The sequence below is a fragment of the Trifolium pratense genome, linkage group LG7 (genome assembly GCF_020283565.1).
Source record: "Trifolium pratense cultivar HEN17-A07 linkage group LG7, ARS_RC_1.1, whole genome shotgun sequence".
NCBI lineage: Eukaryota > Viridiplantae > Streptophyta > Magnoliopsida > Fabales > Fabaceae > Trifolium > Trifolium pratense.
In genome coordinates, this window is record NC_060065.1 from 40,339,649 (window position 1) to 40,410,180 (window position 70,532).

General features: G+C 34.0%; 9 protein-coding genes and 1 long non-coding RNA gene across 10 annotated transcripts in view; all 10 read left to right on the forward strand.

Moving 5' to 3' along the window:
- Positions 1-14,610: 14,610 nt before the first annotated feature.
- Positions 14,611-25,347, forward strand: LOC123898867 (L-tryptophan--pyruvate aminotransferase 1-like). The gene is made up of 6 exons (XM_045949889.1): positions 14,611-14,896; positions 15,032-15,338; positions 15,638-15,902; positions 24,126-24,144; positions 24,315-24,619; positions 24,840-25,347. Exons 1-6 carry the CDS (start codon positions 14,793-14,795, stop codon positions 25,025-25,027), a joined length of 1,188 nt encoding a protein of 395 aa, XP_045805845.1. The 5' UTR covers positions 14,611-14,792; the 3' UTR covers positions 25,028-25,347.
- Positions 25,348-27,153: 1,806 nt separating this feature from the next.
- On the forward strand, positions 27,154-29,504 carry LOC123898888 (L-tryptophan--pyruvate aminotransferase 1-like). Its single transcript, XM_045949918.1, has 5 exons — positions 27,154-27,439; positions 27,572-27,878; positions 28,178-28,461; positions 28,632-28,936; positions 29,157-29,504. The coding sequence occupies exons 1-5, from the start codon at positions 27,336-27,338 to the stop codon at positions 29,342-29,344; spliced, it is 1,188 nt and encodes a 395-aa protein (XP_045805874.1). The 5' UTR covers positions 27,154-27,335; the 3' UTR covers positions 29,345-29,504.
- A 1,894-nt stretch (positions 29,505-31,398) lies between these two features.
- LOC123898708 (L-tryptophan--pyruvate aminotransferase 1-like) lies at positions 31,399-33,910 on the forward strand. Its single transcript, XM_045949723.1, has 5 exons — positions 31,399-31,684; positions 31,819-32,125; positions 32,425-32,708; positions 32,879-33,183; positions 33,403-33,910. Exons 1-5 carry the CDS (start codon positions 31,581-31,583, stop codon positions 33,588-33,590), a joined length of 1,188 nt encoding a protein of 395 aa, XP_045805679.1. The 5' UTR covers positions 31,399-31,580; the 3' UTR covers positions 33,591-33,910.
- Positions 33,911-35,658: 1,748 nt separating this feature from the next.
- Positions 35,659-38,172, forward strand: LOC123898709 (L-tryptophan--pyruvate aminotransferase 1-like). Its single transcript, XM_045949724.1, has 5 exons — positions 35,659-35,944; positions 36,080-36,386; positions 36,686-36,969; positions 37,140-37,444; positions 37,665-38,172. The coding sequence occupies exons 1-5, from the start codon at positions 35,841-35,843 to the stop codon at positions 37,850-37,852; spliced, it is 1,188 nt and encodes a 395-aa protein (XP_045805680.1). The 5' UTR covers positions 35,659-35,840; the 3' UTR covers positions 37,853-38,172.
- A 1,770-nt stretch (positions 38,173-39,942) lies between these two features.
- Positions 39,943-42,456, forward strand: LOC123898741 (L-tryptophan--pyruvate aminotransferase 1-like). The gene is made up of 5 exons (XM_045949753.1): positions 39,943-40,228; positions 40,364-40,670; positions 40,970-41,253; positions 41,424-41,728; positions 41,949-42,456. The coding sequence occupies exons 1-5, from the start codon at positions 40,125-40,127 to the stop codon at positions 42,134-42,136; spliced, it is 1,188 nt and encodes a 395-aa protein (XP_045805709.1). The 5' UTR covers positions 39,943-40,124; the 3' UTR covers positions 42,137-42,456.
- A 1,758-nt stretch (positions 42,457-44,214) lies between these two features.
- LOC123898722 (L-tryptophan--pyruvate aminotransferase 1-like) lies at positions 44,215-46,727 on the forward strand. The gene is made up of 5 exons (XM_045949736.1): positions 44,215-44,500; positions 44,636-44,942; positions 45,242-45,525; positions 45,696-46,000; positions 46,220-46,727. The coding sequence occupies exons 1-5, from the start codon at positions 44,397-44,399 to the stop codon at positions 46,405-46,407; spliced, it is 1,188 nt and encodes a 395-aa protein (XP_045805692.1). The 5' UTR covers positions 44,215-44,396; the 3' UTR covers positions 46,408-46,727.
- A 1,754-nt stretch (positions 46,728-48,481) lies between these two features.
- Positions 48,482-50,994, forward strand: LOC123898733 (L-tryptophan--pyruvate aminotransferase 1-like). Its single transcript, XM_045949747.1, has 5 exons — positions 48,482-48,767; positions 48,903-49,209; positions 49,509-49,792; positions 49,963-50,267; positions 50,487-50,994. The coding sequence occupies exons 1-5, from the start codon at positions 48,664-48,666 to the stop codon at positions 50,672-50,674; spliced, it is 1,188 nt and encodes a 395-aa protein (XP_045805703.1). The 5' UTR covers positions 48,482-48,663; the 3' UTR covers positions 50,675-50,994.
- Positions 50,995-52,805: 1,811 nt separating this feature from the next.
- On the forward strand, positions 52,806-55,044 carry LOC123898824 (L-tryptophan--pyruvate aminotransferase 1-like). The gene is made up of 5 exons (XM_045949838.1): positions 52,806-53,062; positions 53,198-53,504; positions 53,804-54,087; positions 54,258-54,562; positions 54,782-55,044. The coding sequence occupies exons 1-5, from the start codon at positions 52,959-52,961 to the stop codon at positions 54,967-54,969; spliced, it is 1,188 nt and encodes a 395-aa protein (XP_045805794.1). The 5' UTR covers positions 52,806-52,958; the 3' UTR covers positions 54,970-55,044.
- Positions 55,045-56,998: 1,954 nt separating this feature from the next.
- On the forward strand, positions 56,999-59,197 carry LOC123899683 (L-tryptophan--pyruvate aminotransferase 1-like). Its single transcript, XM_045950894.1, has 5 exons — positions 56,999-57,284; positions 57,429-57,735; positions 58,036-58,319; positions 58,490-58,830; positions 58,998-59,197. Exons 1-5 carry the CDS (start codon positions 57,181-57,183, stop codon positions 59,195-59,197), a joined length of 1,236 nt encoding a protein of 411 aa, XP_045806850.1. The 5' UTR covers positions 56,999-57,180.
- Positions 59,198-68,598: 9,401 nt separating this feature from the next.
- LOC123898050 overlaps positions 68,599-70,532 on the forward strand; it is a 2,206-nt gene continuing 272 nt past the window's right edge. Inside the window, exon 1 of the long non-coding RNA XR_006805193.1 lies at positions 68,599-68,753. This is a non-coding gene — a long non-coding RNA (uncharacterized LOC123898050). The remainder of the gene's footprint in view (positions 68,754-70,532) is intronic.

Here is a 70,532-nt window from a genome sequence, read left to right on the forward strand (position 1 = left end):
CACTTGCATCCTATGGGTTTAATCCCATCAGGAGCTTCCACCAAGTTCCAAACTTGATTTGTGTACATGGAATCCATTTCAGATTTCATGGCTTCAAGCCACTTCTCAGATTCAGGGCCAGTAATGGCCTCTTGGTAAGTCACAGGCTCATCTTGATCCATGAGTAATACATCACCTTGTTCCGATATGAGATATCCATATCTTTCAGGTTCTTGACGTATCCTGTTGGACCTACGTGGTTCTTGTGTTATATGAGCAGGATTCTCTGTCACAACATCTTGTGCATCCCGCTCTTGTTCCTCCATTGGTGTGTCATTACTTTGTGGATCGTGAATTTCTTCAAGATCTACTTTCCTCCCACTGATTCCTTTGGAAACAAAGTCCTTTTCTAGGAATACTCCTGTTCGAGCGACAAACACTTTGCCCTCAGAAGGATTGTATAAGTGATATCCTTTTGTCTCTTTTGGATATCCCACAAAGAAGCACTTGTCAGATTTAGGTTCAAGTTTAGTAGAAATTTGACGTTTTACATAAACTTCGCAACCCCAAATCTTTAAGTAAGACATATGTGGTTTCTTGCCACTCCACATCTCATATGGTGTCTTTTCAACCGTTTTAGAAGGAACACGGTTAAGTGTATAAGCTGCTGTTAATAGGGCGTGTCCCCAAAAGGAGTTTGGAAGATCAGCGTGACTCATCATAGACCGCACCATGTCCAACAAGGTTCGGTTTCTTCTCTCAGACACACCATTCCATTGTGGTGTTCCAGGAGGAGTGAGTTGGGATAAGATCCCACACTCTTTTAGATGGTCATCAAACTCTAGGCTTAAATACTCACCTCCTCGATCTGATCGAAGGATTTTGATTTTCTTTCCTAGTTGGTTTTGTACTTCATTTTTAAATTCTTTGAACTTTTCAAAGGATTCGGATTTATGCTTCATTAGATACACATATCCATATCTACTGTAGTCATCAGTAAATGTGATGAAGTATTGAAAACCTCCTCTAGCGTGTGTGTTCAATGGTCCACATACATCAGTATGTATGAGAGCCAAAAGATCACTTGCCCTTTCACCTTTACCAGTGAATGGGGTCTTTGTCATTTTTCCCAATAAACAAGATCTGCATGTTTCAAAAGATTCATAATCAAATGAATCCAAGAGCCCATCTTTATGGAGCTTGGAAATGCGTTTCTCATTTATATGGCCTAAACGACAGTGCCAAAGGTATGTAGGATTTAACTCATTAGGTTTAATCCTTTTTGTATCAATGTTATATATTGGCATTTCAAGATCAAGAATATATAATCCATTACTCATTTGTGCTGTGGCATAAAAGATATCATTTAAATAAATGGAGCAACAATTGTTCTTTATTATAAATGAAAAGCCAAGTTTATCCAAACAAGAGACAGAAATAATATTCCTGCTAATGGCAGGTACATAAAAACAGTTCTCTAACTGTATTATTAAACCAGAAGGTAAAGTCAAATTATAAACTCCTACAGCTAATGCGGCAACTCTTGCTCCATTTCCCACTCGTAGGTCGACTTCACCTTTAGCCAATCCTCTACTCCTTTGCAGCCCCTGCACATTAGTACAAATGTGAGAACCACATCCGGTATCTAATACCCATGTAGAAGAAGTAGATAAATTAATTTCAATAACAAAGATACCTGCTGAATTGGAGCTCTCTACTCCATTCTTTTTATCTTCCAGGTATTTTGGGCAGTTCCTCTTCCAATGTCCAGTCTTGTTACAGTGGAAGCACCTACCCTCCTTTGCAACTCCCCTAGTGGGCTTCAAGGCTTTAGGGGTAGGTTTGGGTTTGGCAACTTCCTTGCCCTTCCCTTTGACTCCCTTTCCTTTGTTGCCCTTCCCTTTGTTTCCATTGCCAATCATAAGAACATGGTTGGACTTCCCTTTTGTTTTCATGTTCTGCTCAGCTTGCCTCAACATGCCTAGCAGTTGTGGCAGAGTCTTCTCCATGTCCGACATGGTGAAGTTCAGAACAAACTGATTAAAACTCTCCAGCAACGATTGCAAGATCAGATCAGTTGCAAGCTCATTTCCAAGTGGAAATCCCAATTTTTCTAAGTTCCCCACGTACCCAATCATCTTGAGCACATGTGGACTTACTAGAGATCCCTCAGATAGCTTGGCTGAAAACAGGGCTTTGGAAACCTCAAACCTCTCAATCCTGGCTTGCTCTTGATAGAGCGTTTTCAAGTGTTCGATCATATCGAACGCATTCATGTCCTCATGTTGCTTCTGAAGCTCAGAGGTCATGGTAGCCAGCATGAGGCACTTTGCATCCATGGCATCATCAAGACGCTTCTGATAAGCATCCCTTTGTGCCTTAGGAGCATTGGCGGCAGGTTCATCCTCAGGGTTAGGTTGGGGTTCCTCAATAGCATACAGCTTTTTCTCGTGCATGAGGACTATCCTCAAGTTACGATGCCAATCAAGAAAATTTGTCCCAGACAATTTCTCTTTGTCAAGAATGCTTCGCAAAATGTTGTTCGAAGTATTGGTGTTTGACATGGTGATCTACAATTGTAAAAGTGAAAATATAAGTATTGAACAATTTTAATACACATTTAATTAGGCCTTTAATTAAACATGCTTTCTCACTATTTTACTCAAAACAAATGACCCTCGACATTTGATTCGGAAAATCCCGTTGGAAGATTTTCTAGTGAGAATGAGATCCATATTTCACTTTGTTTTAAGTCAGCGTTGGGCTGATTACACAAAACTTAGTTATTTAGGTAGGAAACTCCTTTCCAATTGTATCTCATACAACTCTCATATCCTTTCTATTGGGTGAATAACACTTATTCTAATCCATCACATGGAATAACCCAATACTTGCTTCTAAAGTCATATAATCTTATTATATTTTCTTTAGTTAAGTTAGACCCATTAAATAGCGATCGGATAAATAAATTACCTCACCGCAACTTATCAATATTGACAATGCACTTCGCGTTGGCAAAACCTACATTGATCGATATTGATCTTGAAGGGCGCTATTCGTTGGAAAGCAATAAAACTTAATATTAATTCCTTTGAGGGCTTTTATAATTAATTTGATCTCACCTTACCACGGCTTACATACAATGACGTCACTCCATACATAACATGCATCAACATACATAATATAATAAAATGATATGGTTATGGCCCCTAGCGTGATTGTTCCCTCAAGCAAATGAGAGAACCTATGCTATATCTAAGAACGACCTATACTTCTCCAAGATAGATCTTCATTGATGTCCTTCCTGTCCTATTTGCTAATCTTATATTACATCACTACAAGAAACTCGTGTTCATACGAGGGAGTGAGATGAGAAAAGAAATTACATCAAGAAAATATAAGAGAGGCACGACACGCAGGCCGTATTTAAATCCCAAATAAAACGAAAAGAAGAACTAAGGCCATAACCATTCATCATGCAACTTTAATAACAATAAACACACAATTTATTATTATTACATTAGTCCAATTAATAAAACACCATGATTGATCACCTTACGCAGAGTTAGCCGGGGGTTCCGCTGCCAACATTTGATGCTTCAGATACAAACCCTAGCCGTACTCTGTTTTTATAACAATACAACCCTTGTATTGTTACAGTAATCATTCATCAAAACGTTTCAGGATTTTGTTCACCATAGACGATTGGATATATGATGCTTCACCAGTTATCGGTTCCGAAGCTCACGCTCACAATCATCCATGCTCACGACAATCACTTAAAACTTTTAATGAGCAATATGTTCTGTTTATATAACAACACAACACTTGTATTGTTATAAACCCTAATACAACCACCATTCATCAAAACGTTTCAGGACTGCTAGTTCTAGATGAACGATCGGATATATGATGCTTCACCATAAACGGTTCCGAAGCTCACGCTCACAATCATCCAAATTAAACGCCAATCACTAAAACATTCGAATGAATGACACGATCAGTGTATCACATACACCGATGCGTCGTATCAGAAATATATATCACATATATATTTTAAAACCGATCAATCAAATTTTATTAATCCTTGTTGTTCTTATTATTAATACCGATTCAAAACCATATTAATAAAACAGTAATAAAACAACAGACCGATTCATGGTTTCACAAGTGGCTCTGATACCACTGTTGGGAAATCGTTTCATAAAACACTTTTATAAACGCAGCGGAATTTTAAAATTAAAATTTCCCATCAATGGATTCTTGTGAATGAGCATGATCAGGTGTAGAATATTACCTTTGAAGAACAAATTTGTGGTCGCCTTTCTTGATCACAAGCACCGCACTTGCAGCACCTCCACTTAGTCCACACGAACAGGAACCTTCGATCTCACAGTGCTAGCTGTTCTTGGATGAAGGCTGAGGGAATTTTGTGCGGTTTTGGGTTTAGAGAAATTCAGAATTTTTCTAAACTCAGTTAGGGTTTCAAAAACGTTACTACTGAACTTCATAAGGCTCTATTTATAGAGTTTCTTATGAGGTCTTTAGTTTACACGAAATTGGGCTTCTCAAGCCCAATAACCGTTTTTCACTAACTGCACCCCCACAATAAGTCTTACTTATTTTTTCCTTCTTAACTGTCCTTATGTGTGTGACCCTGTAGGTTCTTATGACGTTGGCAATAATATTAATCGTAATATTATAAACAGTGAGCGGTATCTAGCAACACATCACTGTTACCCAAGTCACAGGAATGTCACGTGATCTGACTAACCTTTCCGTGATAAATATCTTGTGCACAATTACCCTTTTGTCCTCATGTCTATATTGAACACAAGGCATAGTATGTCATCCTTGTCTAGTTCAATATTGGGCCCATAGACATATCTCCCGTTATGTAGGAGGGACAAATTCCATCTAGGTCACTCATGTCCCTCAGCATGATTCGTGGGATACCCATCAACCAACTTTATAATTATCCAGTTACGGATAACGTTTGAATGGCAACAAGGTATTACACTCCTGCATCTAGGGTACATAGTGGTTTCAGGTCGAAGGGTGGAATACACCTTTTATCACTATGAGAAAACTTATGACATTTCATAACACTCTATGTAGTATTCTCATGGTGGGTCAATCCGATATAAAGTTACCCTTAACATTTATATCTATGTGAAGACTTGATAACTCATTATCCATGATCAGTGAGATATGATCATCAGTCTACCAACATAATAGTCTTTATGCTTTAACGTTATCCCATTTCACAATAAAGCTTGACTATGGATATGTTTAAGAGTAGTGTTCTTATATTCAATGGAATCTCACGATTAAGTCAAACTTAACGTTCCATAAATGAACTGACTATTCTAGGGACTTTATCATTTTAACATATATAAAATTAATAAAGAAAAGCCTTTTATTTGATAAGTAAATTATTCAATACATTTATTATGCAATTATAAATAATTGGCCTCTAGGGCTTACACCAACATTTTCAGTATCAACAAACTTAATATCTATAATGCCTCTCTGAACATAATCTCTGATAAAATGGTGTTTAATTTCAATATGTTTGGCTCTAGAGTGTAGGATAGGATTTTTAGATAAATGAATGACTGCAGTATTGTCACAATATAAAGGAATATTGTTACTGCTTACCTGATAATCTTCTAACTGATATTTTAACCAGAGTAGTTGTGTACAACACTTAGCTGCTGAAATGTATTCTGCTTCTGCTGTAGACAAAGCTATAGTAGTTTGTCTCTTACTAGCCCAGGAGATAAGGTTTTCACCAACAAATTGACAATTGCCACTTGTGGATTTTCTTTCAATTTTATCTCCAGCATAGTCAGCATCACAGAATCCATTTAGCACATAATCATTGGATTTCTTATAGAGAAGTCCAAGATTAGTTGTTCCTTTCAGATACCTAAAGATTCTCTTTACAGCTGTAAGATGAGATTCTCTAGGATCTGACTGGAATCTTGCACATAAGCATACACTGAATAAAATATCTGGTCTAGAGGCTGTCAGATAGAGTAAGGAACCAATCATACCTCTGTAGACCTTTTGATCTACTTTTCCTTCATCATCTGACTTGCTCATGTTGGTAGTTGAATGCATAGGAGTGTTCATTATCTTGCAGTCATCTAGATTGAATTTCTTCAGAAGTTCCTTGGTGTATTTTGATTGATGAACATAAGTTCCTTCCTTCTTCTGATTAATTTGAATTCCAAGAAAGAACTTCAACTCTCCCATCATGCTCATTTCAAATTCATCCTGCATTATCTTAGAAAAATTCTTGCACAAAGCAGCATTAGTTGAACCAAAAATAATATCATCAACATAAATTTGAATGATTAAAATGTCTTCTTTGGTTGTTTTTCTAAAGAGTGTGCAGTCAACCTTTCCTTTCTCAAAACCTTTTTCAAGAAGGAAATTACTGAGTCTATCATACCAAGCTCTTGGAGCTTGTTTCAGACCATACAGTGATTTCTTCAGTTTAAAAACATGTTCTGGGTTTGAGACATCTTCAAAACCAGGAGGTTGCTTAACATACACTTCTTCAGAAATGAAACCATTTAAAAAGGCACTCTTAACATCCATCTGAAACAAAGTTATCCCATGATTAACAGCATAAGATAGAAGTAACCTGATTGCTTCAAGTCTAGCAACTGGTGCAAAGGTTTCAGTATAGTCAATCCCCTCTTGTTGACTATAACCTTGTGCAACCAATCTAGCCTTGTTTCTTACCACTTCACCTTGTTCATTCAGCTTGTTTCTGAATACCCATTTTGTTCCAATAATGTTCTTGTGTGAAGGTTTAGGCACAAGAGTCCATACATCATTTCTTTGAAATTGATTCAGCTCTTCTTGCATTGCTACAATCCAAGCATCATCTTTTAGAGCTTCATCAATCTTTGAAGGTTCCATCATTGAGATAAGACCTACTAAAGATTCCTCATTTCTTAGTTGAGATCTTGTCTTCCTTGGACTATCCTTGTTGCCTAAGATCAGTTCCTCTGGATGTGATGATTTGTATTTGAAGGTATTCCTTGGGGGTTCATCATCGTCAGACTCATCATCAACAGGTTCAGCAGTTGCTTCAGTTCTTTGTTGTTCAGAGTCAGTAGGAACTGTTATGTTCAGAGGTTCTTCAGAGAATGGATGTTCTGAGTAGTTTGGAATATCTGAATATTGATCCTCTGATACCTGAAATCTAGACAAACCTTCCACAAGCTCTGACACTTGGTCAGGCTCTTTGTCATCAAATTTGACATGCATACTTTCTTCCACAGTGTGTGTTTCAGAAATATACAGTCTGTATGCTTTTGAGCGTTCAGAGTATCCTATAAAGATACCCTTGTAACCTCTAGCATCAAATTTCTTTAGATGGACTTTGTTGTTTAAGATGTAACAAGTACACCCAAACTGATGAAAATAAGAAATATCAGGTTTTCTTCCTTTGAACAATTCATAAGCAGTTTTGTTCAACTTAGATCTAATATAGATTCTATTTTGAACATAACATGCTGTGTTTACAGTCTCTGCCCATAAAAACTTTGCTACATTAGTTTCATGCATCATGGTTCTGGCCATTTCTTGCAGAGTTCTGTTCTTCCTTTCTACAACCCCATTTTGTTGAGGCGTTCTAGGAGAAGAGAATTCATGCAGAATGCCATATTTTTCACAAAAGTTTTCAAAAGGTTCATTTTCAAATTCTCCGCCATGATCACTTCTAACTTTTAAAATAGTGTAGCCTTTTTCATTTTGAATTTGTTTGCAGAAGATGCTAAACTCATCATAAGCTTCATCTTTTGTTCTTAGGAATTTTACCCAAGTCCATCTACTGTAATCATCAACAATTACTAATCCATACTTCTTTCCATTGATAGAGGCAGTTTGAACTGGCCCAAAAAGATCAATGTGAAGAACTTCCAATGGTCTTGAGGTAGAGACAATGTTCTTAGGTTTAAAAGAAGATTTTGTAATCTTTCCTTTTTGACATGAACCACAAAGTGTGTTTGAGTGATATTTGATTTTAGGTAAACCTCTGACAAGGTCAAGCTTGCTAAGCTTAGAGATTAACCTCCAGTTAGCATGGCCTAACCTCTTATGCCAGATCCATTTTTCCTCACTCAAGGTCAAAAGACACATCACTTTTTGTTCATTCAAATCAGAAAGATTAATTTTATAAACATTGTTCTTTCTCAGACCTTTGAATATAATGGAGTTATCAGATTGGTTAGATACAGTACATGATTCCTTATTAAAGACAACTACATAACCATTGTCGCAAAATTGACTTATGCTCAATAAGTTATGTTTGAGTCCATCTACTAACCAAACATCATTAATAGATAGGGAAGAATTACCTACTGTACCTGTACCTATTATCTTTCCTTTTTGATTTCCTCCAAAGCCAACAGATCCTCCTTCTTTCATAATCAGCTTAGAAAATAGTTGTTTGTCACCAGTCATATGCCTTGAACATCCACTATCCAGATACCATGAGTGTTTCATGATATTTCTTTGAGTGGCAGGCTCATCAGTTACTTCAGAATCTGATTCTGATTCTGATTCATCGTCTGAGTCTGCATCTGAGTCAGTTGAAGCCATCAGGGCTAGATTTGCCTCTTCTTCTTCCTCAACTTCTTCCTCAGATGATAGCTCTTCAAAGGTAGCCATCAGACTCTTTCTCAATTTACTCTTGAATTGTTGCTTCTTTGAGCTGTATCTTTTGCTTTTGTCTTTAGCAGACATTTCTGGACAATCAGCAATAAAGTGTCCTGGCTTCTTACAGTTGAAGCAGTTCTTCTGATCATCCTTCTTGCTGACAAAATTTCTGGAGCTGTTACCTCTGAAATTTCTTTTGTTAAATCTGTTCCATTGCTGAAACTTGGTGAATAAAGCAAACTCATCCTCATTCATCTCATCCTCTTGACCATCAGCAGAAGATTCTTCTTCAATATCAAGAAGCTGAGTCTTAAGAGCCTTAGAAGTAGTCCTTGTTGACTGTAAAGCCACTGACTTGGACTTCTTCTTAGTTTCTGAGTCAGCATCCAGAACCATCTCATGGCTTCTGAGATTGCTTATCAGAGCTTCAAGACTCAGAGTCTTGAGATTTTGAGCTTCCTCTATTGCAGTGACCTTGGGTCTCCAAGCAATAGGAAGACTTCTCAGAATCTTCTGAACATGGTCATAGGTGGAATAACTTCTCTTAAGAGCTTTAAGACCAGATACAAGGATTTGAAACCTTGTAAACATAGTCTCAATATTTTCATCTTGTTGCATAGTGAATAGTTCATATTGCCTTATCAAAAGACTAGCTTTAGCCTCTTGAACCTTTTCATTACCATCATAGGTAGCACACATAGAATCAAAGATAGATTTAGCAGTAGACTTGTTCTCTATTCTGACATAATCCTCATGTCTAATAGCACCAACAACAATGTCCTTTACTCTGTGATGCTTAGTGTAGGTTTTTAAGTTAGCTGGTGTGAGTAACTTTCTATGCTCAATGGACAATCTTCCATGTTCATTTAAGTTTTCAAAAGTTACTCCCAGCTCAACCAAATCCCACAACTCATGATCAATAGCAGTAATATTGCTATACAGTCTTTCCTTCCACCACTCAAATAATGATGCATCACCATTGAATATAGGGGCTTTTCTATTGCCACTATGTTCATGTGATTCATTACTCAAGTAGTCATAACCAAAAGCATTTCTAGGACCACCACCAGCTCCACTGGCCTCACCGGGTTCACCGGTTGTTCTAGTGCTACTATCGTCTCCTCCAGACATAGTGTTCTCACAAGATCTTTACTGTCTCACTGTTAAGTGAAAGTAACAGACCTGAGCTCTGATACCAATTGAAGGTGTGAAAACACAAGAAGGGGGGGGGGGGGGGGTTGAATTGTGTTTTAGCTAAGTTAAAACTTTTTCAAGTTCTTAACTCAACTACGTTAGCAGCGGATAAATAACACAAATAATAACAATAGAGAGAGAGATCACACAAGCAATTTATACTGGTTCCTCTCACAAAACGAGAGTAGTCCAGTCCCCTTGCACTTCCAAGGGATTTCACTATAATCACACAAGATTACACCTGCTCAAGCACACAAGCAAGAGACTTCTCAACAATGCTCAAGCACACAAGCTTAAGACTTCACACTTAAGCACACAAGCTTAAGTTTCCTCAAGTAATAGTAAAGTATTTGAAGATGTACAAATGCTCTTAGATGAACCTAAAGAGAGCAAATACAAATAGTACAGAGTATTTGACTAAAGTGCAAAAACACTTGATAAGAGGTTCAGAGCTTGTATACACAGAATTCAGAGTTAGTTCAGCACACGTTCAATCCTTAATAATTATTATATGTTGTAGCTGATTCTTCTAGTATATATACCACCAGAAAAGAGTCGTTGCAAAAAGAACCGTTGGAGTTGATAATCTTTTGTCTTCAAGCAGTCTGTCTTGATGCAGTTGGTTGTATCCAAAACTAAGAAAGAGTTTCAGTTACTTTGACTACTGCAGAGTGGACTTTCCTTATTCAGCTAACAAAACTGAAGACCCACGTTCTCAAGTTAGGACAGACAAAACGAGAGTAGCTGAACTGATCAGGCTTGAAAGGTCCTTTTCTTCATTGGTAGAAGAGTTGACTTGCAAAGAGAATCTTCACGGATTTCAAGAAGCTCTTCAGAGTTTAATGAAGCTTGTAGTCAGTCAAGAAGTTCTGATGTCTTCATCCTCTGAATGTTGTAACTTCTGAAGTCCAACATCTTCTGAGCGCTTATGAACTTCTGAATTCACATCCTCTGAGCTTCACTCAGAGCTTGTCTGATGCTTATATCTGCGCACTTAAAATAAATTTTTAGTCCTTCCAATTGTTTATTAATACTTTGTTATCATCAAAACCTTTATAGATTTAGGGGTTAATATTTTTAAATCAATTTTGTTCCAACACCTTCCTCTCACAAAAACCTAGATCAGACACTTTTCTCATCAAACCTTTCACACTTCTTCAAGATGTGCCACCAGATGTAGCTACACTTGTCTCCTTTTCAAAGTCTGAATCACTAGAAGGGGATTCTTTTCTCTTTAAGCTCTTCTTCTTGACCTCAGAAGTTGGAATCACCTTGCTCCTGGTTCTAGGGGGACCAGTCACAATTTTCTTCCCAGCCATTTTAGTAGACTTCTCTGCCTCAGACTGATGGACAGGTGTACTAACAGTTGTCACACCTTTACCTGTCCTACTTCTAGTCCTTTTACCAACACCAGTATCAGGCTCTTCTGTCACAAGTTCGTCACATGTAACGTTTTCATGCATGAAGACAACATCAGGATCACTCACTCCCTTACCTTCAGATAGGGACTTACTGCTTTCATCTGATTCAGAGTAATCCACAAGATTATTACTAGATTTTGCTATCACAGGAGTTCCTTCTTTTTCAGTAGCATCATTATGAACAGTGTCACTTGTGACAATTTCAGGTACCCCAAATGTACCTACACTTGGTACAACATTTGTCTCCAGTGCCATAGATGTGTCAACATGTGACACAACATCCGTCTCAAGTGCCACAGATGTGTCAATATTTGACACAACATCAGTCTCAGGGACAGTTCCCTTGAGAGAATCAGCAACACATTCACTTGTGGTCTTAGTAGAAGCACCAACATCATAATTAATAGCAGGGGGGCACAAGAGAATCAACCATCTGTAGTTGATCAACTTTCAATACCAAAGAACAATAATCCTTTGCTCCCAAAAATAATAACTCCTTCCTACTAGAAACAACTGATATGCCTATCCTAGGTGATTTGGATGACACTCCAAAATGCAGATAACAATTCAACCATTGGACAAAAGTTGAAGCAGCTCCAATGTTCATAATCCTATGAAGCTCTTTTCACTACAACAGAACAAGAGTTCTATGCTCTCATAGACTTGATAATATCAAGTTAGAGTAAACAACCTCCATCCTGACATGTCTTCAAGATCTCACAGCTTCAGAATAAGGATTCCTCATTAATAACTTCTCATAGCACTCTAGAGAATTATACATTCTCCCCTTCAATAGTTGCACATCTAGTGGTTGGAATACACAATTTACTCTCCTCCAAACAGAATCTGTTTCATGGCCATAAACAAGATTCCACAAATCTGGCTCCTTTGATCAGAAGGATTCTCCAGATGTCAGAGAAAATGTCCTTGACATTTAAGCTTGATCTCCACATAAAGAATTTGAATGAGATACCTTTATCAAGCTTACACAGGAAAAGCAAAACACACATCTGCACTACCACTTACTTGGATCAGAAATAAACTCACCCAAGAAGTCAACCATAAGTTTCTAGTGTCAAAATAAATCCAACAAGATTCTGCATACTGCTGGTCAGATGTGGCAACATCTGGGAGGACATCAGTCCCCTTATCAAGGAACGCACCAAGAGATCCTTTATCAAAGCCACTGGAGGTTGACTTTTAGGGTTAGAAGCAAAAATAAATTGCTCACAACTTCCTTCAGATCTCTCTTCAACAAACTCATATATGAGTGCCTTTATGAGTGGACTTGAGATCACCCTCAAGTATCGTTGGCATCTCCAACAAGTTAGTTAAACCTCTTCAGAGGAGAACAGAGTGTTGCACACTCAAAACCACCAGGAGTTTTCCATCATATATATATGCAGCGGAATTCAAAGCAGAAAAAAAAAAACTCCTCAACAAACTTCAGGCCCACCATAATGACCTTTGCACAAATTCCACACTCCAGGTGCAACAGGTTAGCATAGGTTTGAAAATAAATCAAACCATACAGAAGCTCAAACATCAAAGCTATACATCGTGCCATGAATAGTCCATCCTCCACTTCTAGGGACCATTCAAACAAATATGAACTTCTTCAAGTCCAAACAACTTTTCAGTATTCCTTACTTGTTCATAACCAGAAAGTATCTTCCCTAGGATCTCACCCAGATACAGAACAGGATGCCTGCTCTGATACCAATTGAAATTCTGGTACACAGTAGACAAGTGTTGTCCACGATGTGCAGACACTTGTCGCAACACTTGTCTTAGCAGTAAGAACAATAAAACAGAGCATTAAAAACATATACTGAAAAGCATAAACGACACACATAATTGTTAACCCAGTTCAGCCTAACAGCCTAATCTGGGGGATACCAATCCAGGAGGAAATTCACTATCAGCAGTATTAATTCGGAGCTAAACTCCCCCGTTTACAACTCCTCACTTAATCCCTACCCAATGCAACTTCTACCTAGGAACTCCTAGATATGAGACCCCTTCTCACTCCCCTCAACCTTACAACCAGTAAGGATTTCAATAACAACATAATGGAGACACTCTCCTTGACAAAGATGAAGTCGACACACTTCAATAACATCACCACCTAGCCAACGACTAAGTTCAGAATTTGGAGTTGCTTAAAAGCTTCCTCCAAGACAATACTCAACTCATTACCTACAGGTTTCTGAGTGAGGACATAGTGACCATCTCACAATCCGAGTGGTTCACTTTACACCAACTCTCCTAGAGAGTGGCTTAAAGACACGAAACCCTTAAAAGACTACATCTTTGATATTCTATTTTAGCTTCAAGTTTCGGTTAATAATAAGGGTTAGCAGCACCCTTTAAATAGCAGAGCCTCGTGGGCTTTTCATAATGCTTCAGCTCCAATAAATCTTCTAGATGCAAAATATATATTTTTACCAAATCTTTATTTGCATCAAATATTCCTCCCATAAATATATTTGTTGTAAATATATTTTAAAATTAAATCTTCTAATCTTCTGGAAGCACAAAGATTTATTTGAAATAAATCTTTTATATTTTCTGCAGCAATCTTCACAAGATATATTTTTGAAAATAATAGTTCTATTTTTGAAACACAAGAATATATTTTCCAAAAATATAATTCCTTTAGAAAATATAACTAGGGTTTCGGCTGCCTCCTGAAACACATTAAACACGTGCGCCTTCCTCTGTAAGAAACCTTGAAACAATTCTTCAATCAAATCTTCAAAAGATTGAGTAGAAATTAAAACCGCTAGCTGGCGCGAACAATCAGACATACAAGTGTTGTTACATCTGTCGCAACACTTGGCGTAAGCACATATGTCTCAACACTTGGCTAAAAGATGTTTTTGCAAAATGTAGCCAACATACAAAAACCCAACAATATACCACGTATTCTGTTAAAAATATAAAATAATATTATCTGCTAATGGATCATATACGATGGATTAGAGGGGGGGAGGTTCCTAATCATATACAATGAATTTTGTTAATAAATATAGGAATATTATCTGCTAATGTAATTTTTATTTTGCTTATCTGATTGTTTTTTGCTTATATTATCACTATATTTTTTTTGCTGAATATTACTATACACATTCAATGCATTTAGATGTTTTTTAAACCTTAGATGTCGGCGTGTTGATTCATCCTCATTGCAACGCAAATGTCAATTTTTTTATGAACCAACGCAATGGTCAAATATGGCAAGAACACAAAATAGTCAAGTTTTTTTTTTATGAACCATCGCAATGGTTAAATATGTTAAGATCAAAAAAAGAATAACATTATATAAAAGGGAGAATGAATTAGGGAGACAAATAAAGGAGATATTATTATTCATCTCCTTCACATAATGTTTTTCCTCTCACTATATATATGAATGCAAACTATAACAACTAAATAAAAACAAAAAACAACCAAGAGTGAAAGATATAAACACACATCGTCATCAACAAAACAAAAAGCATATTAATATATTAAAGAATGGTGGTCTCTACTATTAATGGTACTTCACCTTTGTCACATTCCAATGGCACAACAATACCCCTCTCTACTTTCTCACGCAATTCCTTTGTCAATGTTGAGAAGTAAATTATCTTTATTTCCACCTCCATTTACAAGTCGTATTATTTTACTATGCAATTATTATTATTATTATATATTATTATTGTTATTTTTATTTTTAGACACAAGTTAATTATTTAAGGGGCAAAATTTGGCAGGGGTGATCCAGTGGCATTCCGGCCATATTGGGAGAAGGTGAGAGATGAATGTACGATAGAGATCAAAGGTGACGAATGGATGAGTTACCTTGGTGATACAAACAACTTATGTTGGTATATGGTGCCACAAATGAGGGATGCAATTTTGAGGCTCCACAATGTGGTCGGTAATGCTGTCACAAAAGATAAGTTCTTAGTATTAGGGACAGGTTCTTCTCAACTCTACCAAGCTCTTCTTTATGCACTCTCTCCTTCAGAATCCTCTCATCGTCCCATTAATGTTGTTGCTGCTGCACCTTATTATTCGGTAATTTTTCTTTAGTTTCAATTATTTTAGCTGAGTAAGATTTATTTACAAACAATTTATTCATTTTAAAAAATATTTGTTCCTACAAATTCTACTTTTCACTTTGTCCTTTGAAAATACAAAAGATATGTAGTTTGAGTCTCGCTGAATTTTTTTATGAATAAAAAATATTTAACAAATATTTTTCAATTTCGAAATTACTTCATGAAATGGCTTGATCTAATCCTACATATAAATCATGACTTATTAGTGTTTGATTGAAAGGTTTACTAAGAACGCCGCTTATGTTTAATTTGCAGGAATACAAAGACGCAACTGATATCTTGCAATCAAGGCTATTTCAATGGACCGGTGATGCTGCTCTGTATGATAAAGATGAACCTTACATAGAGGTTGTGACCTCCCCAAACAACCCTGATGGGACTCTTCGTGTACCGGTAGTGAACTCTGGAGTTGAAGGGAAAATCATTTATGACTTGGCCTATTACTGGCCGCAATACACTCCCATTACTGATCAGCTTGACCATGATGTTATGGTCTTCACATTCTCCAAATGCACCGGTCATGCTGAAGGAAAATTGATACGATAAAAGCAGCGGAATTTTAAAATTTTCCTTTTGTGATCCTTACGAATGGTCATGAATTGTGTTTAGAGTTTTACCTTTTGGTTCGAAAACTCCCTTTAAATCATGAACGGCTATCGAACACTTCGAATCACGAACAAGGTCACGAACAAGAACCTCGAACCGTCACGAACAAGGTCACCACCAAGTCACCAACGAATTTGATCACAAACGTTAAAGGTATAACGCCTCTAGCCAGTCCACACGAACAACAACCTTCAATGGAGTGCTAGCTCCAATGGTTTGAAGGGTTAGGAGAAAGGAGGCACAAAATAAGGATTAGGGTTTTTCACAAAAACTCTAGAAAGGTGATTAGGGTTTCTCAAGAGAGGAGAGAACAAAGGCTCATGAGAATGAGTAACAAAAGTGTGTAACTATTTCTCCTTACCACAAGGGTTCTATTTATAGAACCACTTGCCATGGCAAAATTACACTAAAGCCCTTTTAACTAAATGGGCTATAGTGGGCGCCATTCTCATGTAAATATGTCTAGTACATATTTGCACCCCCTTCTTGCTACATCATACCATATGATGTAATGCTCATTTTAATTACCATAATACCCTTATCATATTTTCTTATTTCTCCAAGGTGCACCGTACCTTACGGTGTTCCAATCTCACTAGATTGTTCTTATGTGTGTGACCCTGTAGGTTTCCGTAACATTGACAATTATAATAAATCACTATTTATTACAATAAACAGTGAGCGGTATCTAGCAACACATCACTGCTACTCAAGTTACGAGAAATTAACATGTGATCTAAACATAACCTCTTGTGATAATATCAGTGTGTATAATTACCCCTTTGCCCTTTATATCTATATTGAACACAAAACATACTTGGTGTCATCTTTGTCCAGTTCAATATTGGGCCCATGACATTTATCCTGTTATGCAGGATTGGCAAATTCCATCTAGGTCACTACTGTCCCTCAGCATGCTTTGTGAAGTACCCATCAACTGCCTTTATGGTTATCCTGTTACGGACAACGTTAGATCAGCAACAAAGTACTTGACTCCACATCTAGGGTACAAAGTGGTTTCAGGTCTAAGGGCGGTTTACACCATTATCACCATGAGAGTAACTTATGACACTTTGCATAACTTTGCATGTAGTACTCTCATAGCGGGTCAATCCAGTATAAATATTACTCCTAATATTTATACCTACGTCAAGACTTGATAACTCCTTATCCCATGATCCATGAGATGTGATCATCAGTCTATCTTCATAATAGTCTTTATGCTTTAAGGTTATCCCCTTTACCTTAAAGCTCAACTACGGATACTTTAAGAATAGTGTCCTTATGTTTAATATTATCTCATGATTAAGTCACACTTAATTATTAAACGGACTTTCTATTCTAGGGACTTCATTATTTTGCAACCTTACAAATATAATAAAGAAATGCCATATTTATATTCAAACTCCTAAAGCAAATACTATGAAAATAGATTGGCTCTTAGGGCTTACTCCAACAATCTCCCACTAGCACTAAAGCCAATCTAGGTTTCTCTTAATACCTATAGACTTAGTATGCCCATCACGCTTCAACTGCGCAAGAGGCTTTGTTAGTGGATAAGGAACTATTTCCTATGTTGGTATCTTACGTATCTTCCAACGTTCTATTTCGATCTCTATCGAAATATATAAGTGTCTAAGTATATTCATGAATCGTCGGTGAGATCTATTTTCAAGTGTTCTTGCAAGATTAAACTATTACCATCACTAATGTGATTAATGTGACTTGTAACACCGGAAACATATCTTTAGCTCAATCATGAGCCAAACGATCCAATCTTAAATACTCAACTTATTTAACTGAAACAAACATATTACGAAGCTTATCTTATAGCTTTCAATGCTTGTATTCAGCCATGATATACAATACATTGGTATGGAAACTTCCTTCATTATAACTTCCTTATAATGATCCTTCCCATACCTATCTATTTCAAGAAATAGGCCTTAGTTCCTTTAAGGTCCTTAGGGATATTCTTGAAGGTAAGTTAGTGTCAAACACTAATTTCAATTTTGGTACATAGGTTATTCCTAACTCTTTAGGAATTCTTGCCTAAGTGTTTCATCAAGAGTTATTTTCCTAGTCATGTCTCACATGTATAAGAAAAATGTCTTGATGATTAATATGATATCAGATATTATCACTCCCACTAAAACTTTGTATGCACAAGATTTATATTTGTCCTTCATTTGTTTTCCACAAAACTTTCAAAAGGAACAAATATTCAAATTTATTCGATCTAATCAAAGTTAGATAGGTTTGTCCTTGTTAATTTGTTTTCATAAAACTTCATAAAAGGAACAAACAATAATTTAATTTTCTGAGAACTCTATCTAATCAAAATTAGATAGCTACAAGTTATATACCTTTCTAGCATCATTTGGATCAACAAAACCCTTACGTATATGTCCAACGCATATATATGAGGTCATTCCAATTAAGGAATGCAACTTTGTTATCCATCTACCAAAACATGTAGTACAACATTTAGCAGAAGCAATCAAATATTATAAGGTATTCTTAATACCATCCATATCAGTGTTCAAAAAGAATACTCACTTTCATCGTATGAGTCTTACTCATCTTGAAGACATAACCATTATCTACATAAGGTTAGTGTATATGGATTCTGTATGAGATTTCATGGCATTTAGCCACTTCTCATAATCTAGATCGTCTTACGACCTTTTAGAAAGTCAAAGACTCATCTTCCATGAGAATCATATCACATTGCTGAGTCATGATAAAACCATACCTTGTAGCCATATGTGATATGTTAGACTTATCTTGGATTTGTGCAACTTTAAAACAATGGTTCTTCAACAACCTTGAGGAACCGGTTTGCATTCCCTTTTAAATAAATATGTTTTGTGGTACTTGAATTTATTCAAGTTGTATATCACTCCCACTGTCTCTTTTAGAGACACACTCCCACTAGAGGAATGTTTCAAACCTAGCAACAAAACAACCTTTTGTCCTTAAGAGTGATATAGGACCAATATCCCTTTCTTTAGGATATTTCCACTTATTCATTCATTCATTTGGAATTAGATTTATCTAATAAATTTTAATCCAAAATTCTCATAAAGACAAACTTGGTACTCTTACCTCCATATCGCATATGGTGTCTTTATGATCATTTTAAAAGGGAACTAATTGTGGGTGAAGATTAATTATAAGTAAAGAGATTTATAGAAAGAGTCAATATATAATTAAACTATCCTTAAATCATGTCAAACATGATGTGATAAAATAGTTATTATAGTCTTTTAATTAAGTATTTACTGATATGACTCATTCATATAACTTAAATACTTTTGTCGAGTTCTATTTTCTTCATTGTTGAATTTCTTTGATAAATTCAAAGATTTCTAATTGGTGTCATACACCTACCAACATCTAATGATTTTAATCATCAATGTTAATGAAGTAAAATAAACTCAATATACAAAATATGTTTAGTGGTCGACATACATCTCATGTATATTGTTCAAATAGGTCATGCGTTATTTTATTGACACATCGAATATTTGTACTAAACAACAATGCTCTTGATATATTTAAGGTCCAAATCATATTTGGCTCTTATCACGATTGTTATAGATAACCCTATCAAGACCATGGAACCCTAGTCCATTACTTGACTTGGAGTAATAGTATAGAAAGCTTTGCTTAAATGATAGGACCATTACTTGTCTTATCATTTAAGGCTACAATTCATATATTGTCAATACAAGATATACAATTGCTACTTCTATTACTAGATGGAATTCAATAACAATTATTGTGTTCCATTTCAAACTCGATTTTAAGTCATTGCATAAGCTCTCATTATCAATGAAACAATTTTCATTCTAGATATGGGTTGACTTAAAATTATAGCCAATGTTCTAATTCTTTAAGCATCTCTATTTTCGAAAAATTGAGATTCAACATCTTGTATCATATACTTTTGATGTAGAAATAGAAATTTTGACTTTCTATAACAATATGTGTATTATTGAAGTCTCACTTCATACTTTTGGTTTGACTCTTCCAAGAACTATTTACGTCATTTTTATTTAATGGTCTAACCATAGCCGTTCTTCTTTGACAACCATTTTGTACTATTCAAATAAGAGGAATATAAATCTTATTTATATTATATCTCAAATCTTTGATAGTGCAAATTAATTCTCATTCAACTCAACAAATTCCGGTAGATATTCAAAACAATTTTGTCTATATCTATTCCATTATAATTTGTTAGATTGATCCTATGACCAACTTTTTGATCCATTGAGAAATTTATCATACTCTAAAGTTCTTTCAAAAGGATCTTACTTGAGATTAAATGATCACATCATTTATTATATATTCTATATCTAGACGTCAACTTGATGCTTCTAACAAGTATCCCTTTTCCAATCTAGTTATGGTAGGTTGTTCACAGTTTATAGTTCAAGACTTATAGTTTTCTCGCATTTGAGAACAATTCTCAATTTGTACCAATACAGAAACTCCTTTCTGAAAATCTTGTCCTTCATAAGGACAACTTAATATGTATTGTATTTCGAAATTCTAATTACAAAGATATGTAAGATATTATGACTAAATCATATTTAATTTGGTCTTTAATTAAATACGCTCCCACTATTTTACTCAAAACAAATGACCCTCGACACTTGATTCGGAAAATCCCGTTGAAAATTTTCTAGTGAGAATGAGATCCATTTTTCACTTTGTTTTAAGTCAGCGTTGGGCTGATTACACAAAACGTAGTTATTTAGGTAGGAAACTGTTTCCAATTGTATCTCATACAACTCTCATATCCTTTCCGTTGGGTGAATAACACTTATTTTAATCCATCATATGGAATAACCCAACATTTGCTTCTAAAGTCATATAATCATATTATATTTTTCTTTAGTTAAGTTAAACCCAATAAATAGCAATCGGATAAACTGGTTATCTCACCGCAACTTATCAATATTGACAATGCACTTTACGTTGGCAAAACCTACATTAATCGATATTGATCTTGAAGGGTGCTATTCTTTGGAAAGCATAAAACTTAATATAGACACATCTTACTAGTATAGAAAATGCACCTTGCGTTGGCAAAACCTACATCTTCAATATTAGTCTTTATGAGTACTTGAGGGATTTTATTTAATTTGATCTCACCGGCTTATTTATCATATAAATCGTCACTCACATGCATCAACATACATAAATAAATAAAATGAAACAGTTATGGCCCATAGCGCATTTGTTCTCCCAAGCCAATGAGAGAACCTAATCTAACCTAAAACGATCTATAATTCTCCAAGCATGATCTCCAAGGTTGACCTCCATTGTTCTTCTTCTTCATAATATTACATAATAATATAAAAGAATACTCGTTTTACATACGAGGGAGTGGATGAGAAGAGAATATAGAGAATAGAGATAAGGCACGACACGCAGGCCGTATTTAAAAACCAAATGCAATAAAATAAATAAACTAAGGCCATAACCGATCATCAAATATAATAATAACAAACAAACTTTATTATTATTAAAGTCTCATAATTAATTAAATCCGGCGATTGATCAAATCAGGTAAGTTTGATTCAAATATTTAATTCACAATTAAATATTTCGAATCAAAATTTGCTAAAATAAATAACATTATTTTAAAGTAGAATTAAATCTTTTGACAATTCTCCAAATATGGAAAATTATTTAATCAAAACCTTTTTGAATAAAATATTTCCAAAATTGGTAATATTATCTTTTAAAACAATTTTAAAAGATATTTCTAGAGATTTGAAACGATTTCATAATTAAATATATTTGTCAAATATGGAAAATTATTTAATCAAAACCCTTTTGAATAAAATATTTCCAAAATTGATGATATTATCTTTTAAAACAATTTTAAAAGATATTTCTAGAATTTTGAAACGATTTCAAAATTAAATATATTTATCATCTACTTTTCGCATCAACACTTGATACGTTTTGCAAATCCTAATTTTAATGACACAACATTTGTGCAACCCTTTCATGCCGTCAAAATTCCTTATGACCAAATTCAATCCAATTGATCAACATGTCATTGTTTCACCATACAAATGTCGGATTCCGAAACAAATGAACACGGCTCGCTTTAATTGAATAACTTTCATAATAATTTTAACGAAATTACTAACGGTATATCACATACACCATTTTGCATTACGGTTACTTATATCATATATAAGTTTATGGCCGTTCTTGATTGTATAACCTTAGGACAATTAACATATCGCATGCTTCACCATACAAGTGTCGGATTCCGAAGCCGTTTCAATGTTAATTACCCAATTCATACACAAAACTTACATCACATGTAAGTATTGACCGTTCTTGTTCGTGTAACCTTAGGACAATCAACATATCGCATGCTCCACCATACAAGTGTCGGATTCCGGAGCCGTTTCAATGTTAATCATCCAATTTATACACAAACAACCGTCAAATTTTAATTACTCGATTTTAATCTTTTATTAACTGTTTTAATCATATTAAAACTGAATTCATGAATTTAAACAAACATCAATTCATGGTTTCGTAAGTGGCTCTGATACCACTGAAGGAAAATTGATACGATAAAAGCAGCGGAATTTTAAAATTTTCCTTTTGTGATCCTTACGAATGGTCATGAATTGTGTTTAGAGTTTTACCTTTTGGTTCGAAAACTCCCTTTAAATCATGAACGGCTATCGAACACTTCGAATCACGAACAAGGTCACGAACAAGAACCTCGAACCGTCACGAACAAGGTCACCACCAAGTCACCAACGAATTTGATCACAAACGTTAAAGGTATAACGCCTCTAGCCAGTCCACACGAACAACAACCTTCAATGGAGTGCTAGCTCCAATGGTTTGAAGGGTTAGGAGAAAGGAGGCACAAAATAAGGATTAGGGTTTTTCACAAAAACTCTAGAAAGGTGATTAGGGTTTCTCAAGAGAGGAGAGAACAAAGGCTCATGAGAATGAGTAACAAAAGTGTGTAACTATTTCTCCTTACCACAAGGGTTCTATTTATAGAACCACTTGCCATGGCAAAATTACACTAAAGCCCTTTTAACTAAATGGGCTATAGTGGGCGCCATTCTCATGTAAATATGTCTAGTACATATTTGCACCGCCTTCTTGCTACATCATACCATATGATGTAATGCTCATTTTAATTACCATAATACCCTTATCATATTTTCTTATTTCTCCAAGGTGCACCGTACCTTACGGTGTTCCAATCTCACTAGATTGTTCTTATGTGTGTGACCCTGTAGGTTTCCGTAACATTGACAATTATAATAAATCACTATTTATTACAATAAACAGTGAGCGGTATCTAGCAACACATCACTGCTACTCAAGTTACGAGAAATTAACATGTGATCTAAACATAACCTCTTGTGATAATATCAGTGTGTATAATTACCCCTTTGCCCTTTATGTCTATATTGAACACAAAACATACTTGGTGTCATCTTTGTCCAGTTCAATATTGGGCCCATGACATTTATCCTGTTATGCAGGATTGGCAAATTCCATCTAGGTCACTACTGTCCCTCAGCATGCTTTGTGAAGTACCCATCAACTGCCTTTATGGTTATCCTGTTACGGACAACGTTAGATCAGCAACAAAGTACTTGACTCCACATCTAGGGTACAAAGTGGTTTCAGGTCTAAGGGCGGTTTACACCATTATCACCATGAGAGTAACTTATGACACTTTGCATAACTTTGCATGTAGTACTCTCATAGCGGGTCAATCCAGTATAAATATTACTCCTAATATTTATACCTACGTCAAGACTTGATAACTCCTTATCCCATGATCCATGAGATGTGATCATCAGTCTATCTTCATAATAGTCTTTATGCTTTAAGGTTATCCCCTTTACCTTAAAGCTCAACTACGGATACTTTAAGAATAGTGTCCTTATGTTTAATATTATCTCATGATTAAGTCACACTTAATTATTAAACGGACTTTCTATTCTAGGGACTTCATTATTTTGCAACCTTACAAATATAATAAAGAAATGCCATATTTATATTCAAACTCCTAAAGCAAATACTATGAAAATAGATTGGCTCTTAGGGCTTACTCCAACACATGCTGGTTCGCGTATCGGGTGAGTTCGTGATATCGACCATATTCTATGTAACGCTTGCTGTTGCATTTGCAATCTTGCAACAAACTTTTATATCGAGATAAAATGGGAGAAAATACGGTCTATATAGCCACAATTACTATTGCAATGTATTTGCTAATTGGTTCATTTTATTTTATTTTGTGACGCAGGTGGGCATTTGTAAAAGACATTGAAGTTGCTAAAAAGATGATAAGATTCGTACAGTTAAACTCCATTGGCGTGTCAAGAGAATCCCAAATTCGAGCTGCTAAGATGATTGGAGTGATTTGTGATGGTTACAAAAATTTAAAGTCCATTGAATCTGATCACCTCTTTTTTGATTATAGCAAAAGACTCATGAAAGAAAGGTGGGAGAAATTTAAGGGAGCTATTGAGAAAAGCAAGGTTTTTACCTTGACCAAATACCCAACTTCCTATTGTCACTTCAACAAGGACTTATCTGAGCAATACCCAGGTAATATATTTTCACCTATGAAATCTGAAAACACATGGACACCAATAGTAAATCTGAAAATGAATTTATTAAATGTGTTACATGTTTCCGTGTCATGTCAATATTAGCCATCTGACAACACTTTCGATTAAAAATGCATGAGTTACATATTTCCACTAGTTATTAGTGTTTTGTTGATTTTTGTTTTTCACTAATTTTTTTTTTTAAAATTCCTATACAGCTTTTGCATGGTTGAAGTGCTTGGAGGGCATAAAAGATGGCGAGAGTTATTTGGAAAAATTGAAGATTCGTACAAGAGGAGGGGGGAGATTTGGTGTCGATGCAAAGTATGTTAGGGTTAGCATGATTGGTACAGAGGACGAGTTCATTGAATTATGTACAAGATTGTCAAATGCTAAAAGGGAATGATGTTGGAACCATAAAAAATGTCATATGTAGTGTTAGCTAGATAGCTTGAGTTTCATCAAAATATATAAAAATACATCATTTATGCTATTAAGATAGAGGATGTTTGATGATTAAACATCATAGATAGGAGTCGTGGATCTTAATTATTAGTTCAATTTTGATAGAAATCATTTATATAGAATTTAATTTTGGCCTAAAGTGAGTTCATAGTCAATGATTTATATGTTTTTTTTCTTTCTTTTTTTTGACAAGAATGATTTATATGTTTTAAATTCATAGTTTATGTTTTCTTTACAAAATTTTACCGAATATTGAATTGTTAATAACATGACATTATTGAAATCAATTTTAAGAGCAAAATTTCCCCAAAAACATTTTCTATCAAAAAGATTAATAGCTTCCGAAGTGTTGCTGATGCATTCCTCTATATTTTTGCAATAACTAATACTCAAATGATCTTAAAAGTTTTATAATGTGGCATTATGTCATTTGGCCACATTGAAAATTAGTAAATTAACATATTAAAATAATTCATTACAAACTTAGAAAACTCAAAAAGACATTTTTTATTTTATTTTAAAAAAAGTTAAAAATTAAGATAATTATACTATATGTCCACTCAATAACAGACAAAATCAAACTAATCCCATTTGCAGTACCAACAACGATGGATTCATCTAGCTACACTATGTTACTAACAACTGATGCATTATAAACTTCTTCATCACCCTTCCCACTTTTACTCCAAAAAATAAGCTCTGCAATCACCAATGTCTCCCAATAGCAAATGATTCACTATCTATCACAAATAACTCTACCAAATTATGCAGAAACTTTTGATTATTAGTAAGCAAAGGCAAATAAGAGTTTTCCAGAGAGTGCCTCGACAGGAGTTGCCAAGATAAGTTATAAATTAAAGTGAACGATGCTACAGTGTTATTATAATGTTATGTCTAATTTTGATTGATTAAAACACATGTGCGGATCGACTTGCTAACCATGGACATTCTATTTTAGACTTTACTTGGTGGAACTCTTTGCCACAATTTCTCAGGGGAGCTTTCATCAATGAAAAATTCAGACTCCCCCATTATCGTTTTGCTTAGTCTCAGTTATTTCTTCTAGGGTCAGGCCTAGCCCCCCTCTTTTGTAAATATCTTTTTCTATATATATATATATATATATATATATATATATATATATATATATATATATATATATATATATATATATATATATATATATATATATATATATATATATATATATATTATTATGAGCTATAGGTTTGGTATAAGAATTTATGGGGGTGCCAACTTAGTTGAGACGTCTACTCATTTCTTGAAGCCTAGATGCTCTTAACTTATCAAAAAAAAAAATTGATTACAACACCAACTGTCGTATGCAGTGGTATAGAGATGGGATAATGACGAGATATTGTTCTCGGTCTCTAATCTTTGGTTCTTTTAACTTTTTAATTCCATCCTAAAATTTTGATTCTTTTAAAAAACCAACACGAAATTAATGATGTTTTACTACTTATATTCTTACAAAAACCAAACACATTCATTAAATGAAATTTACAATTCTTTAATAAATTAAGAAATACTTCTAAATGCCCACAATTTAATTAATTTAATATAATTGAATAAAATTACTTATTAAAGAAGAAGATGGATCAACATATTAGAGGGGATGTTGCTAATCATATACCACGTATTCTGTTAAAAATATAAAGTAATATTATCTGCTAATGGATCATATACGATGGATTAGAGGGGGGGAGGTTCCTAATCATATACAATGAATTTTGTTAATAAATATAGGAATATTATCTGCTAATGTAATTTTTATTTTGCTTATCTGATTGTTTTTTGCTTATATTATCACTATATTTTTTTGCTGAATATTACTATACACATTCAATGCATTTAGATGTTTTTTAAACCTTAGATGTCGGCGTGTTGATTCATCCTCATTGGAACGCAAATGTCAATTTTTTTATGAACCAACGCAATGGTCAAATATGGCAAGAACACAAAATAGTCAAGTTTTTTTTTATGAACCATCGCAATGGTTAAATATGTTAAGAACAAAAAAAGAATAACATTATATAAAAGGGAGAATGAATTAGGGAGACAAATAAAGGAGATATTATTATTCATCTCCTTCACATAATGTTTTTCCTCTCACTATATATATGAATGCAAACTATAACAACTAAATAAAAACAAAAAACAACCAAGAGTGAAAGATATAAACACACATCGTCATCAACAAAACAAAAAGCATATTAATATATTAAAGAATGGTGGTCTCTACTATTAATGGTACTTCACCTTTGTCACATTCCAATGGCACAACAATACCCCTCTCTACTTTCTCACGCAATTCCTTTGTCAATGTTGAGAAGTAAATTATCTTTATTTCCACCTCCATTTACAAGTCGTATTATTTTACTATGCAATTATTATTATTATATATTATTATTGTTATTTTTATTTTTAGACACAAGTTAATTATTTAAGGGGCAAAATTTGGCAGGGGTGATCCAGTGGCATTCCGGCCATATTGGGAGAAGGTGAGAGATGAATGTACGGTAGAGATCAAAGGTGACGAATGGATGAGTTACCTTGGTGATACAAACAACTTATGTTGGTATATGGTGCCACAAATGAGGGATGCAATTTTGAGGCTCCACAATGTGGTTGGTAATGCTGTCACAAAAGATAAGTTCTTAGTATTAGGGACAGGTTCTTCTCAACTCTACCAAGCTCTTCTTTATGCACTCTCTCCTTCAGAATCCTCTCATCGTCCCATTAATGTTGTTGCTGCTGCACCTTATTATTCGGTAATTTTTCTTTAGTTTCAATTATTTTAGCTGAGTAAGATTTATTTACAAACAATTTATTCATTTTAAAAAATATTTGTTCCTACAAATTCTACTTTTCACTTTGTCCTTTGAAAATACAAAAGATATGTAGTTTGAGTCTCGCTGAATTTTTTTATGAATAAAAAATATTTAACAAATATTTTTCAATTTCGAAACTACTTCATGAAATGGCTTGATCTAATCCTACATATAAATCATGACTTATTAGTGTTTGATTGAAAGGTTTACTAAGAACGCCGCTTATGTTTAATTTGCAGGAATACAAAGACGCAACTGATATCTTGCAATCAAGGCTATTTCAATGGACCGGTGATGCTGCTCTGTATGATAAAGATGAACCTTACATAGAGGTTGTGACCTCCCCAAACAACCCTGATGGGACTCTTCGTGTACCGGTAGTGAACTCTGGAGTTGAAGGGAAAATCATTTATGACTTGGCCTATTACTGGCCGCAATACGCTCCCATTACTGATCAGCTTGACCATGATGTTATGGTCTTCACATTCTCCAAATGCACCGGTCATGCTGGTTCGCGTATCGGGTGAGTTCGTGATATCGACCATATTCTATGTAACGCTTGCTGTTGCATTTGCAATCTTGCAACAAACTTTTATATCGAGATAAAATGGGAGAAAATACGGTCTATATAGCCACAATTACTATTGCAATGTATTTGCTAATTGGTTCATTTTATTTTATTTTGTGACGCAGGTGGGCATTTGTAAAAGACATTGAAGTTGCTAAAAAGATGATAAGATTCGTACAGTTAAACTCCATTGGCGTGTCAAGAGAATCCCAAATTCGAGCTGCTAAGATGATTGGAGTGATTTGTGATGGTTACAAAAATTTAAAGTCCATTGAATCTGATCACCTCTTTTTTTATTATAGCAAAAGACTCATGAAAGAAAGGTGGGAGAAATTTAAGGGAGCTATTGAGAAAAGCAAGGTTTTTACCTTGACCAAATACCCAACTTCCTATTGTCACTTCAACAAGGACTTATCTGAGCAATACCCAGGTAATATATTTTCACCTATGAAATCTGAAAACACATGGACACCAATAGTAAATCTGAAAATGAATTTATTAAATATGTTACATGTTTCTGTGTCATGTCAATATTAGCCATCTGACAACACTTTCGATTAAAAATGCATGAGTTACATATTTCCACTAGTTATTAGTGTTTTGTTGATTTTTGTTTTTCACTAATTTTTTTTTTTAAAATTCCTATACAGCTTTTGCATGGTTGAAGTGCTTGGAGGGCATAAAAGATGGCGAGAGTTATTTGGAAAAATTGAAGATTCGTACAAGAGGAGGGGGGAGATTTGGTGTCGATGCAAAGTATGTTAGGGTTAGCATGATTGGTACAGAGGACGAGTTCATTGAATTATGTACAAGATTGTCAAATGCTAAAAGGGAATGATGTTGGAACCATAAAAAATGTCATATGTAGTGTTAGCTAGATAGCTTGAGTTTCATCAAAATATATAAAAATACATCATTTCTGCTATTAAGATAGAGGATGTTTGATGATTAAACATCATAGATAGGAGTCGTGGATCTTAATTATTAGTTCAATTTTGATAGAAATCATTTATATAGAATTTAATTTTGGCCTAAAGTGAGTTCATAGTCAATGATTTATATGTTTTTTTTTCTTTCTTTTTTTTGACAAGAATGATTTATATGTTTTAAATTCATAGTTTATGTTTTCTTTACAAAATTTTACCGAATATTGAATTGTTAATAACATGACATTATTGAAATCAATTTTAAGAGCAAAATTTCCCCAAAAACATTTTCTATCAAAAAGATTAATAGCTTCCGAAGTGTTGCTGATGCATTCCTCTATATTTTTGCAATAACTAATACTCAAATGATCTTAAAAGTTTTATAATGTGGCATTATGTCATTTGGCCACATTGAAAATTAGTAAATTAACATATTAAAATAATTCATTACAAACTTAGAAAACTCAAAAAGACATTTTTTATTTTATTTTAAAAAAAGTTAAAAATTAAGATAATTATACTATATGTCCACTCAATAACAGACAAAATCAAACTAATCCCATTTGCAGTACCAACAACGATGGATTCATCTAGCTACACTATGTTACTAACAACTGATGCATTATAAACTTCTTCATCACCCTTCCCACTTTTACTCCAAAAAATAAGCTCTGCAATCACCAATGTCTCCCAATAGCAAATGATTCACTATCTATCACAAATAACTCTACCAAATTATGCAGAAACTTTTGATTATTAGTCAGCAAAGGCAAATAAGAGTTTTCCAGAGAGTGCCTCGACAGGAGTTGCCAAGATAAGTTATAAATTAAAGTGAACGATGCTACAGTGTTATTATAATGTTATGTCTAATTTTGATTGATTAAAACACATGTGCGGATCGACTTGCTAACCATGGACATTCTATTTTAGACTTTACTTGGTGGAACTCTTTGCCACAATTTCTCAGGGGAGCTTTCATCAATGAAAAATTCAGACTCCCCCATTATCGTTTTGCTTAGTCTCAGTTATTTCTTCTAGGGTCAGGCCTAGCCCCCCTCTTTTGTAAATATCTTTTTCTATATATATATATATATATATATATATATATATTATGAGCTATAGGTTTGGTATAAGAATGTTTGGGGGTGCCAACTTAGTTGAGACGTCTACTCATTTCTTGAAGCCTAGATGCTCTTAACTTATCAAAAAAAAAAAATTGATTACAACACCAACTGTCGTATGCAGTGGTATAGAGATGGGATAATGACGAGATATTGCTCTCGGTCTCTAATCTTTGGTTCTTTTAACTTTTTAATTCCATCCTAAAATTTTGATTCTTTTAAAAAACCAACACGAAATTAATGATGTTTTACTACTTATATTCTTACAAAAACCAAACACATTCATTAAATGAAATTTACAATTCTTTAATAAATTAAGAAATACTTCTAAATGCCCACAATTTAATTAATTTAATATAATTGAATAAAATTACTTATTAAAGAAGAAGATGGATCAACATATTAGAGGGGATGTTGCTAATCATATACCACGTATTCTGTTAAAAATATAAAATAATATTATCTGCTAATGGATCATATACGATGGATTAGAGGGGGGGAGGTTCCTAATCATATACAATGAATTTTGTTAATAAATATAGGAATATTATCTGCTAATGTAATTTTTATTTTGCTTATCTGATTGTTTTTTGCTTATATTATCACTATATTTTTTTTTGCTGAATATTACTATACACATTCAATGCATTTAGATGTTTTTTAAACCTTAGATGTCGGCGTGTTGATTCATCCTCATTGCAACGCAAATGTCAATTTTTTTATGAACCAACGCAATGGTCAAATATGGCAAGAACACAAAATAGTCAAGTTTTTTTTTTATGAACCATCGCAATGGTTAAATATGTTAAGATCAAAAAAAGAATAACATTATATAAAAGGGAGAATGAATTAGGGAGACAAATAAAGGAGATATTATTATTCATCTCCTTCACATAATGTTTTTCCTCTCACTATATATATGAATGCAAACTATAACAACTAAATAAAAACAAAAAACAACCAAGAGTGAAAGATATAAACACACATCGTCATCAACAAAACAAAAAGCATATTAATATATTAAAGAATGGTGGTCTCTACTATTAATGGTACTTCACCTTTGTCACATTCCAATGGCACAACAATACCCCTCTCTACTTTCTCACGCAATTCCTTTGTCAATGTTGAGAAGTAAATTATCTTTATTTCCACCTCCATTTACAAGTCGTATTATTTTACTATGCATTATTATTATTATTATATATTATTATTGTTATTTTTATTTTTAGACACAAGTTAATTATTTAAGGGGCAAAATTTGGCAGGGGTGATCCAGTGGCATTCCGGCCATATTGGGAGAAGGTGAGAGATGAATGTACGGTAGAGATCAAAGGTGACGAATGGATGAGTTACCTTGGTGATACAAACAACTTATGTTGGTATATGGTGCCACAAATGAGGGATGCAATTTTGAGGCTCCACAATGTGGTCGGTAATGCTGTCACAAAAGATAAGTTCTTAGTATTAGGGACAGGTTCTTCTCAACTCTACCAAGCTCTTCTTTATGCACTCTCTCCTTCAGAATCCTCTCATCGTCCCATTAATGTTGTTGCTGCTGCACCTTATTATTCGGTAATTTTTCTTTAGTTTCAATTATTTTAGCTGAGTAAGATTTATTTACAAACAATTTATTCATTTTAAAAAATATTTGTTCCTACAAATTCTACTTTTCACTTTGTCCTTTGAAAATACAAAAGATATGTAGTTTGAGTCTCGCTGAATTTTTTTATGAATAAAAAATATTTAAAATATATTTTTCAATTTCGAAATTACTTCATGAAATGGCTTGATCTAATCCTACATATAAATCATGACTTATTAGTGTTTGATTGAAAGGTTTACTAAGAACGCCGCTTGTGTTTAATTTGCAGGAATACAAAGACGCAACTGATATCTTGCAATCAAGGCTATTTCAATGGACCGGTGATGCTGCTCTGTATGATAAAGATGAACCTTACATAGAGGTTGTGACCTCCCCAAACAACCCTGATGGGACTCTTCGTGTACCGGTAGTGAACTCTGGAGTTGAAGGGAAAATCATTTATGACTTGGCCTATTACTGGCCGCAATACACTCCCATTACTGATCAGCTTGACCATGATGTTATGGTCTTCACATTCTCCAAATGCACCGGTCATGCTGGTTCGCGTATCGGGTGAGTTCGTGATATCGACCATATTCTATGTAACGCTTGCTGTTGCATTTGCAATCTTGCAACAAACTTTTATATCGAGATAAAATGGGAGAAAATACGGTCTATATAGCCACAATTACTATTGCAATGTATTTGCTAATTGGTTCATTTTATTTTATTTTGTGACGCAGGTGGGCATTTGTAAAAGACATTGAAGTTGCTAAAAAGATGATAAGATTCGTACAGTTAAACTCCATTGGCGTGTCAAGAGAATCCCAAATTCGAGCTGCTAAGATGATTGGAGTGATTTGTGATGGTTACAAAAATTTAAAGTCCATTGAATCTGATCACCTCTTTTTTGATTATAGCAAAAGACTCATGAAAGAAAGGTGGGAGAAATTTAAGGGAGCTATTGAGAAAAGCAAGGTTTTTACCTTGACCAAATACCCAACTTCCTATTGTCACTTCAACAAGGACTTATCTGAGCAATACCCAGGTAATATATTTTCACCTATGAAATCTGAAAACACATGGACACCAATAGTAAATCTGAAAATGAATTTATTAAATGTGTTACATGTTTCCGTGTCATGTCAATATTAGCCATCTGACAACACTTTCGATTAAAAATGCATGAGTTACATATTTCCACTAGTTATTAGTGTTTTGTTGATTTTTGTTTTTCACTAATTTTTTTTTTAAAATTCCTATACAGCTTTTGCATGGTTGAAGTGCTTGGAGGGCATAAAAGATGGCGAGAGTTATTTGGAAAAATTGAAGATTCGTACAAGAGGAGGGGGGAGATTTGGTGTCGATGCAAAGTATGTTAGGGTTAGCATGATTGGTACAGAGGACGAGTTCATTGAATTATGTACAAGATTGTCAAATGCTAAAAGGGAATGATGTTGGAACCATAAAAAATGTCATATGTAGTGTTAGCTAGATAGCTTGAGTTTCATCAAAATATATAAAAATACATCATTTCTGCTATTAAGATAGAGGATGTTTGATGATTAAACATCATAGATAGGAGTCGTGGATCTTAATTATTAGTTCAATTTTGATAGAAATCATTTATATAGAATTTAATTTTGGCCTAAAGTGAGTTCATAGTCAATGATTTATATGTTTTTTTTCTTTCTTTTTTTTGACAAGAATGATTTATATGTTTTAAATTCATAGTTTATGTTTTCTTTACAAAATTTTACCGAATATTGAATTGTTAATAACATGACATTATTGAAATCAATTTTAAGAGCAAAATTTCCCCAAAAACATTTTCTATCAAAAAGATTAATAGCTTCCGAAGTGTTGCTGATGCATTCCTCTATATTTTTGCAATAACTAATACTCAAATGATCTTAAAAGTTTTATAATGTGGCATTATGTCATTTGGCCACATTGAAAATTAGTAAATTAACATATTAAAATAATTCATTACAAACTTAGAAAACTCAAAAAGACATTTTTTATTTTATTTTAAAAAAAGTTAAAAATTAAGATAATTATACTATATGTCCACTCAATAACAGACAAAATCAAACTAATCCCATTTGCAGTACCAACAACGATGGATTCATCTAGCTACACTATGTTACTAACAACTGATGCATTATAAACTTCTTCATCACCCTTCCCACTTTTACTCCAAAAAATAAGCTCTGCAATCACCAATGTCTCCCAATAGCAAATGATTCACTATCTATCACAAATAACTCTACCAAATTATGCAGAAACTTTTGATTATTAGTCAGCAAAGGCAAATAAGAGTTTTCCAGAGAGTGCCTCGACAGGAGTTGCCAAGATAAGTTATAAATTAAAGTGAACGATGCTACAGTGTTATTATAATGTTATGTCTAATTTTGATTGATTAAAACACATGTGCGGATCGACTTGCTAACCATGGACATTCTATTTTAGACTTTACTTGGTGGAACTCTTTGCCACAATTTCTCAGGGGAGCTTTCATCAATGAAAAATTCAGACTCCCCCATTATCGTTTTGCTTAGTCTCAGTTATTTCTTCTAGGGTCAGGCCTAGCCCCCCTCTTTTGTAAATATCTTTTTCTATTTATATATATATATATATATTATATATATATATATATATATATATATTATGAGCTATAGGTTTGGTATAAGAATGTTTGGGGGTGCCAACTTAGTTGAGACGTCTACTCATTTCTTGAAGCCTAGATGCTCTTAACTTATCAAAAAAAAAAATTGATTACAACACCAACTGTCGTATGCAGTGGTATAGAGATGGGATAATGACGAGATATTGCTCTCGGTCTCTAATCTTTGGTTCTTTTAACTTTTTAATTCCATCCTAAAATTTTGATTCTTTTAAAAAACCAACACGAAATTAATGATGTTTTACTACTTATATTCTTACAAAAACCAAACACATTCATTAAATGAAATTTACAATTCTTTAATAAATTAAGAAATACTTCTAAATGCCCACAATTTAATTAATTTAATATAATTGAATAAAATTACTTATTAAAGAAGAAGATGGATCAACATATTAGAGGGGATGTTGCTAATCATATACCACGTATTCTGTTAAAAATATAAAATAATATTATCTGCTAATGGATCATATACGATGGATTAGAGGGGGGGAGGTTCCTAATCATATACAATGAATTTTGTTAATAAATATAGGAATATTATCTGCTAATGTAATTTTTATTTTGCTTATCTGATTGTTTTTTGCTTATATTATCACTATTTTTTTTTTGCTGAATATTACTATACACATTCAATGCATTTAGATGTTTTTTAAACCTTAGATGTCGGCGTGTTGATTCATCCTCATTGCAACGCAAATGTCAATTTTTTTATGAACCAACGCAATGGTCAAATATGGCAAGAACACAAAATAGTCAAGTTTTTTTTTTATGAACCATCGCAATGGTTAAATATGTTAAGATCAAAAAAAGAATAACATTATATAAAAGGGAGAATGAATTAGGGAGACAAATAAAGGAGATATTATTATTCATCTCCTTCACATAATGTTTTTCCTCTCACTATATATATGAATGCAAACTATAACAACTAAATAAAAACAAAAAACAACCAAGAGTGAAAGATATAAACACACATCGTCATCAACAAAACAAAAAGCATATTAATATATTAAAGAATGGTGGTCTCTACTATTAATGGTACTTCACCTTTGTCACATTCCAATGGCACAACAATACCCCTCTCTACTTTCTCACGCAATTCCTTTGTCAATGTTGAGAAGTAAATTATCTTTATTTCCACCTCCATTTACAAGTCGTATTATTTTACTATGCAATTATTATTATTATTATATATTATTATTGTTATTTTTATTTTTAGACACAAGTTAATTATTTAAGGGGCAAAATTTGGCAGGGGTGATCCAGTGGCATTCCGGCCATATTGGGAGAAGGTGAGAGATGAATGTACGGTAGAGATCAAAGGTGACGAATGGATGAGTTACCTTGGTGATACAAACAACTTATGTTGGTATATGGTGCCACAAATGAGGGATGCAATTTTGAGGCTCCACAATGTGGTCGGTAATGCTGTCACAAAAGATAAGTTCTTAGTATTAGGGACAGGTTCTTCTCAACTCTACCAAGCTCTTCTTTATGCACTCTCTCCTTCAGAATCCTCTCATCGTCCCATTAATGTTGTTGCTGCTGCACCTTATTATTCGGTAATTTTTCTTTAGTTTCAATTATTTTAGCTGAGTAAGATTTATTTACAAACAATTTATTCATTTTAAAAAATATTTGTTCCTACAAATTCTACTTTTCACTTTGTCCTTTGAAAATACAAAAGATATGTAGTTTGAGTCTCGCTGAATTTTTTTATGAATAAAAAATATTTAAAATATATTTTTCAATTTCGAAATTACTTCATGAAATGGCTTGATCTAATCCTACATATAAATCATGACTTATTAGTGTTTGATTGAAAGGTTTACTAAGAACGCCGCTTGTGTTTAATTTGCAGGAATACAAAGACGCAACTGATATCTTGCAATCAAGGCTATTTCAATGGACCGGTGATGCTGCTCTGTATGATAAAGATGAACCTTACATAGAGGTTGTGACCTCCCCAAATAACCCTGATGGGACTCTTCGTGTACCGCTAGTGAACTCTGGAGTTGAAGGGAAAATCATTTATGACTTGGCCTATTACTGGCCGCAATACACTCCCATTACTGATCAGCTTGACCATGATGTTATGGTCTTCACATTCTCCAAATGCACCGGTCATGCTGGTTCGCGTATCGGGTGAGTTCGTGATATCGACCATATTCTATGTAACGCTTGCTGTTGCATTTGCAATCTTGCAACAAACTTTTATATCGAGATAAAATGGGAGAAAATACGGTCTATATAGCCACAATTACTATTGCAATGTATTTGCTAATTGGTTCATTTTATTTTATTTTGTGACGCAGGTGGGCATTTGTAAAAGACATTGAAGTTGCTAAAAAGATGATAAGATTCGTACAGTTAAACTCCATTGGCGTGTCAAGAGAATCCCAAATTCGAGCTGCTAAGATGATTGGAGTGATTTGTGATGGTTACAAAAATTTAAAGTCCATTGAATCTGATCACCTCTTTTTTGATTATAGCAAAAGACTCATGAAAGAAAGGTGGGAGAAATTTAAGGGAGCTATTGAGAAAAGCAAGGTTTTTACCTTGACCAAATACCCAACTTCCTATTGTCACTTCAACAAGGACTTATCTGAGCAATACCCAGGTAATATATTTTCACCTATGAAATCTGAAAACACATGGACACCAATAGTAAATCTGAAAATGAATTTATTAAATGTGTTACATGTTTTCGTGTCATGTCAATATTAGCCATCTGACAACACTTTCGATTAAAAATGCATGAGTTACATATTTCCACTAGTTATTAGTGTTTTGTTGATTTTTGTTTTTCACTAATTTTTTTTTTTAAAATTCCTATACAGCTTTTGCATGGTTGAAGTGCTTGGAGGGCATAAAAGATGGCGAGAGTTATTTGGAAAAATTGAAGATTCGTACAAGAGGAGGGGGGAGATTTGGTGTCGATGCAAAGTATGTTAGGGTTAGCATGATTGGTACAGAGGACGAGTTCATTGAATTATGTACAAGATTGTCAAATGCTAAAAGGGAATGATGTTGGAACCATAAAAAATGTCATATGTAGTGTTAGCTAGATAGCTTGAGTTTCATCAAAATATATAAAAATACATCATTTATGCTATTAAGATAGAGGATGTTTGATGATTAAACATCATAGATAGGAGTCGTGGATCTTAATTATTAGTTCAATTTTGATAGAAATCATTTATATAGAATTTAATTTTGGCCTAAAGTGAGTTCATAGTCAATGATTTATATGTTTTTTTTCTTTCTTTTTTTTGACAAGAATGATTTATATGTTTTAAATTCATAGTTTATGTTTTCTTTACAAAATTTTACCGAATATTGAATTGTTAATAACATGACATTATTGAAATCAATTTTAAGAGCAAAATTTCCCCAAAAACATTTTCTATCAAAAAGATTAATAGCTTCCGAAGTGTTGCTGATGCATTCCTCTATATTTTTGCAATAACTAATACTCAAATGATCTTAAAAGTTTTATAATGTGGCATTATGTCATTTGGCCACATTGAAAATTAGTAAATTAACATATTAAAATAATTCATTACAAACTTAGAAAACTCAAAAAGACATTTTTTATTTTATTTTAAAAAAAGTTAAAAATTAAGATAATTATACTATATGTCCACTCAATAACAGACAAAATCAAACTAATCCCATTTGCAGTACCAACAACGATGGATTCATCTAGCTACACTATGTTACTAACAACTGATGCATTATAAACTTCTTCATCACCCTTCCCACTTTTACTCCAAAAAATAAGCTCTGCAATCACCAATGTCTCCCAATAGCAAATGATTCACTATCTATCACAAATAACTCTACCAAATTATGCAGAAACTTTTGATTATTAGTCAGCAAAGGCAAATAAGAGTTTTCCAGAGAGTGCCTCGACAGGAGTTGCCAAGATAAGTTATAAATTAAAGTGAACGATGCTACAGTGTTATTATAATGTTATGTCTAATTTTGATTGATTAAAACACATGTGCGGATCGACTTGCTAACCATGGACATTCTATTTTAGACTTTACTTGGTGGAACTCTTTGCCACAATTTCTCAGGGGAGCTTTCATCAATGAAAAATTCAGACTCCCCCATTATCGTTTTGCTTAGTCTCAGTTATTTCTTCTAGGGTCAGGCCTAGCCCCCCTCTTTTGTAAATATCTTTTTCTATTTATATATATATATATATATATATATATATATATATATATATATATATATATATATATATATATATTATTATGAGCTATAGGTTTGGTATAAGAATGTTTGGGGGTGCCAACTTAGTTGAGACGTCTACTCATTTCTTGAAGCCTAGATGCTCTTAACTTATCAAAAAAAAAAATTGATTACAACACCAACTGTCGTATGCAGTGGTATAGAGATGGGATAATGACGAGATATTGCTCTCGGTCTCTAATCTTTGGTTCTTTTAACTTTTTAATTCCATCCTAAAATTTTGATTCTTTTAAAAAACCAACACGAAATTAATGATGTTTTACTACTTATATTCTTACAAAAACCAAACACATTCATTAAATGAAATTTACAATTCTTTAATAAATTAAGAAATACTTCTAAATGCCCACAATTTAATTAATTTAATATAATTGAATAAAATTACTTATTAAAGAAGAAGATGGATCAACATATTAGAGGGGATGTTGCTAATCATATACCACGTATTCTGTTAAAAATATAAAATAATATTATCTGCTAATGGATCATATACGATGGATTAGAGGGGGGGAGGTTCCTAATCATATACAATGAATTTTGTTAATAAATATAGGAATATTATCTGCTAATGTAATTTTTATTTTGCTTATCTGATTGTTTTTTGCTTATATTATCACTATATTTTTTTTGCTGAATATTACTATACACATTCAATGCATTTAGATGTTTTTTAAACCTTAGATGTCGGCGTGTTGATTCATCCTCATTGCAACGCAAATGTCAATTTTTTTATGAACCAACGCAATGGTCAAATATGGCAAGAACACAAAATAGTCAAGTTTTTTTTTTATGAACCATCGCAATGGTTAAATATGTTAAGATCAAAAAAAGAATAACATTATATAAAAGGGAGAATGAATTAGGGAGACAAATAAAGGAGATATTATTATTCATCTCCTTCACATAATGTTTTTCCTCTCACTATATATATGAATGCAAACTATAACAACTAAATAAAAACAAAAAACAACCAAGAGTGAAAGATATAAACACACATCGTCATCAACAAAACAAAAAGCATATTAATATATTAAAGAATGGTGGTCTCTACTATTAATGGTACTTCACCTTTGTCACATTCCAATGGCACAACAATACCCCTCTCTACTTTCTCACGCAATTCCTTTGTCAATGTTGAGAAGTAAATTATCTTTATTTCCACCTCCATTTACAAGTCGTATTATTTTACTATGCAATTATTATTATTATTATATATTATTATTGTTATTTTTATTTTTAGACACAAGTTAATTATTTAAGGGGCAAAATTTGGCAGGGGTGATCCAGTGGCATTCCGGCCATATTGGGAGAAGGTGAGAGATGAATGTACGGTAGAGATCAAAGGTGACGAATGGATGAGTTACCTTGGTGATACAAACAACTTATGTTGGTATATGGTGCCACAAATGAGGGATGCAATTTTGAGGCTCCACAATGTGGTCGGTAATGCTGTCACAAAAGATAAGTTCTTAGTATTAGGGACAGGTTCTTCTCAACTCTACCAAGCTCTTCTTTATGCACTCTCTCCTTCAGAATCCTCTCATCGTCCCATTAATGTTGTTGCTGCTGCACCTTATTATTCGGTAATTTTTCTTTAGTTTCAATTATTTTAGCTGAGTAAGATTTATTTACAAACAATTTATTCATTTTAAAAAATATTTGTTCCTACAAATTCTACTTTTCACTTTGTCCTTTGAAAATACAAAAGATATGTAGTTTGAGTCTCGCTGAATTTTTTTATGAATAAAAAATATTTAAAATATATTTTTCAATTTCGAAATTACTTCATGAAATGGCTTGATCTAATCCTACATATAAATCATGACTTATTAGTGTTTGATTGAAAGGTTTACTAAGAACGCCGCTTGTGTTTAATTTGCAGGAATACAAAGACGCAACTGATATCTTGCAATCAAGGCTATTTCAATGGACCGGTGATGCTGCTCTGTATGATAAAGATGAACCTTACATAGAGGTTGTGACCTCCCCAAATAACCCTGATGGGACTCTTCGTGTACCGCTAGTGAACTCTGGAGTTGAAGGGAAAATCATTTATGACTTGGCCTATTACTGGCCGCAATACACTCCCATTACTGATCAGCTTGACCATGATGTTATGGTCTTCACATTCTCCAAATGCACCGGTCATGCTGGTTCGCGTATCGGGTGAGTTCGTGATATCGACCATATTCTATGTAACGCTTGCTGTTGCATTTGCAATCTTGCAACAAACTTTTATATCGAGATAAAATGGGAGAAAATACGGTCTATATAGCCACAATTACTATTGCAATGTATTTGCTAATTGGTTCATTTTATTTTATTTTGTGACGCAGGTGGGCATTTGTAAAAGACATTGAAGTTGCTAAAAAGATGATAAGATTCGTACAGTTAAACTCCATTGGCGTGTCAAGAGAATCCCAAATTCGAGCTGCTAAGATGATTGGAGTGATTTGTGATGGTTACAAAAATTTAAAGTCCATTGAATCTGATCACCTCTTTTTTGATTATAGCAAAAGACTCATGAAAGAAAGGTGGGAGAAATTTAAGGGAGCTATTGAGAAAAGCAAGGTTTTTACCTTGACCAAATACCCAACTTCCTATTGTCACTTCAACAAGGACTTATCTGAGCAATACCCAGGTAATATATTTTCACCTATGAAATCTGAAAACACATGGACACCAATAGTAAATCTGAAAATGAATTTATTAAATGTGTTACATGTTTTCGTGTCATGTCAATATTAGCCATCTGACAACACTTTCGATTAAAAATGCATGAGTTACATATTTCCACTAGTTATTAGTGTTTTGTTGATTTTTGTTTTTCACTAATTTTTTTTTTTAAAATTCCTATACAGCTTTTGCATGGTTGAAGTGCTTGGAGGGCATAAAAGATGGCGAGAGTTATTTGGAAAAATTGAAGATTCGTACAAGAGGAGGGGGGAGATTTGGTGTCGATGCAAAGTATGTTAGGGTTAGCATGATTGGTACAGAGGACGAGTTCATTGAATTATGTACAAGATTGTCAAATGCTAAAAGGGAATGATGTTGGAACCATAAAAAATGTCATATGTAGTGTTAGCTAGATAGCTTGAGTTTCATCAAAATATATAAAAATACATCATTTATGCTATTAAGATAGAGGATGTTTGATGATTAAACATCATAGATAGGAGTCGTGGATCTTAATTATTAGTTCAATTTTGATAGAAATCATTTATATAGAATTTAATTTTGGCCTAAAGTGAGTTCATAGTCAATGATTTATATGTTTTTTTTCTTTCTTTTTTTTGACAAGAATGATTTATATGTTTTAAATTCATAGTTTATGTTTTCTTTACAAAATTTTACCGAATATTGAATTGTTAATAACATGACATTATTGAAATCAATTTTAAGAGCAAAATTTCCCCAAAAACATTTTCTATCAAAAAGATTAATAGCTTCCGAAGTGTTGCTGATGCATTCCTCTATATTTTTGCAATAACTAATACTCAAATGATCTTAAAAGTTTTATAATGTGGCATTATGTCATTTGGCCACATTGAAAATTAGTAAATTAACATATTAAAATAATTCATTACAAACTTAGAAAACTCAAAAAGACATTTTTTATTTTATTTTAAAAAAAGTTAAAAATTAAGATAATTATACTATATGTCCACTCAATAACAGACAAAATCAAACTAATCCCATTTGCAGTACCAACAACGATGGATTCATCTAGCTACACTATGTTACTAACAACTGATGCATTATAAACTTCTTCATCACCCTTCCCACTTTTACTCCAAAAAATAAGCTCTGCAATCACCAATGTCTCCCAATAGCAAATGATTCACTATCTATCACAAATAACTCTACCAAATTATGCAGAAACTTTTGATTATTAGTCAGCAAAGGCAAATAAGAGTTTTCCAGAGAGTGCCTCGACAGGAGTTGCCAAGATAAGTTATAAATTAAAGTGAACGATGCTACAGTGTTATTATAATGTTATGTCTAATTTTGATTGATTAAAACACATGTGCGGATCGACTTGCTAACCATGGACATTCTATTTTAGACTTTACTTGGTGGAACTCTTTGCCACAATTTCTCAGGGGAGCTTTCATCAATGAAAAATTCAGACTCCCCCATTATCGTTTTGCTTAGTCTCAGTTATTTCTTCTAGGGTCAGGCCTAGCCCCCCTCTTTTGTAAATATCTTTTTCTATATATATATATATATATATATATATATATATATATATATATATATATATATATATTATTATGAGCTATAGGTTTGGTATAAGAATGTTTGGGGGTGCCAACTTAGTTGAGACGTCTACTCATTTCTTGAAGCCTAGATGCTCTTAACTTATCAAAAAAAAAAATTGATTACAACACCAACTGTCGTATGCAGTGGTATAGAGATGGGATAATGACGAGATATTGCTCTCGGTCTCTAATCTTTGGTTCTTTTAACTTTTTAATTCCATCCTAAAATTTTGATTCTTTTAAAAAACCAACACGAAATTAATGATGTTTTACTACTTATATTCTTACAAAAACCAAACACATTCATTAAATGAAATTTACAATTCTTTAATAAATTAAGAAATACTTCTAAATGCCCACAATTTAATTAATTTAATATAATTGAATAAAATTACTTATTAAAGAAGAAGATGGATCAACATATTAGAGGGGATGTTGCTAATCATATACCACGTATTCTGTTAAAAATATAAAATAATATTATCTGCTAATGGATCATATACGATGGATTAGAGGGGGGGAGGTTCCTAATCATATACAATGAATTTTGTTAATAAATATAGGAATATTATCTGCTAATGTAATTTTTATTTTGCTTATCTGATTGTTTTTTGCTTATATTATCACTATATTTTTTTTGCTGAATATTACTATACACATTCAATGCATTTAGATGTTTTTTAAACCTTAGATGTCGGCGTGTTGATTCATCCTCATTGCAACGCAAATGTCAATTTTTTTATGAACCAACGCAATGGTCAAATATGGCAAGAACACAAAATAGTCAAGTTTTTTTTTTATGAACCATCGCAATGGTTAAATATGTTAAGATCAAAAAAAGAATAACATTATATAAAAGGGAGAATGAATTAGGGAGACAAATAAAGGAGATATTATTATTCATCTCCTTCACATAATGTTTTTCCTCTCACTATATATATGAATGCAAACTATAACAACTAAATAAAAACAAAAAACAACCAAGAGTGAAAGATATAAACACACATCGTCATCAACAAAACAAAAAGCATATTAATATATTAAAGAATGGTGGTCTCTACTATTAATGGTACTTCACCTTTGTCACATTCCAATGGCACAACAATACCCCTCTCTACTTTCTCACGCAATTCCTTTGTCAATGTTGAGAAGTAAATTATCTTTATTTCCACCTCCATTTACAAGTCGTATTATTTTACTATGCAATTATTATTATTATTATATATTATTATTGTTATTTTTATTTTTAGACACAAGTTAATTATTTAAGGGGCAAAATTTGGCAGGGGTGATCCAGTGGCATTCCGGCCATATTGGGAGAAGGTGAGAGATGAATGTACGGTAGAGATCAAAGGTGACGAATGGATGAGTTACCTTGGTGATACAAACAACTTATGTTGGTATATGGTGCCACAAATGAGGGATGCAATTTTGAGGCTCCACAATGTGGTCGGTAATGCTGTCACAAAAGATAAGTTCTTAGTATTAGGGACAGGTTCTTCTCAACTCTACCAAGCTCTTCTTTATGCACTCTCTCCTTCAGAATCCTCTCATCGTCCCATTAATGTTGTTGCTGCTGCACCTTATTATTCGGTAATTTTTCTTTAGTTTCAATTATTTTAGCTGAGTAAGATTTATTTACAAACAATTTATTCATTTTAAAAAATATTTGTTCCTACAAATTCTACTTTTCACTTTGTCCTTTGAAAATACAAAAGATATGTAGTTTGAGTCTCGCTGAATTTTTTTATGAATAAAAAATATTTAAAATATATTTTTCAATTTCGAAATTACTTCATGAAATGGCTTGATCTAATCCTACATATAAATCATGACTTATTAGTGTTTGATTGAAAGGTTTACTAAGAACGCCGCTTGTGTTTAATTTGCAGGAATACAAAGACGCAACTGATATCTTGCAATCAAGGCTATTTCAATGGACCGGTGATGCTGCTCTGTATGATAAAGATGAACCTTACATAGAGGTTGTGACCTCCCCAAATAACCCTGATGGGACTCTTCGTGTACCGCTAGTGAACTCTGGAGTTGAAGGGAAAATCATTTATGACTTGGCCTATTACTGGCCGCAATACACTCCCATTACTGATCAGCTTGACCATGATGTTATGGTCTTCACATTCTCCAAATGCACCGGTCATGCTGGTTCGCGTATCGGGTGAGTTCGTGATATCGACCATATTCTATGTAACGCTTGCTGTTGCATTTGCAATCTTGCAACAAACTTTTATATCGAGATAAAATGGGAGAAAATACGGTCTATATAGCCACAATTACTATTGCAATGTATTTGCTAATTGGTTCATTTTATTTTATTTTGTGACGCAGGTGGGCATTTGTAAAAGACATTGAAGTTGCTAAAAAGATGATAAGATTCGTACAGTTAAACTCCATTGGCGTGTCAAGAGAATCCCAAATTCGAGCTGCTAAGATGATTGGAGTGATTTGTGATGGTTACAAAAATTTAAAGTCCATTGAATCTGATCACCTCTTTTTTGATTATAGCAAAAGACTCATGAAAGAAAGGTGGGAGAAATTTAAGGGAGCTATTGAGAAAAGCAAGGTTTTTACCTTGACCAAATACCCAACTTCCTATTGTCACTTCAACAAGGACTTATCTGAGCAATACCCAGGTAATATATTTTCACCTATGAAATCTGAAAACACATGGACACCAATAGTAAATCTGAAAATGAATTTATTAAATGTGTTACATGTTTTCGTGTCATGTCAATATTAGCCATCTGACAACACTTTCGATTAAAAATGCATGAGTTACATATTTCCACTAGTTATTAGTGTTTTGTTGATTTTTGTTTTTCACTAATTTTTTTTTTAAAATTCCTATACAGCTTTTGCATGGTTGAAGTGCTTGGAGGGCATAAAAGATGGCGAGAGTTATTTGGAAAAATTGAAGATTCGTACAAGAGGAGGGGGGAGATTTGGTGTCGATGCAAAGTATGTTAGGGTTAGCATGATTGGTACAGAGGACGAGTTCATTGAATTATGTACAAGATTGTCAAATGCTAAAAGGGAATGATGTTGGAACCATAAAAAATGTCATATGTAGTGTTAGCTAGATAGCTTGAGTTTCATCAAAATATATAAAAATACATCATTTATGCTATTAAGATAGAGGATGTTTGATGATTAAACATCATAGATAGGAGTCGTGGATCTTAATTATTAGTTCAATTTTGATAGAAATCATTTATATAGAATTTAATTTTGGCCTAAAGTGAGTTCATAGTCAATGATTTATATGTTTTTTTTCTTTCTTTTTTTTGACAAGAATGATTTATATGTTTTAAATTCATAGTTTATGTTTTCTTTACAAAATTTTACCGAATATTGAATTGTTAATAACATGACATTATTGAAATCAATTTTAAGAGCAAAATTTCCCCAAAAACATTTTCTATCAAAAAGATTAATAGCTTCCGAAGTGTTGCTGATGCATTCCTCTATATTTTTGCAATAACTAATACTCAAATGATCTTAAAAGTTTTATAATGTGGCATTATGTCATTTGGCCACATTGAAAATTAGTAAATTAACATATTAAAATAATTCATTACAAACTTAGAAAACTCAAAAAGACATTTTTTATTTTATTTTAAAAAAAGTTAAAAATTAAGATAATTATACTATATGTCCACTCAATAACAGACAAAATCAAACTAATCCCATTTGCAGTACCAACAACGATGGATTCATCTAGCTACACTATGTTACTAACAACTGATGCATTATAAACTTCTTCATCACCCTTCCCACTTTTACTCCAAAAAATAAGCTCTGCAATCACCAATGTCTCCCAATAGCAAATGATTCACTATCTATCACAAATAACTCTACCAAATTATGCAGAAACTTTTGATTATTAGTCAGCAAAGGCAAATAAGAGTTTTCCAGAGAGTGCCTCGACAGGAGTTGCCAAGATAAGTTATAAATTAAAGTGAACGATGCTACAGTGTTATTATAATGTTATGTCTAATTTTGATTGATTAAAACACATGTGCGGATCGACTTGCTAACCATGGACATTCTATTTTAGACTTTACTTGGTGGAACTCTTTGCCACAATTTCTCAGGGGAGCTTTCATCAATGAAAAATTCAGACTCCCCCATTATCGTTTTGCTTAGTCTCAGTTATTTCTTCTAGGGTCAGGCCTAGCCCCCCCACTATTTATATATATATATATATATATATATATATATATATATATATATATATATATATATATATATATATATTATTATGAGCTATAGGTTTGGTATAAGAATGTTTGGGGGTGCCAACTTAGTTGAGACGTCTACTCATTTCTTGAAGCCTAGATGCTCTTAACTTATCAAAAAAAAAAATTGATTACAACACCAACTGTCGTATGCAGTGGTATAGAGATGGGATAATGACGAGATATTGCTCTCGGTCTCTAATCTTTGGTTCTTTTAACTTTTTAATTCCATCCTAAAATTTTGATTCTTTTAAAAAACCAACACGAAATTAATGATGTTTTACTACTTATATTCTTACAAAAACCAAACACATTCATTAAATGAAATTTACAATTCTTTAATAAATTAAGAAATACTTCTAAATGCCCACAATTTAATTAATTTAATATAATTGAATAAAATTACTTATTAAAGAAGAAGATGGATCAACATATTAGAGGGGATGTTGCTAATCATATACCACGTATTCTGTTAAAAATATAAAATAATATTATCTGCTAATGGATCATATACGATGGATTAGAGGGGGGGAGGTTCCTAATCATATACAATGAATTTTGTTAATAAATATAGGAATATTATCTGCTAATGTAATTTTTATTTTGCTTATCTGATTGTTTTTTGCTTATATTATCACTATATTTTTTTTGCTGAATATTACTATACACATTCAATGCATTTAGATGTTTTTTAAACCTTAGATGTCGGCGTGTTGATTCATCCTCATTGCAACGCAAATGTCAATTTTTTTATGAACCAACGCAATGGTCAAATATGGCAAGAACACAAAATAGTCAAGTTTTTTTTTTATGAACCATCGCAATGGTTAAATATGTTAAGATCAAAAAAAGAATAACATTATATAAAAGGGAGAATGAATTAGGGAGACAAATAAAGGAGATATTATTATTCATCTCCTTCACATAATGTTTTTCCTCTCACTATATATATGAATGCAAACTATAACAACTAAATAAAAACAAAAAACAACCAAGAGTGAAAGATATAAACACACATCGTCATCAACAAAACAAAAAGCATATTAATATATTAAAGAATGGTGGTCTCTACTATTAATGGTACTTCACCTTTGTCACATTCCAATGGCACAACAATACCCCTCTCTACTTTCTCACGCAATTCCTTTGTCAATGTTGAGAAGTAAATTATCTTTATTTCCACCTCCATTTACAAGTCGTATTATTTTACTATGCAATTATTATTATTATTATATATTATTATTGTTATTTTTATTTTTAGACACAAGTTAATTATTTAAGGGGCAAAATTTGGCAGGGGTGATCCAGTGGCATTCCGGCCATATTGGGAGAAGGTGAGAGATGAATGTACGGTAGAGATCAAAGGTGACGAATGGATGAGTTACCTTGGTGATACAAACAACTTATGTTGGTATATGGTGCCACAAATGAGGGATGCAATTTTGAGGCTCCACAATGTGGTCGGTAATGCTGTCACAAAAGATAAGTTCTTAGTATTAGGGACAGGTTCTTCTCAACTCTACCAAGCTCTTCTTTATGCACTCTCTCCTTCAGAATCCTCTCATCGTCCCATTAATGTTGTTGCTGCTGCACCTTATTATTCGGTAATTTTTCTTTAGTTTCAATTATTTTAGCTGAGTAAGATTTATTTACAAACAATTTATTCATTTTAAAAAATATTTGTTCCTACAAATTCTACTTTTCACTTTGTCCTTTGAAAATACAAAAGATATGTAGTTTGAGTCTCGCTGAATTTTTTTATGAATAAAAAATATTTAAAATATATTTTTCAATTTCGAAATTACTTCATGAAATGGCTTGATCTAATCCTACATATAAATCATGACTTATTAGTGTTTGATTGAAAGGTTTACTAAGAACGCCGCTTGTGTTTAATTTGCAGGAATACAAAGACGCAACTGATATCTTGCAATCAAGGCTATTTCAATGGACCGGTGATGCTGCTCTGTATGATAAAGATGAACCTTACATAGAGGTTGTGACCTCCCCAAACAACCCTGATGGGACTCTTCGTGTACCGCTAGTGAACTCTGGAGTTGAAGGGAAAATCATTTATGACTTGGCCTATTACTGGCCGCAATACACTCCCATTACTGATCAGCTTGACCATGATGTTATGGTCTTCACATTCTCCAAATGCACCGGTCATGCTGGTTCGCGTATCGGGTGAGTTCGTGATATCGACCATATTCTATGTAACGCTTGCTGTTGCATTTGCAATCTTGCAACAAACTTTTATATCGAGATAAAATGGGAGAAAATACGGTCTATATAGCCACAATTACTATTGCAATGTATTTGCTAATTGGTTCATTTTATTTTATTTTGTGACGCAGGTGGGCATTTGTAAAAGACATTGAAGTTGCTAAAAAGATGATAAGATTCGTACAGTTAAACTCCATTGGCGTGTCAAGAGAATCCCAAATTCGAGCTGCTAAGATGATTGGAGTGATTTGTGATGGTTACAAAAATTTAAAGTCCATTGAATCTGATCACCTCTTTTTTGATTATAGCAAAAGACTCATGAAAGAAAGGTGGGAGAAATTTAAGGGAGCTATTGAGAAAAGCAAGGTTTTTACCTTGACCAAATACCCAACTTCCTATTGTCACTTCAACAAGGACTTATCTGAGCAATACCCAGGTAATATATTTTCACCTATGAAATCTGAAAACACATGGACACCAATAGTAAATCTGAAAATGAATTTATTAAATGTGTTACATGTTTTCGTGTCATGTCAATATTAGCCATCTGACAACACTTTCGATTAAAAATGCATGAGTTACATATTTCCACTAGTTATTAGTGTTTTGTTGATTTTTGTTTTTCACTAATTTTTTTTTTAAAATTCCTATACAGCTTTTGCATGGTTGAAGTGCTTGGAGGGCATAAAAGATGGCGAGAGTTATTTGGAAAAATTGAAGATTCGTACAAGAGGAGGGGGGAGATTTGGTGTCGATGCAAAGTATGTTAGGGTTAGCATGATTGGTACAGAGGACGAGTTCATTGAATTATGTACAAGATTGTCAAATGCTAAAAGGGAATGATGTTGGAACCATAAAAAATGTCATATGTAGTGTTAGCTAGATAGCTTGAGTTTCATCAAAATATATAAAAATACATCATTTATGCTATTAAGATAGAGGATGTTTGATGATTAAACATCATAGATAGGAGTCGTGGATCTTAATTATTAGTTCAATTTTGATAGAAATCATTTATATAGAATTTAATTTTGGCCTAAAGTGAGTTCATAGTCAATGATTTATATGTTTTTTTTCTTTCTTTTTTTTGACAAGAATGATTTATATGTTTTAAATTCATAGTTTATGTTTTCTTTACAAAATTTTACCGAATATTGAATTGTTAATAACATGACATTATTGAAATCAATTTTAAGAGCAAAATTTCCCCAAAAACATTTTCTATCAAAAAGATTAATAGCTTCCGAAGTGTTGCTGATGCATTCCTCTATATTTTTGCAATAACTAATACTCAAATGATCTTAAAAGTTTTATAATGTGGCATTATGTCATTTGGCCACATTGAAAATTAGTAAATTAACATATTAAAATAATTCATTACAAACTTAGAAAACTCAAAAAGACATTTTTTATTTTATTTTAAAAAAAGTTAAAAATTAAGATAATTATACTATATGTCCACTCAATAACAGACAAAATCAAACTAATCCCATTTGCAGTACCAACAACGATGGATTCATCTAGCTACACTATGTTACTAACAACTGATGCATTATAAACTTCTTCATCACCCTTCCCACTTTTACTCCAAAAAATAAGCTCTGCAATCACCAATGTCTCCCAATAGCAAATGATTCACTATCTATCACAAATAACTCTACCAAATTATGCAGAAACTTTTGATTATTAGTCAGCAAAGGCAAATAAGAGTTTTCCAGAGAGTGCCTCGACAGGAGTTGCCAAGATAAGTTATAAATTAAAGTGAACGATGCTACAGTGTTATTATAATGTTATGTCTAATTTTGATTGATTAAAACACATGTGCGGATCGACTTGCTAACCATGGACATTCTATTTTAGACTTTACTTGGTGGAACTCTTTGCCACAATTTCTCAGGGGAGCTTTCATCAATGAAAAATTCAGACTCCCCCATTATCGTTTTGCTTAGTCTCAGTTATTTCTTCTAGGGTCAGGCCTAGCCCCCCTCTTTTGTAAATATCTTTTTCTATTTATATATATATATATATATATATATATATATATATATATATATATATATATATATATATATATATATATATATATATATTATGAGCTATAGGTTTGGTATAAGAATGTTTGGGGGTGCCAACTTAGTTGAGACGTCTACTCATTTCTTGAAGCCTAGATGCTCTTAACTTATCAAAAAAAAAAAATTGATTACAACACCAACTGTCGTATGCAGTGGTATAGAGATGGGATAATGACGAGATATTGCTCTCGGTCTCTAATCTTTGGTTCTTTTAACTTTTTAATTCCATCCTAAAATTTTGATTCTTTTAAAAAACCAACACGAAATTAATGATGTTTTACTACTTATATTCTTACAAAAACCAAACACATTCATTAAATGAAATTTACAATTCTTTAATAAATTAAGAAATACTTCTAAATGCCCACAATTTAATTAATTTAATATAATTGAATAAAATTACTTATTAAAGAAGAAGATGGATCAACATATTAGAGGGGATGTTGCTAATCATATACCACGTATTCTGTTAAAAATATAAAATAATATTATCTGTTAATGGATCATATACGATGGATTAGAGGGGGGGAGGTTCCTAATCATATACAATGAATTTTGTTAATAAATATAGGAATATTATCTGCTAATGTAATTTTTATTTTGCTTATCTGATTGTTTTTTGCTTATATTATCACTATATTTTTTTTGCTGAATATTACTATACACATTCAATGCATTTAGATGTTTTTTAAACCTTAGATGTCGGCGTGTTGATTCATCCTCATTGCAACGCAAATGTCAATTTTTTTATGAACCAACACAATGGTCAAATATGGCAAGAACACAAAATAGTCAAGTTTTTTTTTTATGAACCATCGCAATGGTTAAATATGTTAAGATCAAAAAAAGAATAACATTATATAAAAGGAAGAATGAATTAGGGAGACAAATAAAGGAGATATTATTATTCATCTCCTTCACATAATGTTTTTCCTCTCACTATATATATGAATGCAAACTATAACAACTAAATAAAAACAAAAAACAACCAAGAGTGAAAGATATAAACACACATCGTCATCAACAAAACAAAAAGCATATTAATATATTAAAGAATGGTGGTCTCTACTATTAATGGTACTTCACCTTTGTCACATTCCAATGGCACAACAATACCCCTCTCTACTTTCTCACGCAATTCCTTTGTCAATGTTGAGAAGTAAATTATCTTTATTTCCACCTCCATTTACAAGTCGTATTATTTTACTATGCAATTATTATTATTATTATATATTATTATTGTTATTTTTATTTTTAGACACAAGTTAATTATTTAAGGGGCAAAATTTGGCAGGGGTGATCCAGTGGCATTCCGGCCATATTGGGAGAAGGTGAGAGATGAATGTACGGTAGAGATCAAAGGTGACGAATGGATGAGTTACCTTGGTGATACAAACAACTTATGTTGGTATATGGTGCCACAAATGAGGGATGCAATTTTGAGGCTCCACAATGTGGTCGGTAATGCTGTCACAAAAGATAAGTTCTTAGTATTAGGGACAGGTTCTTCTCAACTCTACCAAGCTCTTCTTTATGCACTCTCTCCTTCAGAATCCTCTCATCGTCCCATTAATGTTGTTGCTGCTGCACCTTATTATTCGGTAATTTTTCTTTAGTTTCAATTATTTTAGCTGAGTAAGATTTATTTACAAACAATTTATTCATTTTAAAAAATATTTGTTCCTAGAAATTCTACTTTTCACTTTGTCCTTTGAAAATACAAAAGATATGTAGTTTGAGTCTCGCTGAATTTTTTTATGAATAAAAAATATTTAAAATATATTTTTCAATTTCGAAATTACTTCATGAAATGGCTTGATCTAATCCTACATATAAATCATGACTTATTAGTGTTTGATTGAAAGGTTTACTAAGAACGCCGCTTGTGTTTAATTTGCAGGAATACAAAGACGCAACTGATATCTTGCAATCAAGGCTATTTCAATGGACCGGTGATGCTGCTCTGTATGATAAAGATGAACCTTACATAGAGGTTGTGACCTCCCCAAACAACCCTGATGGGACTCTTCGTGTACCGCTAGTGAACTCTGGAGTTGAAGGGAAAATCATTTATGACTTGGCCTATTACTGGCCGCAATACACTCCCATTACTGATCAGCTTGACCATGATGTTATGGTCTTCACATTCTCCAAATGCACCGGTCATGCTGGTTCGCGTATCGGGTGAGTTCGTGATATCGACCATATTCTATGTAACGCTTGCTGTTGCATTTGCAATCTTGCAACAAACTTTTATATCGAGATAAAATGGGAGAAAATACGGTCTATATAGCCACAATTACTATTGCAATGTATTTGCTAATTGGTTCATTTTATTTTATTTTGTGACGCAGGTGGGCATTTGTAAAAGACATTGAAGTTGCTAAAAAGATGATAAGATTCGTACAGTTAAACTCCATTGGCGTGTCAAGAGAATCCCAAATTCGAGCTGCTAAGATGATTGGAGTGATTTGTGATGGTTACAAAAATTTAAAGTCCATTGAATCTGATCACCTCTTTTTTGATTATAGCAAAAGACTCATGAAAGAAAGGTGGGAGAAATTTAAGGGAGCTATTGAGAAAAGCAAGGTTTTTACCTTGACCAAATACCCAACTTCCTATTGTCACTTCAACAAGGACTTATCTGAGCAATACCCAGGTAATATATTTTCACCTATGAAATCTGAAAACACATGGACACCAATAGTAAATCTGAAAATGAATTTATTAAATGTGTTACATGTTTCCGTGTCATGTCAATATTAGCCATCTGACAACACTTTCGATTAAAAATGCATGAGTTACATATTTCCACTAGTTATTAGTGTTTTGTTGATTTTTGTTTTTCACTAATTTTTTTTTTAAAATTCCTATACAGCTTTTGCATGGTTGAAGTGCTTGGAGGGCATAAAAGATGGCGAGAGTTATTTGGAAAAATTGAAGATTCGTACAAGAGGAGGGGGGAGATTTGGTGTCGATGCAAAGTATGTTAGGGTTAGCATGATTGGTACAGAGGACGAGTTCATTGAATTATGTACAAGATTGTCAAATGCTAAAAGGGAATGATGTTGGAACCATAAAAAATGTCATATGTAGTGTTAGCTAGATAGCTTGAGTTTCATCAAAATATATAAAAATACATCATTTCTGCTATTAAGATAGAGGATGTTTGATGATTAAACATCATAGATATGAGTCGTGGATCTTAATTATTAGTTCAATTTTGATAGAAATCATTTATATAGAATTTAATTTTGGCCTAAAGTGAGTTCATAGTCAATGATTTATATGTTTTTTTTCTTTCTTTTTTTTGACAAGAATGATTTATATGTTTTAAATTCATAGTTTATGTTTTCTTTACAAAATTTTACCGAATATTGAATTGTTAATAACATGACATTATTGAAATCAATTTTAAGAGCAAAATTTCCCCAAAAACATTTTCTATCAAAAAGATTAATAGCTTCCGAAGTGTTGCTGATGCATTCCTCTATATTTTTGCAGTAACTAATACTCAAATGATCTTAAAAGTTTTATAATGTGGCATTATGTCATTTGGCCACATTGAAAATTAGTAAATTAACATATTAAAATAATTCATTACAAACTTAGAAAACTCAAAAAGACATTTTTTATTTTATTTTAAAAAAAGTTAAAAATTAAGATAATTATACTATATGTCCACTCAATAACAGACAAAATCAAACTAATCCCATTTGCAGTACCAACAACGATGGATTCATCTAGCTACACTATGTTACTAACAACTGATGCATTATAAACTTCTTCATCACCCTTCCCACTTTTACTCCAAAAAATAAGCTTTGCAATCACCAATGTCTCCCAATAGCAAATGATTCACTATCTATCACAAATAACTCTACCAAATTATGCAGAAACTTTTGATTATTAGTCAGCAAAGGCAAATAAGAGTTTTCCAGAGAGTGCCTCGACAGGAGTTGCCAAGATAAGTTATAAATTAAAGTGAACGATGCTACAGTGTTATTATAATGTTATGTCTAATTTTGATTGATTAAAACACATGTGCGGATCGACTTGCTAACCATGGACATTCTATTTTAGACTTTACTTGGTGGAACTCTTTGCCACAATTTCTCAGGGGAGCTTTCATCAATGAAAAATTCAGACTCCCCCATTATCGTTTTGCTTAGTCTCAGTTATTTCTTCTAGGGTCAGGCCTAGCCCCCCTCTTTTGTAAATATCTTTTTCTATTTATATATATATTATTATGAGCTATAGGTTTGGTATAAGAATGTTTGGGGGTGCCAACTTAGTTGAGACGTCTACTCATTTCTTGAAGCCTAGATGCTCTTAACTTATCAAAAAAAAAAATTGATTACAACACCAACTGTCGTATGCAGTGGTATAGAGATGGGATAATGACGAGATATTGCTCTCGGTCTCTAATCTTTGGTTCTTTTAACTTTTTAATTCCGTCCTAAAATTTTGATTCTTTTAAAAAACCAACACGAAATTAATGATGTTTTACTACTTATATTCTTACAAAAACCAAACACATTCATTAAATGAAATTTACAATTCTTTAATAAATTAAGAAATACTTCTAAATGCCCACAATTTAATTAATTTAATATAATTGAATAAAATTACTTATTAAAGAAGAAGATGGATCAACATATTAGAGGGGATGTTGCTAATCTTATACCATGTATTCTGTTAAAAATATAAAATAATATTATCTGCTAATGGATCATATACGATGGATTAGAGGGGGAGGTTCCTAATCATATACAATGAATTTTGTTAATAAATATAGGAATATTATCTGCTAATGTAATTTTTATTTTGCTTATCTGATTGTTTTTTGCTTATATTATCACTATATTTTTTTTTTGCTGAATATTACTATACACATTCAATGCATTTAGATGTTTTTTAAACCTCAGATGTTGGCGTGTTGATTCATCCTCATTGCAACGCAAATGTCAATTTTTTTATGCAATGGTCAAATATGGCAAGAACACAAAATAGTCAAGTTTTTTTTTTATGAACCATCGCAATGGTTAAATATGTTAAGAACAAAAAAAAGAATAACATTCTATAAAAGGGAGAATGAATTAGGGAGACAAATAAAGGAGATATTATTATTCATCTCCTTCACATAATGTTTTTCCTCTCACTATATATATGAATGCAAACTATAACAACTAAATAAAAACAAAAAACAACCAAGAGTGAAAGATATAAACACACATCGTCATCAACAAAACAAAAAGCATATTAATATATTAAAGAATGGTGGTCTCTACTATTAATGGTACTTCACCTTTGTCACATTCCAATGGCACAACAATACCCCTCTCTACTTTCTCACGCAATTCCTTTGTCAATGTTGAGAAGTAAATTATCTTTATTTCCACCTCAATTTACAAGTCGTATTATTTTCCTATGCAATTATTATTATTATTATTATTATTATATATTATTATTGTTATTTTTATTTTTAGCCACAAGTTAATTATTTAAGGGGAAAAATTTGGCAGGGGTGATCCAGTGGCATTCCGGCCATATTGGGAGAAGGTGAGAGATGAATGTACGGTAGATATAAAAGGTGACGAATGGATGAGTTACCTTGGTGATACAAACAACTTATGTTGGTATATGGTGCCACAAATGAGGGATGCAATTTTGAGGCTCCACAATGTGGTCGATAATGCTGTCACAAAAGATAAGTTCTTAGTATTAGGGACAGGTTCTTCTCAACTCTACCAAGCTCTTCTTTATGCACTCTCTCCTTCAGAATCCTCTCATCGTCCCATTAATGTTGTTGCTGCTGCACCTTATTATTCGGTAATTTTTCTTTAGTTTCAATTATTTTAGCTGAGTAAGATTTATTTACAAACAATTTATTCATTTTAAAAAATATTTGTTCCTACAAATTCTACTTTTCACTTTGTCCTTTGAAAATACAAAAGATATGTAGTTTGAGTCTCGCTGAATTTTTTTATGAATAACAAATATTTAAAATATATTTTTCAATTTCGAAAATTACTTCTTGAAATGGCTTGATCTAATCCTACATATAAATCATGACTTATTAGTGTTTGATTGAAAGGTTTACTAAGAACGCCGCTTGTGTTTAATTTGCAGGAATACAAAGACGCAACCGATATCTTGCAATCAAGGCTATTTCAATGGACCGGTGATGCTGCTCTGTATGATAAAGATGAACCTTACATAGAGGTTGTGACCTCCCCAAACAACCCTGATGGGACTCTTCGTGTACCGGTAGTGAACTCTGGAGTTGAAGGGAAAATCATTTATGACTTGGCCTATTACTGGCCGCAATACACTCCCATTACTTATCAGCTTGACCATCATGTTATGGTCTTCACATTCTCCAAATGCATCAGTCATGCTGGTTCGCGTATCGGGTGAGTTCGTGATATCGACCATATTCTATGTAACGCTTGCTGTTGCATTTGCAATCTTGCAACAAACTTTTATATCGAGATAAAATGGGAGAAAATACGGTCTATATAGCCACAATTACTATTGCAATGTTTTTGCTAATTGGTTCATTTTATTTTATTTTGTGACGCAGGTGGGCATTTGTAAAAGACATTGAAGTTGCTAAAAAGATGATAAGATTCGTACAGTTAAACTCCATTGGCGTGTCAAGAGAATCCCAAATTCGAGCTGCTAAGATGATTGGAGTGATTTGTTATGGTTACAAAAATTTAAAGTCCATTGAATTTGATCACCTCTTTTTTGATTATTGCAAAAGACTCATGAAAGAAAGGTGGGAGAAATTTAAGGGAGCTATTGAGAAAAGCAAGGTTTTTACCTTGACCAAATACCCAACTTCCTATTGTCACTTCAACAAGGACTTATCTGAGCAATACCCAGGTAATATATTTTCACCTATGAAATCTGAAAACACATGGACACCAATAGTAAATCTGAAAATGAATTTATTAAATGTGTTACATGTTTCCGTGTCATGTCAATATTAGCCATCTGACAACACTTTCGATTAAAAATGCATGAGTTACATATTTCCACTAGTTATTAGTGTTTTGTTTTTGTTTTTCACTAATTTTTTTTTTTAAATTCCTATACAGCTTTTGCTTGGTTGAAGTGCTTGGAGGGCATAAAAGATGGCGTGAGTTATTTGGAAAAATTGAAGATTCGTACAAGAGGAGGGGAGAGATTTGGTGTCGATGCAAAGTATGTTAGGGTTAGCATGATTTGTACAGAGGACGAGTTCATTGAATTATGTACAAGATTGTCAAATGCTAAAAGGGAATGATGTTGGAACCTTAAAAAAATGTCATATGTAGCGTTAGGTAGTTAGCTTGAGTTTCATCAAAATATATAAAAATACATCATTTCTGCTATTAAGATAGAGGATGTTTGATGATTAAACATCATAGATAGGAGTCGTGGATCTTAATTATTAGTCAAAACAAGAAAAAAGAAAAAACAGATGAGAGAGAGATAGAGGTAGAGAGAGAAACAGACACGCCGCCTCTAGGGCAAGCTTGGAGGGGCGATTCCGGTCACCGCCTTCACCGGAAGTAAGGCACAAACGGGGGGGCTGTTCGGTTGATAGCGGGGAATGGATTGAGGTGAGTCGACGACGTCGGAGAGAGTCACGACAGTTTGATGGAAGACAAGACAGTCTACGCGAAACCAGTTACCACCGCCGTCATGATCGAGCACTTTTTCATTCCAGAATTCATCCTTTTTACGATCGGCATCGCAGCTTGAGTCCAGACGAACGCAGTCATGATCCTGCAGGAAGGTACAGAGAGCTATACAACATAGAGGATGATTGCAAGAATCGTCGGCGAGGAAACGGGTATTATTCACGTCCCAATTCTAACTATCGTTTTAATCGACCTTCACCTGGTTATGGCTGTGACAATCTGGAACCACGTAAACGCTCTGCATCGGCTGCTTCTTGGAGAAAGAATGATCGCAACGCTCGCAGGTTCTCGACGAGGCGGAAGGATGAAAGGGAGTTTAGCAGTGGACGTGATTGCGATCAACGGAAGGAGTTTAAGGGTGATGCACCTGCTGGTAGGTGTAAGGAGCCAGGAGGTTTTGTTGATGGAGGTTATGTTGACGGAGGCAACTTGATTCAAAAGGATGGGAGGGAGAGGATTGTTGGCCAAAATCGTATCCATAGGAAGGAGGTTAAAGATGCAATGGGTTATGGCCAAGAAAAGGAGCAAAGCAATAGTGGTTTTGGTGGAAAATTGAGTTCTCACGTCCAACGGTATGTATCGTTTTATTTCACAAATTTTCCGCCTTTGCTTTCCAATTTTTTCCTTAGAAAGGGTTTTGAGGTGTGCGGTATGTTGGAGGACGTTTATGTAGCTAATAAGAAGAATAAGTACGGCGAACCCTATGGATTTGTAAGATTTTCCAATGTTAAAAATGTGCCTAAATTGACAAAAGCCTTGAATGATGTCTGGTTCGGACACTATCGGGTCCGAGCTAGTGTGGCTTTATTTAATCGTTATAACTCTGGAGAGGACGATAGTCTTGCTTATAACAAGGGTGGTCAGTCAAAGGGTGTGGACCAAATCCCGACGAAGGATGGTTCCAAAGTGTTAGGGCAACCAGCTATGCTGAAAGGTTGTGAGGATCCGCTGGTGGAGCAGAAGTTACTTCCTAAGAAGGAGGACTATGGCCCTATGGATAGTGTGCAGGTGGGGGATGTAGTAGTCAAGGTTGGGGCTGGACAGAAACGAGTTGTTCGAAATGATGCTCAGAAGAAGGAGGGGGGAATGAAAAGCATCGAGGTGGTGAAGCCTAAACAAGTTGCACAAGCAAATGAGTGCGGTGTTTTCTTAAGCAAGTATCGTCCATTGTCAGATGACATGGAATGGGTTCAAAAGGGCCTGGTGGCAACAGTCCTTAATGGAGAGGCCATTCCCGTGGTGCAGAATAGATTATTCGACGCAGGCTTCAGTGATTTGATACTTATTCCCATGGGGGCTGACAAAGTTTTTGTTAGGAGTTTGGAGGGGGCGGATGCGTTGTTAATTGTGAATGGCGCAAAAGAGTTTTTTAAACTCGTTTTTTCACACTGGATACGATGGGACCAAGATGTGACGCCTTACCGGAGAGGGGCTTGGGTTCGTCTGTATGGTGTTCCGTTGAATGCTTGGAATATCAACTTCTTCAAGCTTTGTGTCCTTGATTGTGGAAGCTACTTACGCACGGATAAGTGTACTGCTGATAAGGAGAGGTTGGATTTTGCTCGGGTCCTTGTAGCTACGCCTGACTTAGGTACCATTAATACTGTGGTGACTATACTGGTGGACGGGGCACAGGTACAGATTCAGGTTGTGGAGGATTGGGGGTATGCTTTGGGAGAGGACACTTGCCTTTTTGAGGAGGAGAGTGAGACTGAAGATTATTATTCCGATCTTGGAGAGGGGCTTGTTGATGTGGAAGCTCGCCGCGATGTTGACGGTTTGGTTGAGAGCCTTGTGGAGGGACTGAGGAACGATGATTGTGACGGTCATCATGATCAGGGGGATGTTGAGTTAGCAGATAAGAAAGAGGTTAGTCAGGTCGCCGAGGAAGTTGTTGAGAAGGAGGTTGAACGAGTTGCGGTCACCGTTAATTATGAAGGGAACGAGGTGGAGTCTTCCTTAAAGCATTCTAGTTTTCCTAAACCGGGCACTTTATTTGGACGTGGAGAACACAATACGCTCTATCGAAAGAGATCTGAATCTTGTCCTCCAAAAGTGAGTCGCTCTATTATCTCGGGGCCATGGAGTCTGGAATGGCTTCATGATCACAATTATGGGGATGCTGGGGTTATTTTTTCGGCACGTAAGAGACTTACCTCGAAGGAACATAGTGGAGTGAGGAAGCAGAAAGGCAGTCATATTGAATCTAGGAGAAGAAAAGAAAGAGGGTTGCTTAGTCATCCACTCCATAGTATCAAAAAGGTGGCTAGAATGCCAAGTAATGATCGTAGAGAGGTTCTAAAAGTTTTAAAGAAGAATGTGCGGCGTCGTCGGGGTGGGGATGAGGTGAATCGTTCTTGTTCGATGAGTCGACGGATTTCTTCTGAGGAGTCTTCTTCATCGCTCTCCGTAAACAACGATTGGCAGAATTGGGTGGCTATGCAAGGTACAGCACAAATGGCAGTGGATGACGTGTGGGGGATAGGAAAATCTATTGGGGTAAAGTTTAATGGTGATAATGTGAATATGTTTCAATTTTTATCTAGGGCAGGAAAAGGTAAGAAGACGACATCAGGCTCGAGATTGGAGGGGGGAGCACATCATGACTCGGAGTGCTAGGTATGTGATGTTTTTGTGAAGCGAGGGGGGAGTGTGTTTAATGAAGATTATCTCTTGGAATATAAGAGGCTTGGGTGGGTTTGAAAAGAGGAAGGAAGTGCGTAAGTTGGTGGGGGACCAGAAACCTTTCATACTCTGTCTTCAGGAGACCAAGTTATCTCAGTGTGACGTTTTTATGTGCTCGACCCTATGGGGTAGCTCGCAACATGCGTTTTCATATCGGCCTTCAGATGGGGCATCGGGGGGTTTGCTAACACTCTGGGATACATCTGAGATGGAGGTGTGGACGTCTGAAACTAGCGACCATGTTTTGTGGTGTCGGGGTAGGTTTGTTAAATCTGGAGATGAGTTTCTTCTGGCCAATGTCTATGCGCCATGTGATGATGGTGCTAAGCAAGGGCTTTGGGACTCTTTATCGGCTCGGATTAACTTGATGGGGAGTGAGAGGGTGTGTATTTGCGGTGATTTTAATGCAGTTAGACAACCTGGGGAAAGGCGCTCCTCTAGAGGGAACCATCGTAATGTGGATATTGCTCCTTTTAATCGGTTTATTGATGAGAATACTCTTATTGATCTTCCCCTTATTGGTCGCAAATTTACGTGGTTTAAAGGGGATGGCCTCGCGATGAGCCGTTTAGATAGATTTTTGCTTTCTGAGGAATGATGCTTGACTTGGCCCAATTGCAAGCAGGTGGCTAATTTGCGAGGGCTTTCTGATCACTGTCCCCTAGTTCTTTCTGCAAGTGAGGAAGATTGGGGACCCCGTCCTTCAAGGATGCTTAAATGCTGGACAGATGTTCCTGGTTACAATTCTTTTGTTAAAGAGAAATGGAACTCACTGCATGTCGATGGATGGGATGGGGTGGGTTTGTGCTTAAGGAGAAGCTTAAGATGATAAAGGTAGCTTTGAAAGGTTGGCACCAAGCTCACGTTCAGAATTTGCCTAGTAGAATTGAGTCATTGAAAGAGCGCTTGTCGATTTTGGATCAGAAGGGGGAGGAGGAAGAGTTGACGGAAGTAGAGTTAACTGAGCTTCATGGGGTCACTGCTGGTATTCACTCGATGTCTCGCTTGCATGCTAGTATTAGTTGGCAACAGTCGCGATCGCTGTGGCTTAAGGAGGGTGACGCTAATACTAAGTACTTCCATTCAGTCTTGGCGGATCGCAGATGACGGAATGGTATCTCGGTAATTCAAGTGGGTGGGGATAATTTGGAGGGGGTGAATCCGATCAGACAGGCTGTGTTCTCGCATTTTGCGTCTCACTTCAAGAATCCAAATATGGAAAGACCCGGAGTGGATAATCTTCAGTTTAAGAGGTTGAACCATATTGAGTGTAGTAGCCTTATCAAACCTTTTACGGAAGCAGAGGTGAAAGCAGCTGTGTGGGACTGTGATAGTTATAAAAGTCCTGGGCCTGATGGGATAAACTTTGGTTTCTTTAAGGATTTTTGGACGGAGTTGAGGGGAGATGTCATGCGTTTTATTTTAGATTTTCATCGGAATGGAAAACTGACAAAAGGTATGAATTCTACTTTTATTGCGCTGATCCCAAAGGTTGATAGTCCTCAACGGTTGAATGATTTTCCACCGATTTTGTTAGTTGGTAGTATTTATAAAATCTTGGCGAAGGTCCTCGCGAATCGGTTACGTCTTGTTATTGGAAGTGTGATATCGGAGTCTCAGACGGCGTTCGTTAAGGATAGGCAGATTCTGGATGGAATTCTTATAGCTAATGAGGTTGTGGATGAGGCTCGGAAGTCTAAGAGGGAACTTATGCTTTTCAAGGTGGATTTCGAAAAAGCCTATGATTCGGTGGATTGGAGTTATTTGGACAAGGTTATGGAGAGTATGTCATTTCCTACTTTGTGGAGGAAGTGGATTAGGGAGTGTGTGGGTACGGCTACGGCATCTATTCTGGTCAATGGTAGCCCAACTGATGAGTTCCCTCTCGAGAGAGGCCTTAGACAAGGAGATCCATTGTCTCCTTTTCTCTTCCTCTTGGCTGCGGAGGGGTTAAATGTGCTGATGGAGGCTATGGTAGAGCGTAATTTATTTGTGGGGTATAGTTTAGGGGAGTCGGATCATATTTCGATGTCGCACTTGCAGTTTGCTGATGACACTCTTCTAATGGGGGAGAAGAGTTGGGCTAATGTACGGGCACTGCGAGCGTTACTAGTGTTGTTTGAGACTATGTCAGGTTTAAAGGTCAATTTTAACAAAAGTATGCTTGTTGGGGTGAATATTTCCGAATCCTGGTTAGGCGAAGCTGCGTCTGCTTTATGTTGTAAAGTGGGAAAAATTCCTTTTCTTTATCTGGGTCTTCCTATTGGGGGTGATTCGAGGCGTTTGGGCTTTTGGAAATCGGTGTTGGAACGTTTAAAGAATAGATTATCTGGGTGGAAGAGTCGCTTTCTTTCTTTTGGTGGTCGTCTGGTTTTGCTCAAGTCTGTCTTGACATCTCTACCTGTCTATGCTCTATCCTTCTTCAAAGCTCCTTCAGGTATCATTTCCTCTATTGAGTCTCTTTTAATTAAATTTTTTTGGGGGGGTGTGAGGATTTTAGGAAAACAGCTTGGGTAAATTGGAAAACTATTTGTTTACGGAAAGAGTATGGAGGTTTGGGGGTACGTCAGTTACGGGAGTTTAATTTGGCACTGTTAGGTAAATGGTGTTGGAGGATGTTAGTGGATCGAGAGGGGTTGTGGTTTCGTGTGTTGGCAGCGCGTTATGGGATGGAGCGAGGGAGATTGCGAGATGGAGGGCGGCGAGGGTCCTTGTGGTGGCGAGAGATAGTGAGCATTCGGGATGGTGTTGGAGAGTCGGGGGGAGGTTGGTTCAGGGAGCATGTTGTTAGGATGGTGGGGGATGGTTCAGATACTCTTTTTTGGACTGACCCCTGGGTGGATGAGTCTCCTTTATGTGAGCGATTTAGCCGTCTGTTTGCTTTATCAGAGACCAAATTGCGTACGGTGGCTGAGATGTTCTCGTTAGGGTGGGGGACGGATGGGGCGGCTTGGGTTTGGAGGAGGCAGTTGAGGGCGTGGGAGGAGGACATGTTGAGGGAGTGTCAGTCTTTACTTGCTAACATTTCTCTACAGGCACAGCTCTAGGATAGGTGGCGGTGGCAGCCAGATCCTGACACAAGTTACACTGTTCGAGGAGTTTACCAGCTTTTGACCACTCGTGATTCGGTTACTATGGATGATGCAGATCATCTTATTTGGCATCCTCAGGTTCCTTTGAAGGTATCCATCTTTGCGTGGCGTCTACTTCGTGACAGGTTACCTACAAAGACAAACCTGGTTATTCGAGGCATCATATCTTCTTCAGCATAGGTGTGCGTAGCTGGTTGTGGGGAGGCAGAGTCGGCTCATCATTTATTCATCTCTTGTAGTTGCTTTGGTTCTCTTTGGGCTTTGGTATGCACGTGGATTGACATTTCGTTGACGGACTCCAGTACTATCCGGGACCACTTTGTTCATTTCACATCATCATTGGGTGGTTCTCGGGCACGCAGGTCTTTTTTGCAGCTTATTTGGCTTGTCAGCGTATGGGTCATATGGACGGAAAGAAATCATAGATTGTTCAGAGGCTCAACTAGCACTCATCTTCAGTTATTGGACAAGATCAAGTTATTCTCGTATAGGTGGTTGAAGTCAAAGAATATTACTTTGGCTTTAAACTACCATAGCTGGTGGTCGAGTCCTTTGTTATGCTTGGGCTTTGTATGATTTTGATCTTTATATTTTTCTTTTTGTCTCTTTGTAAACTCTTGTAGCTCATCGAGGCACACCTTGTGCTGAGGTGACTATTTTTAGTTAATATATATCTCATTTTAGCTTCTTCAAAAAAAAAATTATTAGTTCAATTTTGATAGAAATCATTTATATAGAATTTAATTTTGGCCTCAAGTGAGTTCATAGTCAATGATTTATATGTTTTTTTTTTCTTTTTTTTGACAAGAATGATTTATATGTTTTAAATTCATAGTTTATGTTTTCTTTACAAAATTTTACCGAATATTATCAAACTTTTGACCACTTAAGAGTCCCAAAACTCTTACCTAATATTATCGAAAATATTTTTTTGTTATTTTTCAATATTTATAGAACTCCGCTGATACCATGGGAATTCATGAGGATGTGGATGGAAGAAAATATCTCCTCCATTCATTCCCCTGTCCAGTTGACATCCTATCTTGAATTCCGGTTTTAATAATTTTTTTTTTTTTTAAGAAAATAATAATTGTTGTCGTACTAATCCTACCCCATGATATAAAAAAATCACATCCAAAATGCAACTATACAAAGCATGGTGTGGTTTAGGGGATCACGTTGGGAAGTGAAAAGGGGGAAGAAGGACGGTGGTATAGGAGATCACGTTAGAAAGAGAAAAGAAGCTGAAATTGAAATGGGAATTCAGTTAATTTGACTTTTGAGGATGGTATTTTACAATTAAGTTTCTTCTCATTTTTGTTGTTGCGAAAATCACTGCTCTTTAACATTACTGTGTGTCTTATGGATCGAAATTAATTTTTGATTGAGTTTGACTCAATTCGCAGAAATATCTAGAGATGTCTTTTTATTTTTAAAAAAAAAAACATTTTTTAGATCATATTACTTTGAATGTAGAACTCTCCAGTCTTAACACATTTTACATTTAAAACTAGACATTTGAAGTGTGACGAAATAATGGGTGCCAAACAAATTTTTGTATAGAATATGATCATTTTTAAATTCGATTAGAATTTAATTCGACTTTATAAAAATGAGTTATAAGATAAAAATATCTTTTGTTTATAAACATTTTTCAAGCCATATTATATTCAATTTAGAGCTCTTAACAATGAATAATCCTTCTCAGTGGGACGCATGCTAATTGGCTTGCTATTATATTGGTGGACCGGTGTTCGAGCATCGATCTCCACATATATAATATAATGTCCTTATCAATTGAGTTAAGTCATGGTACATTAATTATGACACTTTACTCAATTAAAAATCAAACTAACACGTAACAAATACATATTTGTATGTATGTACCCCCAAGTTATAATATAAGCAACTTCCCTTATCATATAACTCTTTTTTTTGTCTTCCACATAAATTGACAAAATTCACTTACCTAAATAAAGTGGACAATTCCGTCAACAAAAAAAAATAAAGTGGACAATTACCATAAGTTTATCTTTTTTTTTTAATATAAATTTATGGTGTATATTTCTTTATCCAAAATTGATAGTTTCTATTCTAACTAAAAGAACTAGCTAAAAACAACTTGTAGGTTAAGGATCAATGGAATCATTGCACTTATTTTAACTTTGACAACTTTGAGCATATTCTTTTTGCTCATGAAAATAATATATAATAGCAACAAATGGGTTCACCAAACAAGAGGAGCAGCCAACTGTAATAGGAAGAAAAAAAAGTTTAAGGTCATCTAAAATTCTTATTTTTTTAATTATATATGAACTTCAAATGGGGCATCCTTAATTAGTTGAGATCCATGATTGAACCCCTCTTTAATTATTTTTTAAATAATGATATATTAAATAATACAAAGGGATCTAAGTTAATGATTGAAAGCTAATATTCAAAGTGGCATGATATATAGACAAAGGAAGTTGATGCATGTGATTATGTAGAGAGAAGACGAAATTGTAAGCATTAAAAAATTAAGAGAAAGGTCAGGTGTTATCGTTATGTTTAAAATTATTATGAACTAACAATAATTATAATTGGAAATTATGAGAATGATAATATAGCCAAATACAATGTATCATATTCCTTCCTTGTAAAGTTAATTATATATAAAAAAATCCTTATAAGCTAATTACATATTATAATAATAATAATAAAATAAAATAAAAAACCCTTGTATAGCTAGAAAGGCCAACATGTTTGTCTTAGGTTGAACTTTTCACTGGCCAAATACACCTAATGTAAAATTTGTGATAATTATTTATACTTCACAACTTAACTTAAATTTTTCCTTTTCTTTTTCTTTTAGATTTTTTTTTATACTAATTGTAACGCCCCAAAAATTAGGATTCATTTTATTTAATTATTTAGTTGTTGTGGTGTTGATTGACGATGTTTATGTAGTGTTGATTGACGATATTTATTTAATTATTTTGTGGCGAATAATTAAATAATTGATAAATAAAAATAATGATGTTGCTAAATAAAAATTAAAAGAAGAAAAAGAAGTAGAAAGTATATATAGAGGTGTTGAGAACATAGAAGGGGTGTGGATAGGAAAATGGTAGAGAAAAGAATAAAGAAGAAAAAACACAATTTTAATTCCCATTAAATCATTTTAAAAATAATAATGCTATTGTCCCTTGTAATTAAATGGTTTAAAGGGGTGGTGAAGTTGAGAAGAGTTGGTATACTCATACAAACAAAAGAAAACAAACATAAAAAAATATAGTGCTAGTGGGTGAGAGAAAAGAGAAATAGCTCATGGCAGAGTGGAAAGAAGCAAAAGAAAGGAAAAACTTAACCTCAATTTAGGGAGTTCACTGCAATCCAAGTAAGGGAGCTTTATACTCTTGAAATTCTGAATTCAATAGGAATACTTATTATTTATTATGTGTGTTCAAGTTGTTGCTCTTATGCATGTGATGTTGTGGTTGTTGTTGTTTGAATTTATTTGAATTTGTAATTTGGATTTTACTATGATGATGATGATGATGATGATGATGATGAGCGTTGTTATTTGGATAAAACCGTGCCTTATTGGTTACCGATTATGAGTGAGTTTTGTTGAGTTCATGGTGTTGTGTTAAGTTATAAAAAGAAAATAACTATTTTACTTAAAATATGAATTTTGAGTTGTTAATTCATAAGTTGAGTTTTATATGAATTCAAATGTTCTAATCGGTTTATGAACGTTCTTGTGAAGTTTTTAAATCACTGAGAATCGATTTAGGGTCGTGTGGTTTGGAATTAAGAAGTATTGAATCACAAAAGCTTGAAAACTCACGTTGAATTCCTTTAGTTTCAAATACGATTTGGTCGCCGATTTTAAAAATAAACACTATATATCTTCCTAAAATTGAATGACGATCAAAACGGTATAAAGAACGTCGAATTTCGTAGATTATTAAGGGAGAACGAGTCGGGTCGGATTACCGGGTCGCACGACCCGTTTTGCAGGAAACCGGGTAGAAGAGATGATGAACAGTAACGCGTAGTCACGCCCATTCGCGCGTCTGGCGCGTGTTGGCGCGTGAGGCTTCTATGAGACTCAAATGTTTTTAATAGTTTTATGGATAAATAGAAAATAATTTTCTTGAAATTTTGGTACCTCTTTGGTAATTTTCGGACACCTGTAGCTATTTTTAGTTAATTATTTGGAGTAAAAAGGTGATTAAAAATATTATAATTTCATGAAAATTTCCCAAAATTTTATGTAGGGTATTTTGAATAATTTGAAACCCTTTGGTGTATTTCACTCTCCCTGATTTTATATGCTATTAAGATTTGAATTTATTTCTTAATGTTTATTAATTAAATTGACTTAAAATTCGTACGTTTCGTCGGTAAACTAAATCAAGATGATTTGAATTATGAGTACTGTTGAAAAGGAGTAATAGGTTGTTGTTTTGGAGAGGAGTGAATGATTAATTGAGTTATGGAGTTTTAGTTGGTGTTGTAAACGAAGTTGCTAATAATTGTTGTGTATCGGTGTTGTTTTAAGTCGTTGCTCGTTGATAGTAATTGTGTTGTTTGAATTGTGGTTTTGTTGAATAATGATGTTGAGCTATGTGGTTATAACGATGCTGAATTATCTATTTTAATGATGTTGGAGTTGTGCCGAAATCATGATGTTGTAATTGTTATTGTTGTAGTTGCTTATTGACGTTGTCTATTGATGTTATTATAATGATGATGAAGTTGTCTATCGAAGTTGTTAAATGATGTTTACTATTGACGTTACTTATTATAACATGACATGCATTCATTCATTCATGTGTTCAATGATGTTGCTTATTGAAGTTGTATAAATGATGTTGAAAATGACGTTGCTTAATGAAGTTGAAAATGATGTTGTTATAATGATGTTGATCCTCCATGATGTAAAACTGGAAATGACGTTGTTATTGGTACCACATGCATGTAGCGAGTCTAGGCGCATTGCATGCATTTTAATTATATTGATCATTTAAATGATGTTGTTTATTTCTCATTATTTAATTGTTAATTGATGATTGTGGTTGACTGATGAATGCGCGCGGCCATCCGCTTAGGTGGTCTTGTTGTTTTCTGATGTTGCTAGTTATTACGTTGTTTTAATTCAGTTACTTTC

Bases quoted from the DNA above. Each gene is read 5' to 3' on its own strand.
- LOC123898867 (XM_045949889.1), top strand. From the start codon at position 14,793: ATGGTGGTCTCTACTATTAATGGTACTTCACCTTTGTCACATTCCAAT. The intron at 14,897-15,031 runs GTAAATTATCTT...AAAATTTGGCAG, and splicing joins TCCTTTGTCAATGTTGAGAA to GGGTGATCCAGTGGCATTCC. The intron at 15,339-15,637 runs GTAATTTTTCTT...TTTAATTTGCAG, and splicing joins CTGCTGCACCTTATTATTCG to GAATACAAAGACGCAACTGA.
- LOC123898888 (XM_045949918.1), top strand. From the start codon at position 27,336: ATGGTGGTCTCTACTATTAATGGTACTTCACCTTTGTCACATTCCAAT. The intron at 27,440-27,571 runs GTAAATTATCTT...AAAATTTGGCAG, and splicing joins TCCTTTGTCAATGTTGAGAA to GGGTGATCCAGTGGCATTCC. The intron at 27,879-28,177 runs GTAATTTTTCTT...TTTAATTTGCAG, and splicing joins CTGCTGCACCTTATTATTCG to GAATACAAAGACGCAACTGA.
- LOC123898708 (XM_045949723.1), top strand. From the start codon at position 31,581: ATGGTGGTCTCTACTATTAATGGTACTTCACCTTTGTCACATTCCAAT. The intron at 32,709-32,878 runs GTGAGTTCGTGA...TTTGTGACGCAG, and splicing joins CATGCTGGTTCGCGTATCGG to GTGGGCATTTGTAAAAGACA. The intron at 33,184-33,402 runs GTAATATATTTT...ATTCCTATACAG, and splicing joins CTTATCTGAGCAATACCCAG to CTTTTGCATGGTTGAAGTGC.
- LOC123898709 (XM_045949724.1), top strand. From the start codon at position 35,841: ATGGTGGTCTCTACTATTAATGGTACTTCACCTTTGTCACATTCCAAT. The intron at 36,387-36,685 runs GTAATTTTTCTT...TTTAATTTGCAG, and splicing joins CTGCTGCACCTTATTATTCG to GAATACAAAGACGCAACTGA. The intron at 37,445-37,664 runs GTAATATATTTT...ATTCCTATACAG, and splicing joins CTTATCTGAGCAATACCCAG to CTTTTGCATGGTTGAAGTGC.
- LOC123898741 (XM_045949753.1), top strand. From the start codon at position 40,125: ATGGTGGTCTCTACTATTAATGGTACTTCACCTTTGTCACATTCCAAT. The intron at 41,254-41,423 runs GTGAGTTCGTGA...TTTGTGACGCAG, and splicing joins CATGCTGGTTCGCGTATCGG to GTGGGCATTTGTAAAAGACA. The intron at 41,729-41,948 runs GTAATATATTTT...ATTCCTATACAG, and splicing joins CTTATCTGAGCAATACCCAG to CTTTTGCATGGTTGAAGTGC.
- LOC123898722 (XM_045949736.1), top strand. From the start codon at position 44,397: ATGGTGGTCTCTACTATTAATGGTACTTCACCTTTGTCACATTCCAAT. The intron at 45,526-45,695 runs GTGAGTTCGTGA...TTTGTGACGCAG, and splicing joins CATGCTGGTTCGCGTATCGG to GTGGGCATTTGTAAAAGACA. The intron at 46,001-46,219 runs GTAATATATTTT...ATTCCTATACAG, and splicing joins CTTATCTGAGCAATACCCAG to CTTTTGCATGGTTGAAGTGC.
- LOC123898733 (XM_045949747.1), top strand. From the start codon at position 48,664: ATGGTGGTCTCTACTATTAATGGTACTTCACCTTTGTCACATTCCAAT. The intron at 49,210-49,508 runs GTAATTTTTCTT...TTTAATTTGCAG, and splicing joins CTGCTGCACCTTATTATTCG to GAATACAAAGACGCAACTGA. The intron at 50,268-50,486 runs GTAATATATTTT...ATTCCTATACAG, and splicing joins CTTATCTGAGCAATACCCAG to CTTTTGCATGGTTGAAGTGC.
- LOC123898824 (XM_045949838.1), top strand. From the start codon at position 52,959: ATGGTGGTCTCTACTATTAATGGTACTTCACCTTTGTCACATTCCAAT. The intron at 53,063-53,197 runs GTAAATTATCTT...AAAATTTGGCAG, and splicing joins TCCTTTGTCAATGTTGAGAA to GGGTGATCCAGTGGCATTCC. The intron at 54,563-54,781 runs GTAATATATTTT...ATTCCTATACAG, and splicing joins CTTATCTGAGCAATACCCAG to CTTTTGCATGGTTGAAGTGC.
- LOC123899683 (XM_045950894.1), top strand. From the start codon at position 57,181: ATGGTGGTCTCTACTATTAATGGTACTTCACCTTTGTCACATTCCAAT. The intron at 57,736-58,035 runs GTAATTTTTCTT...TTTAATTTGCAG, and splicing joins CTGCTGCACCTTATTATTCG to GAATACAAAGACGCAACCGA. The intron at 58,320-58,489 runs GTGAGTTCGTGA...TTTGTGACGCAG, and splicing joins CATGCTGGTTCGCGTATCGG to GTGGGCATTTGTAAAAGACA.